This window comes from Arachis hypogaea, chromosome 9, assembly GCF_003086295.3.
Source record: "Arachis hypogaea cultivar Tifrunner chromosome 9, arahy.Tifrunner.gnm2.J5K5, whole genome shotgun sequence".
Lineage (NCBI taxonomy): Eukaryota > Viridiplantae > Streptophyta > Magnoliopsida > Fabales > Fabaceae > Arachis > Arachis hypogaea.
The window spans coordinates 13,417,537-13,489,625 of NC_092044.1; the positions used below are offsets into that span (position 1 = coordinate 13,417,537).

The following is a 72,089-nucleotide window of genomic DNA, read 5'->3' on the forward strand; positions in this document are numbered from 1 at the left end:
GCTAACTAAATGTTATTTAGGCATGCTCTTTTCAAGGGCACAGGTTGACATGACCATGTTTTTCGGAACAGATTAAGCTGACTTAAGAGTTGTTTTATGTCTAATAGTCATACTTATATAGGTATCTAATGGAGAACTTTATGTATAAATGAGTGAGCAATTTAGGTACATGACTGATGAGTCCAGTGAACAAATTTTTATCCATTATTATTGACTACTACATCCATTCTTAATTGGAGAGAGAATGGAAAGACAGTGCAAGAGGATTTCAATCCTTGTTTGTGGTTGTGGATGTGACTTTTTTTTGTTTGGGTAGGTGGTTAATGATATATATAACACGGTTTGGTTGTGGAAAGTAATTGATGAGAGGTCCTTTTATGAGGGACGGGTCATTCTTACAACAGATGCTGGGAGGGTTGGTCAGAATCAAGAAAACAAGACAATGTTAATAGTACTTCTTTGTTTTCTGTTTCCATTAATGATGAGGATGTTGATTGAAAGTAACACTGAAATAATCGGAGACATCTAAGCATTGATGATATTTGGATTGTAAGATATTCAATGAACATGTGACTTCAATGCAGATTTTTGGATTTTGTCACTTTATTTCTGTTGGTGAAATCAGTCAATGAACAAAGGAATTAAAAGGGAATTTTCCGTTTATGGTCTTATTGACTGATTAGGAAATTGCCTTAAGATGATTAAACTTTTCCCTTTGAAGGTGGTGGTTGTTGGTTTTTCTTTTTTATATTAAATTATATTTATTTTAATTAACTTTTCATCCAAATATAAGTGTGTTTTCAAGATTGTGTCCTGTTAAATAATGTACCATCAGGTCACTGTTTTTCCTTTAAACTTCTTAGTTCAAACTCTTGCAAGGAATTCAGATATTTTCAGGTGCCTTTCCTTGTACCTCAAACTTTCATTAGCTATGCGTATGCCACAAAGAATCATTTAGGAAGAGAAATATTTAATTACCAGATTTTGAGGGTCAGCAAGGACTTGTTTGGATCAGTTAATTGATGATCCTGAGTGCTTGATTCAAAGAATTTCAGTCGCTTTATTGGATAGGTAGGAAGGACTATTAGTCTTGAAAGTATACCATGTCTTGATATTACTCCTATTCCTTACAAAGACAAATAATTTTTGGAGCACACATGGGTTGAAAGATGTTGCAAAAAGTTTTAACCATTCAGCAATATGATCAACCATTGAACTTCTGATATAGGAAGTTCCAGAATTATTGGAATGCATTATCAAAAAGCATACAAATTTGCATACATAACCTACTTTTGAAAACTACTGAAGTAATCTTTTGATGGAATTAATTATTACAGAAGTGCAAGTTTTGCTCGTCTCTCCAATTACCCCAAATGACAAAAAATTGCATTTCAAATGTTCTTTTGTTTTACTTTAGTGTATCAAGTATGTATATTAAGTATTAGATAGCTTTCACAATTTAACTTCTTACAAGCAATTAGTTCTCTCTTAACTTGCACATCTTGACGTGCACTTTTGATACTTCGAAATCACCATATATAGCCAAGAAATTACATATTTTATTTATTTTATGAATTTTTTCTAGACCTTCATGCTGGGCAGAGCACATGTCGCTCGACAATGAAACAGGATTGGATCCACCTGGCATAAGAGTGAGGCCTGTCTCTGGACTTGTAGCTGCTGATTACTTTGCCCCTGGATATTTCGTTTGGGCAGTCCTAATTGCTAACTTGGCTCACATTGGTTATGAAGAGAAAAGCATGTACATGGCTGCATATGATTGGAGAATATCATTTCAGAACACTGAGGTATTGCTGGGGGTTTATGTAACTTTTAATTTTTGGAAGTAAAGGGAGGGAAGGCAAGGGATTGAAGTGTAAAGTGAAGTTTCAGTTCTTCTTCAAACCCTCTCTCTGTCTTCCCTTTCCCTCCAACACTTAACTCAAAAACAAGTTATGTGTCTGTAGTGTTGTGTAACACAAGGAAATTCATTGAGTATGCTCCTATTTTTTTTTATTGATAAACTAACTGGTCAGGTGCGTGATCGAGCATTAAGTCGGATAAAAAGCAATATAGAACTTATGGTTGCTACTAATGGTGGGAACAAGGCAGTTATTCTTCCACATTCAATGGGTGTACTATACTTTCTTCATTTTATGAAGTGGGTGGAAGCACCAGCACCAATGGGTGGTGGGGGTGGATCAGATTGGTGTTCCAAATATATAAAGGCAGTTGTAAACATTGGTGGGCCATTTTTAGGTGTTCCCAAGGCTATAGCAGGTCTTTTCTCAGCTGAAGCCAGGGATATTGCTGTTGCCAGGTAAAGTCACTTACTAACTAACAATATGGTGATCATTTCACTTTGATGCACTGATACTTATTTATATTTTATTTTATATTGTCAATTTCATATCTTATCCTACTATTTTGAAACAATGTCCTATCCTCATATGCTACAAAACCAGCATAGATATTTCTTCTCTCCCCTCTTTAGAACTACTTCTTTTAATTACAGATTTTTTAAGGAAATATTCATGTCCACATTTAGAACTTATGTCTTTTCTCATGTTCATGCTATAGTGCTTTAATCTTTCTGGCCGGCCAAACTGTTAAATATCATGATGAAATTTTGTTCTCTTCTCATGTTCAAGGGCGCTTGCACCGGGGTTTTTAGATAATGATCTGTTTCGCCTTCAAACCTTGCAACATGTAATGAGGATGACTCGCACTTGGGACTCAACTATGTCAATGATACCAAGAGGCGGGGAAACTATATGGGGTGGTCTTGATTGGTCACCAGAGGAAGGCTATACCCCTAGCGAGAGAAAGCAAAACTCTAACAATACTCAGTTAACAGGCCAAGAAACAAATAAAACAAATGTTAACTATGGAAGAATGATATCATTTGGCAGAGATGTGGCAGAGGCACCTTCCACTGAGATCGAGATGACTGACTTTCGAGTGAGCCTATTTCTAAAGTTTTGATAATTAATAAGGAATCTTGGAATTTCTATAGCCTTGTTTGTTTGTTCAGATTTCTTGTTGCTAACCTGTTATTATTATCTTATTCAGTCTAATATTTGATATGAAAAAGATTAGTTTGCTAACAAAATGATCCGTCAAAGATTGATATTATCTTCTTGTACTTGAATGATTAGCTCCACATGAAAAATCCATCCAAAGTGAGAACCCCTTTTGTTAGCAAATCAATATTCGTATTTAAGACTACAAATGAAACTAATTTGTTAACAAATTAATCTTTCTTTCAAGGGCTAAAATGGTGATTTACACTTTTCCAGACAGTATCTGTATAGTTAATACAAAGTTTCTTGTTAACAGGGTGCCATTAAGGGTCATAGCGTTGCAAACACCTCTTGTCGCGATGTGTGGACCGAATATCATGACATGGGAGTTGAGGGAGTAAGAGCTGTCGCTGAACATAAAGTTTACACAGCTAGCTCAATTATAGACCTGCTTCAATTTGTTGCTCCAAAAATGATGGCCCGTGGAAGTGCACATTTCTCTTATGGAATTGCTGACAACTTGGATGATCCTAAATATCAACACTACAAATATTGGTCAAACCCCTTGGAGACAAAGTAAGTAGTTTTGTCGCTCTACATTATTGAGTTATGATTGTTTGGAAGAATCATCAATTTGGTCCCCAAAAGATCAAAATGTTGATAATTTAATACACTTGTTAAGGATACCACAAATATGAAATTTTAATAGAAAACATAATTTTTTAAAGTTTTCAATGCATTGAGCACATTTATCATGCATAGAAAGAGTAAAAAAGCCTTCTATTTTAACAATCTCAACCAATGTTCTTATGACATTCTTTAGCTAAATCCCAAACTATGTACATTGACAAATTAGTCCTTAAGAGATCAATTTGCAAGCAAATTAGTCCCTAAAATGTCTTTTGTTAACACTAACCAAATTCAATAGTAATAACATCGTTCATCATTAGAGTACTGTGGACTAATTAAATATCATTTAGGAACTAATTTGTTATACACATTTCTGAATTTGGTGTTTGGTGGTACCATTCCAAAATAGATTAGCTTCTTCGTGGTATTACTTGAATAATTATTATTGGTTGACTCTTGACTGCATCTTACTTAACATATGGGGTCTAGACAAACAATTTTCAACATCTATCTTCTATCTGATCTACCCTCCCAATCGGATGCTCTGCCGTTTGCTATTCTAATATCTCACCAAATCTTTATGCAGACTACCAAATGCTCCAGACATGGAAATCTTCTCCATGTATGGAGTAGGCTTACCAACAGAAAGAGCCTATATTTACAAGTTATCTCCCTATGCTGAGTGCTACATTCCGTTTGAAATAGATACCACAGCAGAAGGTCCTGATGAAGATAGCTGTCTGAAGGGTGGAGTCTATACTGTCGATGGTGATGAGACCGTGCCGGTTCTAAGCACAGGCTTCATGTGCGCGAAAGGTTGGCGCGGGAAAACCAGATTCAACCCTTTTGGGATTAAGACTTACATTAGAGAATATGAGCATTCTCCTCCAGCAAACTTTCTAGAAGGCAGGGGGACACAAAGTGGTGCCCATGTTGATATAATGGGAAATTTTGCATTGATTGAGGATGTTATAAGGGTGGCGGCAGGGGCCAAAGGAGAAGATCTGCGAGGCGATCAAGTGTATTCCGACATCTTTAAATGGTCTGAGAAAATTAAGTTACGCCTGTGAATTAATCAGAGTGAATTTCAATGGAAGCTCTGGAACCGGTAGATGTGATCATGTTCAGTTTTTGATGGGATGGCATTCAGAAGTTGTGGTTTAGCTGATGAAAAACTGGCTCTATCCATGGAAGGATATTCAAATTGGTTGATTAGAAGGGTATGCATTGATTTGTATGTATTGTAATAAAATTAAGCATTTTCTTTGTCATCTTCAATGGATATCGTGGCTAATAAAATAAAAATGGGGACAGAGGTGCTGGTGTTACGTGTTAACCAAGTTATAGCGGGGTAGAACTCAAGAGCCCCATTGGTCGTTTCATTGTACCATAATCACTTTTCATGGTTCTTTACAAAAAAAAAAAGAAAAAAAAAGTGTAAATGACACAAGTGATCCTCAAGACTTTACAAAATAGCATTCCACTCTATTTTTTAATTAAAATTGATATCCCCTCATTCTGTTTAACCTTAATATTTACTCTAATTTTTTTTTATCAAAAATATAAAAAGGAAATCAGCAAAAAACACTCGAATAGTTGTTAGATAAAAAAAATCCATAATTGAAATTAGGATTTATTTGAAAAGTTTTTAAAGTAATTTTTTTAAATTTTTGACTTATGGAAAGTAATAGTATGAATGTCTGGTACAATTTTCAAAATTAAATTATTGCTTTTTAAAAAGCTATTTTAAGAGCTTATAAAAAAGTTAAAAAAATGACTTCTCTCATAATAAAAAGTTTTTTTTATCACATTTCTTTTAAAATAAACACTTTTAAAACTAAAAAATCAAATACAAAATAATTTATTTATAAATTATTTTTAATATAACAATTTATTATTTAAGTTATTTTTTCAAAAAGAATTTAATTAAGCTGTTTACCAAAGTGGGCCTAATCTCTAACTCCTACAATTTGATCATTTGATAAAATTAACTAATAATAAACTCTAGTTCCTTTTTGTTAATAGGTGTTAAGGGAAGATCAAATGGTGAAACTCGACTGATTTTGGCAATTCCAAGATTTGTTACGACAATTAAAGTCCGCAAATTCTAAGTAGGGCTCGCAATAGGTAAAGTAGGGTAGGATAGAGTTTGGATCTAATCCTGATCTTACTTGTAAATTGAGATTTTTATATAAATTCAATCATATTCTATTCGCGAGTTGAAAATATTTCAATCCTAATCATATCCGTTCTTAATTTACCGGTACCTAATCCTATTTGAATTATAAAAAAGATACAACATTATTATATAACTTCATGATAATTTAAAATAAAAATAATTTTTATGTTAAAGAAATGTATTAAATTATTAAGATCTTTTTAATGATTAAAAATATTTTACATTTAATAAAAGATCTTTGATTTAACATTTACTACTAGATTAGATCGAATTAGATACCTAAGAATAAATTGCATGTTGCCATCCTTAACCCTGAGTGTGTGATTGGATTGCTTGGATTGAACGATTTCATGATACATATCTTGATCTCAATTTGTCCATATTATTAGAATTTTATGTGATGAATTTATATTGACGGTTGGCTTTTATTATTGTAAAAGCCTCTGTTAATGTTTAAATTTTTTATAATTAATACTTGATCATTATGAAAAAAATCTATATTTTTATTTAATTTTCTTGATCGCTAATAGATTTATCACGTGCCACTTTATAAAAATTTGAGAGAATATATATTTTTAAATACTAAATTAGTGTATGTTTTCGTGCCCTGCACGAGATAATATATAAAATTATATAAATTTTTTTATTAAAATTTAAATAAAAAATATATATAATAATAATTATTATAAATATTTTATAATTTAAAATATTAAAAATAATTAATATTTATTTTAATCAATTTGAATTGGTTGAATGGTTATTTTATTTGTTTGCTTAAGCAAGTATTTGGAATTCAAATCTCACCCTTAATAAATAGAGCATCAATATGTGGTGGATTAATCATCGACATGTCGAGTTAGAAAATTCATAGAAAAAAATTGTATTTATCTTTAAAATAGATTAATTTTTCATTAATAGTAATACTTATGGACTTTTGTCCTTGTTGAAATTTACTTAGGACAATTTTATTTGTTGGTATCATATTCATTCTTAAAATCAAAATAATATGATCAACATTGTTACTTGTTACAACTTCACATTTTATAAAATGATTTTTAAATTTTCAAATTCATAAACTTATGTCATTACAAAATTTATTAGATCGATTAATATTTCTTGATAACATGGTGTACCGAAAAATCATCATTGAGTATTAGTTAGTGTGAAGAGAAATCCATAATAACTTTTGTTATTCAATATATAATTTATTCTATTGAAAAATAATTACAATGGGTATATTTATTTTAATAAATATTCTTCTATCTAATACTATAAAAAAAAATATATTAGCCACTTTGAATTGTTATAGGTCAACTTCCATCCACATTAGTAGAATGCCTAAATTGAGATATATTCATCAAACAAACAATCAATAAAACACTCATCCGTACTTTCTTATTTTGGGTATATTTATACATAAAAAAAAATTATACATAAAGAAAAAAAGAAAGAAGAAAAGAAGAGTTGAAATAACAAGAGTAATAAAAATTATGATTCTTATAATTTTGTGTGACCATCTATATATAGTAGACCAGACAACTATGATTATCTAACAAAATTAATTTGTATTTATTGCACTCAACTTGAATAAATAAGAAATTATCTTATTTTAATTTAGTTTTTTATTCACATGATTTGAATTTAGCTTAATATATATTATTTGATTTGATTTGATTTAATTATTAGTTAAAGGTATCTCAATTGTCTATTTTATTCATAAATTTATTATTTAATGACTAATAAATTAATCAAATTAATTAATTAGTACACACAATAAATTTGATTTAATAAATTAAAAGAATTAAATTAAAAGATACTAACAGAATATTAAAATAAATGAATTAGAAAATATTATCAAATTAAATTGATATAAATTATAATAAATTATATGATATTTAAATATTTAATCAAATCAATTTGTTGATATAGTTAGTTTATCGTAATAACTTATATTTAAAAAGTTAAACAAAATAAATCGAAAAATACTTAGAAGTATGTCACGTCAACTCTATCATTAAATACAAAAACTAATTTTTATATAATAAAATAGAAATAGATTCTCACACTAATATTATCCCTCAATTACTTTATTCATACAGTAATCATAAGCTTCAAAGATGGACATACATTGCTATCAATCTATATTCCTATTGTATTGGTATTCTAACTCTTATTATAGATTCCACAAATTCCACATACTTAACGTTTGGATACGAAATTTATGTCTCTTTTTTGTTTGTTTTTGGACTTGGAAAATTACGATTTAATTTGAAACATTACCTTTTTGTTTTTGTTTTTAGGGGATGAATCTTCTTTTATGAAGTATGGAACTTGAGTTGAATGATTGCTTTTGTCAGGGTCTCTTGACAAGCACCACCCTCACGGCCTCACCAATCAAAAGAGCCACTGCCGAGTAAATTTTTATAGTGGTTCTCGAGATTGACGCTGTATATCAAAATTGTTTTTGAGATTCTAATTATACCAATTACGTTTTTGAGATTGGAAAAATTGCACCATAATAGTCCCTGACCCGTTTTTCGTTAACGGCACGCTGACATGGCTTAATAACATGGACCTTTGGTGACACATGTCGCCTCATGATTTGGCCACGTGTAACGATATGATGACGTGTTGGTCAACGACACGTGGCATGCTGACGTGGATGTGTATGCCACGGTCACAATGCTATTTTGCCACGTGTCAGATTATGCCACGTGTCGCAATGCTATTTGTCCACGTGTCATCCACTATGTCATCGTTACATGTGCACCAAATTGGTTTCTTACTTTGCATTAAATGACTCATTTTAGTCCCTGAAATTGAATGTTATGCACCAAATTAGTCCCTTCATCAGTTTTTTCTCATTTTTTTATAAATTTAAAATTCTCATTATATATTTGAATACACTAATTTTAATTTTATCTTTTCACAAGTTATTTTAATACAAGTGTTTTTATAAAATATTTTTAAAATATTAGTTTTAATTATACAACTTTTTCTACAATATTTATTAAAAAAATTATATGATATATTGCTATTGATTTAATAAAGATTGTAAGTTAAAAGTATAATAATATTCCTTAATACAATTTTTTTTAATATTTAACACTTTAATAAATATTTTAGGAATACTTGATCAGGCACTTATTAACTAATATAAATTTATTATTCCCATCCATTTTAAGAATGTCCGATTTCCTATATAATTAACTTCTCACTAAATTAATAAAATAGATTTATACTATCAATTATAATAATTCATTTTATCTATAACTTAATTAGGTGGTTTTTTCATATATTACACTATTAATCAATATAAGTACTTATTGTAACCAAGACTTGAACAATATTAAAACAGATACAAATAAACACAAGAGGCAATAATAAAGTTTTGGTTTTAGTTAACATGTACTCTAATGATACAAGTTAACATTATTAATTAAAAAATTTATTATAAAATATGTATAATAAAAAATATAATTAAAATTAGTGTATAAAAAAATATTGAGAATTTCAAATCTATAAAAAAAAGAGAAAAAACTGATGAAGGGACTAGTTTGGTGCACAACATTCAATTTCAGGAACTAAAATGAGACATTTGATGCAAAGTAAGAGACCAATTTGGTACACATGTAACGATGACATAGTGGATGACACGTGGACAAATAGCATTGCGACACGTGGCATAATCTGACACGTGGCAAAATAACATTGTGACACGTGGCATACCCATCCACGTCAGCATGCCACGTGTCGTTGATCGACACGTCATCATACCGTTACACGTGGCCAAACCATGAGGCAACACGTGTCACCAAAGGTCCACGTCATCAAGCCACATCAGCGCGCTGTTAACGGAAAACGGGTCAGGGACTACTATGGTGTAGTTTTTCCAATCTCAGAGACGTAATTGGTGCAATTAGAATCTCAGGGACAATTTTAGTGCACGACGTCAATCTCAGGGACAATTTTAGGGTTTTCGTGGCTATACGGATTCTCACCCATCAAATCTTTTGCTCAAGTAACTCCTTGAATATTAAATTTGTATAATAGTAAACATTAGATAATCACACAATAATGCATTTAATTTATAAAAAATAATTTACCCTTTATTACTAACGTTCTTGCTGGATTGGTTTTTTAGTTTTTTTTTTTGTGCATTAATATAATTTTAATAAATCTAATTTTAAGAATCCCACCTATGTTACATTTGCGGTACAGAGTCGGTCTCAAATTCGGATAAAAGAGAGTTGTGTTAGGTTTTCGACAGCCAACATAAAAACTTAGTCGAATTTTCTTGACATGGATCAAAGATGTTATTGCGCTAAAGCTAGGTCGTGAATGGTGTATGGCTCGTGTACAGTGTCAAATGAGCAAGCGCCGCTGCATTGGTGCTCAAGTGTAGTGTTAAATGAGCAAGGGTTCCCGCGTTTTCGTGAACGGACAAGGGTAAATAAGCTAGTTCACAAAGAAAAAGGTAAAAGTCGGGACGACAGAAGGTTAAGATTTGGGACATGGAACATAGGCACTCTAACAGAAAAATCCATGGAGGTGGTCAATACCATAACAAGGAAGAAGATTAACATCATATGCCTACAAGAAACAAAATGGATTGGTGCGAATGCTAAAGAGTTGGATACTACGAGAAAGGTGAAGAATAGGAATGTGTTAGGTATTATCGTGGATAAGCAATGGAAGAGAGACATAGTGGATGTCAAGAGAGTGGGAGATCGGATCATCTATATCAAACTTGCGGTGGAAGGAGGTATTTTTCATGTGATTAACGCCTATGCACCACAAGTGGGTTCGAAACAAGATAAGATTTTGAGAGGATCTCGAGAGTTTGGTCCAAGACATACCTTCGAGAGATAAGATTATTTTAGGAGGAGATTTAAATGACCATGTTGGAAGAGAAGTGACTGGATATGGAAGTATTCACAGAGGTCATGGTTTTGGGGTAGTCAATACCGAGGGTAAAACTATTTTAAATTTTTTTCTCAACCTTTGATCTCCTCATCGCAAATACATGTTTTAAAAAGAGAAACAAACATCTTATAACCTATAAGAGTGGCATAACAAGCTCTCAAATCGACTTTTTTTTTAGGAGAGTTGAGCAAAAATTTTGCATTAATTATAAAATTATTTCAGGAGAGAGTTTAACAACACAACATAGGATGCTTGTCATGGATTTTTGCATTGAGCAAAAATTGAGGAAAAGACATCATACGAAGAATTCAAGGACGAGGTGGTGACGGATGAAAAGTGAGGAACAAAGAAGCTTCCTAAGACGGGTAGAAGAAGAGGCAAAGTGGGATGGGAACGGAAGCACGAAAGAGATGTGGAGAGAGATGATAGAAGTTATTAGAAGAACAGCAAAAGAAAATTTTGGTGAATCTAGAGAGATAGGACCAAGAGACAATGAGTCATGGTGGTGGAATGCGAGTGTATAAGAAGAGATAAAAGCAAAAAGGGTGTGCTTTAAAGAGTGGTCTTTATGCCGTAATGCAGATAATTGGGAAAATATAAAGCGGCTAAGAAAGAAACAAAAGTGGCTGTAAGCGAAGCAAGAACAAGAGTATATGAGGTTCTCTACCAATTTTTAGACACAAAAGAAGGAGAAAAAAGTAGATATAGAATCGTAAAGAGCCGTAAAAGAAGAACGAGAGACTTTGATCAGGTTAAGTGCATAAAGAATGAAGACAAGGAGGTGTTGGCTCAAGAGGAGAAAATCAATGAAAGGTGAAAGAGCTACTTCTATGAGTTATTTAATGAAGGACAGAAGACTCTTCCAAGCCTTGGTTGGTTATGCACGAGGGAAGAAAATCAAAACCTCAAATAGCATCGAAAGATTCGAGACTTCGAAGTAAAAAAGGCTCTAAAGCGGATGAAAAATGATAGGATAGTAGGACCCGATAATATTCTAATTGAAGTTTGGAAGGACCTTAGAGAGAAAGGCGTCAGTTGGTTAACTAAGCTTTTTAAAGTCTAAGAAGATGCCAGATAAGTGGAGAAAGAGCACATTAGTACCTATCTACAAGAATAAAGGGGATATACAAAGTTGCGAAAACTATAGAGGGATCAAGCTCATAAGCCATACTATGAAGTTATGGGAAAGGGTGATAGAACGGAGTCTGAGACAAGAGACACAAGAAATGCGTGAGCATTTTTCCTATCTTTTCCTAGTGAATTTGCATCTAATTTGTTGAGTTTAATCAAGAATTAATTATATTTTAGCCACTATGAATGCTATTTTGAGTTTTGTGCAATATTGTTTATTTTAGGTAACATTCGACTGGATTTGATGGAGTTTCTGCAGCTTAAGATTTAAAGGAGATAGCAGCGAGGAGCGACGCGTACGCGTGAATTTGAAGATTTGCTTAGCGACGCGTGCGCGTAACCGACGCGTCCGCGTGACTTGCGAAAAAGACCATCGACGCGTACGCGTGACTGACGCGTACGCGTGACATGTGCCACGTGCAGAAAACGCAGAAAACGCTGGGGTGATTTCTGGACCCCATTTTAGCACCCAAGTTAGGCGCGGATCCAGTAAAGCCAAGTGGTCCCCCACGTTACAAGACGCGGAGTAGTTAGTTAATTCTGATTTAAATTCAAATTTGATTTTAAAATAGGAAAAGATATTATCTTAATTTCTGATATTAGATTTTAAATTAATTAGGATTAATTATAAAAGGAATGCCAACAGGGTTATTCCAACACAACATTATTCCATTCCAATTTACAATCCTAGTTTTTGACTCTGAACCATGAGCAACTAATCCTCCATTATTAAGGTTAGGAGCTCTGTCTATTTGTATGGATTAATTCGTTTGATCTTTCTAATTTAATCCATGTTTTGATTTATATTTTAAATAATTGTTTTCGTTATTTATTTTATGAATTTGGGTGGAACAGAAGTATGACCCATGTTCTAATTGAGTTCTTGTAAAACTTGGAAAAACTCTTTACTTGAACAACAGCTTGAAAACATATTATCCTGAATTTCTAATTGTTTGTATTTAATGGGATACATGACATATAATCCCCTTATTTTTGGATAATTAGGATTCTTGTGGCATCTAAACTAGAAATTGATCATCACCCTCTAATTGGAATTAATTGACCAAGGAATTGGCAGTTAATGAATTTTAGAGGAGACTAGAAAGGTCTAAGGAATTAGGGTCTAGTCATATATAGTTTGCCATGAATTAAATCTTGCATGATTAAAATAGTTACTAAGGAAAATCAATCGGAAAATAGATATCTCTGAAACCTTAACTATTTCTCTATATATATTTCACAACTTCTTTACTGTTTGCTTTCTGAAATTCTTAATTTACTGTTTAATACTCTTTGAATACCAAAACACTCTTTTCTGCTTGCCTAACTAAGCCTATCACTCAATAACTGTTGCTTAATCCATCAATCCTCGTGGGATCGATCCTTACTCACGTAAGGTATTACTTGGTACAACCTGGTGCACTTATTAGATAGTCTGTGGTTAGAAACACCGCACCAAACTTTTGGCGCCGTTGCTGGGGATTGATAGTGATTAACAACTACTAGTTGTTTGATTGCTTAGATTAGGCGTTTTAATTTTAATTTTATTTTATTATTTTCAAAAAAATATTTAAAAAAAATATAATATATAGCGCTAATATTTTTCCTTAATTTCTGAAATTAAGTTTGGTGTTACCTGGTTAATTTTGTTTTAATTTTTCTATCTATTTTTTAATTTTTAATTTTTTTAGAATAGTTAGTATTTATATTTTATTTCATTACACAGGTTACCTAACTAGGAATTCTCTGCACTCTGACGTGGAGATTCTCATCTTTTCTTGTTTTCCGTTTGTTTATGTGCAGGAACAGAGACAAAGAACATCTCTTAGACTTTGATCCTAAACCTGAAAGAACTTCCAGGCGATGTTTACAACAAGCAATATTTTACAAGGCTGCAGAATCCACTATGGATCCGAATAATACTGATAATGCCAATGTGGCAAACCTGAATGGGAATGAAAAACAAAGGAGAATACTTGGCTCTTTCTCCACTCCTACAGCAGATCTGTATGGAAAGAGCATTGTGGTGCCTCCTATAGCTGCGAACAACTTTGAGTTGAAGCCACAATTAGTCACCCTGGTACAACAAAACTGCTAGTATCACGGTCTTTCCCACGAAGATCCAAATCAATTTATTTCCAATTTTCTGCAGATTTGTGATACTGTGAAGACAAATGGAGTGAACCCAGAGGTGTACAAACTCATGCTCTTCCCATTTGCTCTGAGGGATGGAGCAAAGCTATGGCTAGATTCCCAACCCAATGAGAGTTTGGACACTTAGAACAAGGTGGTTATTGAGTTTCTCACTAAAATTTTTTCCACCAAAGAAGCTGACTAAGCTTAGGGTAGAGGTTCAGACCTTCTGGCAGAAGAATGGTGAGACTCTGTATGAAGCTTGGGAGAGATACAAGCTACTGACCAGGCAATATCCTCCGGACATGTTCTCCAAATGGACTCAACTAGATATCTTTTATGAAGGCTTGGGTGAAATGTCCAAGATGTGCTTAGACAATTCTGCAGGAGGTTCATTGCACAAGAAGAAGACATCGGAGGAGACTATTGAGCTTATTGAATTGTTTGCTAGCAACCAATATTTATACTCATCTAACAGAAATCCTGTGAACTCTGAGGCTCCTCAGAAGAAGGGTGTTATGGAAGTGGAAGCTCTTAATGCTATTCTTGCTTAGAACAATCTTATGTCTCAGCAAATAAATTTACTTACTCAACATATGGGTGGCATGCAAGTCTCAACTATCAACACCAAAATTTACCACAGAAAGTCTCCTATGACATGGCATGTAACTTTACGCAAAATGATCATTATGATTATGCTCAACCCTCTTCTGAACAGGTGAATTACATGGGGAATGCTCCTAGGAATCCCAACAATAATCCATATTCTAAGACATATAATCAGGGGTGAAGGAATTACCCAAATTTTGGATGGAAGGATCAACCTCAGAGACCTCAGAACTTCAACAATAGTTCTCTGGGCAGTTTCCAATAGAACAATGATTTGGAAGCAATATTGACAGGTTTTAGACAAGAAACCAGAGCATCCATCAAGAATCTGGAGATTCAAATGGGTCAATTAGCTACAAAAGTTAATGAGATTGATCAGAGGACCACTAATAGCCTTCCGGATAACATAATTCCAAATCCAAGAGAGAAATTTAAGGCTATCACCATGATAAGTGGACAGTGGCAAGTACGGAAGCACAAGTTATGCAGGAAACCAGAGCCTTCATTAGAAATTTAGAAGTGCTAGTGGGCCAACTGAGCAAGCAAATACTTGAGAGGTCTGCAAGTACATTTCAAGGTGATACAGTGGTGAACCCAAGAGAAGATTGCAAGGTTATTCAATTGAGAAGTGGTAAAGTAGCTGGCTCTGAGACCAAGGCCAATGAAGAGCTAGTTGAACAAGAAGCTCCAGAGGAGAAGAAGGAAGAATTAGAGCACGCCCCTCCAAAGCGTGCGGACAACCCATTCCCAGACTCTCTTGACACTTATCCTACATTGCCAAAAACTCCTGAGTACAAGCCTAAGATGCCATATCCTCAGAGACTTCAAAAGGAGACCAAGGACAAGCAGTTTTCAAAGTTCTTGGAAGTCTTCAGAAAGTTACAAATCAATATTCCTTTTGCTGAGGTTTTGGAACAAATGCCTATCTATGTCAAGTTTATGAAGGAGATGTTGTCGAAGAAGAAGCGTTTAAAGAGAGATGAGACAGTAGTCTTGACTAAAGAATGTAGTGCTGTAATTCAGAATAACTTGCCAAGGAAGATGCCAGATCCAGGGAGCTTTCAAATTCCATGCACCATTGGGAGCACAACCTTTGAGAAAGTCCTATGTGATCTGGGGACAAGCATAAATCTAATGCCCTTATCTGTGATGAAGAAGCTACAAATTCAAGAGGCACAACCCACAAAGATAGCATTACAGATGGCAGACAAATCTATGAAGCCTTCATACGGATTAGTTGAGAATATCTTGGTCAAAGTGGGTAAGTTATTCTTCCCAGCAGACTTTGTGATTCTTGACACAGGGGAGGATGAGAATGCCTCTATAATTCTAGGAAGACCATTCCTAGCCATTAGAAAAGCTCTGATTGATGTAGAAGTGAGCGAATTCGTGCTTAGAGTGTATGATGAGCAACTAGTCTTCCATGTTTTCAAAGATGTACATTCAGCAGGTGAAGAAGAGAGGTGCATGCAGACTGAGCTTATTGATCCAACCCTTCAAAAACCTCCTGATTATACACAGCAGAATCTGCAGCTCAAACCTCCCTTGGTAACAATCAATAAAATTCCTCCTGACATCAAATCTAAGTTTGGTGTTGGAAATGCATCATCTACCAAGGAAGAGGTTCCCAAAAAGAAGAAAGTACCCAGAGGATGAAGAAACAAAAAGATCCCCACTGAAGGTTTCTCCCCAAGAATGAAGGTGGTGTTGACTAGCAATCCAAAGTGGATTTATATAGTAACCAGAATCCTCTCTCTGGAGCATATTGAGCTACATTATGGAGACACAGGAAAGAAGTTCAAAGTAAGGGGTAAAGAGCTGAGCCCCTATGATCCTCCTCCTTAGAGGAGCTAACCGTCAAGCTAGTGATGATAAAGAAGCGCTTGTCAGGAGGCAACCTGATAATTTCGTATCCTTAGTTATTTTTCGTAGTAGTAGTTTTCTTACTTATTTGATTTTTATTGAGTTCTTACTAATTTTCTGATCATGCAACTATTTTAGAACAGAAACCGAAAAAAAAGAAGAGGGCACACGACGCGCAAGCGTCGCTGACCCGTACGCGTCAAATGGGTGTGCATGAAAAATAAAATGAACAGAGAGTTACACAGGAGTGGTGCAACAATGATGCCTCTAGCACAAACAAACCCACGCGTACGCGTACCCCATGTGTGCGCGTCATTTGTGATTTTTACCATTCACGCGGGCGCGTCAGCGACGCGTACGCGTGACCTGAAAAATCGACGTATAAGAGTGTTTGGGCAGAGAGTTATGCTGGCTTGGGGCAGGAAGTATTGTTAGAGACAAGAGACATAAGTAACAGAAAACCAATTTGATTTTATACCAGGCAAATCTACCACTGAAGCGATATACCTGTTAAGAAGGATGATAGAGAGGTATGGTAGTAATAAAAAGGATCTACATATGGTGTTTATTGATTTGAAAAAAGTGTACGATAGGGTATCAAGGGAGGTCTTATGGAAGGTTTTAGAAAAGAAGAGAGTAAGGATCGCATATATTCGGACAATTAAAGACATGTATGATTGGGCTATAACTAGTGTGAAGACTCAAGGTGGTATGATAAAGGAATTTTCTATTGGTATAGGATTATACCAGGGATCATCCTTAAGTCCATACATTTTCACATTTGTCTTAAAAGTACTCACAGAGCATATCCAAGAGCTTGTACCATGGTGCATGCTTTTTTGCCGATGATACCGTCCTTATGGGAGAGTCAAGGAAAGACCTAAATAAGAAGTTGGAGTTATGAAGAGAAGCTCTAAAATTGCATGGTCTGTGCATAAGCCATAGCAAGACGGAATATATAGAATGTAAGTTCGGCCTGCTAAGGGAAAACCCTAATATAGAGGTGAAGATTGGAGATAACATTCTACAAAATATTAAGAGTTTTAAGTATCTTGGGTGCATCATACAGGATAATGGAGAGATTGAACAATATGTAAATCATAGGATCCAAGCAGGTTGGTCAAAATGGCGGAGTGCATTTGGTTTTATATGTGACAAAAAAGTGCCTTTAAAACTTAAAGGTAAATTCTATCGCACTACTATCAGACCGGCTATACTTTATGGTACAGAGTGTTGGGTGGCCAAAAGGGAGCACAAACATAAGCTAAGTGTAGTAGAGATAAAGATATTGAGATGGATAAGTGGTCATACACGATTGCATAGAATAAGGAATGAAGATATAAGAGAAAGAGAGTTGGAGTAGCATCTATTATGGAAAATATGGTAGAATCGCGTCTCAGGTGATTCGGACATGTGAGAAAAAGACTGACAGAACACCTAGTCAAGAGGGTGGATGAGATGAAAGATGGACAAGGGGAGAAAGGCAGAGGAAGACCTAAGAAGACCATCCATGAGGTGGTCAAACGAGATCTGCATGTAAACAATCTCTCTATAGACATGATACATGACAGAGCTCAATGGCGTTATTTGATTCATGTAGCCGACCCCACCTAGTGGGACAAGGCTTTGTTGTTATTGTTGTTGTTGTTGTTGTTGTTGTTGTTGTTGCTGCTGCTGTTGTTGTTATTGTTTGTTGTAATTTAAAAAATGTTTAATATAAGCATGCAAGGGATTTGTATATCCTATTTTTCTAAGGTAATGTTTTTATGTGAAACCAAAAATATTACTTTGACTATTCGAGCTCACTGTAGCAAAACAGGTTTCAAACAATGTCATTGTATGGACCTAAGAGGGAGTGCTAGAGAATTAGTGTTGACATGGAAGGAAACAATGGATGTGACAGTTATGAATAGTGAGCGTTTCTTTATTCAATTTTGCTGGACAGACCAGACTAAGCAACAAATATGGGATGTGGTGGCAGTGCATCTGCATACAGCCGAACAGAATAGAGTTGAACAATTCAATAGAATCACCAAAATGAGAGTTGGAGACAACAATCATTTTCTACTGATAGGTGACTTTAACATAATCTCAGCTTTTCACGAGAAAGAGGGAGGAAGAATGAAATCAACATCTTCATTCAATGACTTCAACAATTTTATCAATGATGGAGAATTGGTAGATCTAGGCTATCAGGGCAGCAAGTACACTTGGAGTAATAGACAGTTTGAAGGGAACCTCATTAGAGAACAACTGGACAGAGCTCTAGTATCTCATTCACTCAAATCAGCCTACTCGAATGCTACAGTTATCCACTTAGAAGATACATGTTTGGATCACCGCCCCCTACTGCTATTGTCAGAAGTTGATGGCAGAAAATTAAAAAGGTGATTTCGATTTCAAGAAAAATGGTGTGAGAGTGAAGAAATTATGAACCTTGTGAAAAAGGCATGGCAAGTTCAAGTAGAAGGTCCCCAATGTTCAATTTTTTCAACAAGCTCAAGACTTGTAGGAATTTGATTGTCAATTGGTAATGATCAACCCCTAGTAATACTAAAAAGATGATTAAAGAGTTGCAAAAAGATTTGAAATTAGAAAAAGAAAAAGGGGCAGAAGCGGATAAGCTAAAGATTCTTAAAAAAGAAGCTGAACTAGAAGAGGAATACATGAACGAGGAGCGCTATTAGAAGAAAAAAGTCTCGTGTTCAATGAAAAAAATAAGGGGGATCAAAACACCAAGTATTTTCATGCCAAATTCCAAAGTCAAAGCAGAAGGAACAAAATTCATAGGCTGACTGATAATTCGGGTACCAACCACTCAGACCCGAATTGTATCGCTTTGACTGCAATTGAATATTATCAAGAATTGTTCAACACTTCAAACCCAATATCAACAGCTCAAGAATTGCTTAATATGGAAACTACAGTGGACACTGAAACAAATTGAAGATTAACTAGAAGATTCTTAGAAGAAGAGATAAAGAAGGTCACATTTTCTATAAATCCTTCCTCTGCACCGAGAGACGATGGCTTCACATCTAAGTTCTTTCAGCATTACTGGAAAGTCATTAATAAGGACTTAGTTGAGGCGGTGTAGAGCTTCTTTTCAAGAGGCAAAATGCTTCGGGCTCTAAACTATACTCAAATTTGCTTGATTCCTAAGGTGCTAAATACAGATTCTATGAGTCAAATCAAACCCATCAGTCTAAACTCGATCTTCTATAAAGTAATTTCTAAGATTCTAGTTTATCGTATGCAAGAAATTATTTCTAAGATAATCAGTGACAATCAAAGTGCTTTTATTAAGGGTAGACTAATAAGTGACAACATATTGATTGCTCGTGAGCTAATTCATTTTCTCAAAAACAAAAGCTATGGGAATCAGAAACTAGCATTGAAATTAGACATGAGTAAGGCGTATGATAGAGTGGAGTGGTGTTTTGTTTGGGAGATAATGAAGAAACTGAATTTTTAGAAGAAATGAATTGATTGGATGAAGGAGTGTGTTACGTCAGTGTCCGACTTTGTTATTGTGGATGGTCAACCACATGGTTTCTTTAAGCCATGTTGGGGATTGAGATAAGGTGATCCCCTTTCCCCCTATCTTTTCCTAATTTGTGTAGAAGGGATTTCCCAACTGCTCCACAAAGGAGGACAAGAGGTGACTTCACGGGATTAAGACTGAATAACAGATGTCCAACAATCAGCCACTTATTCTTTGCAGATGACTCTATCCCTTTTTGTGAAGCAAATGCTACTGAATGTCAAAAGATGATTGAAGTGCTAAATACCTATAGCAAACTAAGTGGTCAGACTATTAATCTTAACAAATCCTTCTTCTTCTTCAGCAGAAATACTACTATACATAACCGAGACACCTTATCATAAATACTCTATAGTCCTCATGTGGGTAACCAAAAGAAATATCTTATGCTGCCGGCAGTTATTCACAAATCCAAAAAACAAACTTTTAGCTATATTAAGGACAAGGTGGAATGGAAGTTACAAACATGGAATAGATCATTGCTTTTGGTTACTGGGCGGGAGGTATTGATTAAAGCAGTGGCCACTACTGTTCTAATATACATTCTGAGCTGTTTTCGACTTCCTAACTCACTCCTAGAAGAAATTCAGAGGCATCTTATAAGGTACTGGTGGGGACTGCGAGAAAATGAAAGGAACTATAATGGATAAGATGGGCCATTGTCTGCAGGGATAAGATGCAAGGTGGAATAGGGTTTAAAGATCTAAAGGCCTTTAATATGGCTATGCTAGCCAAATAGGGCTAGAGGATTCTTACAAAACCTAATTCACTACTCAGCAGAATATATAAAAGCAAATATTTTAGGTATTCCAACTTTCTAAAAGCTTCAACAGGGCGCAATCCATCATGGGTCTGGAGAAATTTGTTAGAAGACAGAAAAATCTTGAAAAAAGATCTAATTTGGAGGGTTGGTAGAGGTAACCAGATTCACTATGAGGATTTTTGGCTAAAAAATTTTAATACAATCTCAACTCACCAAACAAGAGGCCCGAAATCAGAGGAGGAGATAGAGAGAGGAGAGAGAAGAGAGAAAGAGGAGGAGGAGGAGATAGAGGAGGAGAGAGAGAAAAAGGGATAGATGATGGAGAGAAAAAGAGAGAAAAAATGAAAGAGAGAGAGAAAAGAAGAGAGAGAAAAAGGAGAAGAAAGAGGGCAAAGAGAGAGAGTGGAAGAGAGATGGAGAGAGATACAGAGACAGAAAAAGAGAAAGAGAGGAGAGGAAAGGAGAGAGGGAAAAGATGGGAGAGAGAAAGAGGAGAGGAGAGAGAGAGGGAAAGAAGGATAGAGAGAAAGAAAGAAAAGGGGGAGAAAGAGGAAAATGTGAGAGAGAGAGAGAGAAGGGGGAGAGAGAAAAGGAATAGAGGAGGAGAGAGAGGATGGGAAGAGAGGACAAGAGAGAGAGGAGGGGAAGAGAGAGAAATGGAGTGAAGGGGAGAAAGAGAGAAAGACAAAGAGAAGGGAGGGAGAGAAAGAAGGTAAGGGGAGAGAGAGAAGGAAGAGAGGAGAGGAGGGGGAGAGAAAAGGAGAGAGATGGAGAGAAGGAGATAAGAAAAAGTTACTCGTATCATTTAGAAAGAAAATTTTTTACTTTAGAAAAAATTATTTATAGAAAATGTTGAAACGAGAAAATAAAGAAAAAGGAACGAAGCAATGGAAGGGATTATATTATTTACAAATGTTACTCGTATCATTTTGAAAGAAAAAAATTAATTTTTAAAATAAAAAAATTCAATTTAAAAAAAAGGTTAAAAATTTGGATTTTTGTATGTAAAAAAATAATTTGTGTAAAAACCGGTTTTTAATTGTAAAAACTAATTTTTTGGTATAAAAACTAGTTTTTGGTGAAAAACCGATTTTTTAAGTATAAAAATCGATTTTTATTTTAATAACCGGTAAAAATTTGTTTCAAATTTTTCTAACCAGTTAATAACCAGTTTTATCATGTACAACCAATTTGGTTAATTAGCCAAGACTATATTTTTGGTTAACCAAAAAACTGGTTTGGTTTTTGGATTAACCAAACCATGAACACCCCTAGCAAGGGCACAAAGCGAAGACCCCACTAGAGATGATAGCAAACATTGATAGCCACAATCACCTGGAAACTGTGGCAAGACCGCAATCTTAGAATCTTTGAGAAGCAAGCCTCCTCCTCCGATCTCCTTCTTGTGATGGCAAAGGAGTTCTATGAACAGTACCAAAAAACTCACTCCAACTAACTCTTCTTTGACGCTACTTCATTAAATTCTCATTCCTTTCCTTTAGTGTGTTTTCTTATCATGTGTTTTGTGGATACCCCACTTTTAGGTTTGTCTTGAGAGCGATGCATATTACTTTACCTGACACTTCACAACATTAACCTTCACGTAAGAGAGATAATATGGTATTTGCAGGATAAACCTGGCATACATACGTATTTGGCATATTTATAAGGATCTTGAGGACTAGGGTAGAAATGGGCCAAGTGATGTGGAATTTTTGTTGGTAAAGAATTTCTCAATGAAATCTCGTTGCAAGTATAGTTTTAAACTAACAATGAATCCTCAATCAAGATTTAATTTGTTTGTCACAAGTGCAAACCCCAATAAAAAGTAACCGAAGTATTTAAACCTCAAGTCATCTCTCAAGTAATTGCAGGGAAGTGTGCATGTTATTAGTTTTGAGTTGTATATTTTGGAATTTTGTAATAAGGGACAAGAAACATAAATGACAAGAAGGTAAAGGAACTCAAATGGTAAAAGGTCTTGGCAAGGGTTGATGGTTGAGGATTTCTATCCTTGTTACTAACCACAACATGATAATTGCATGAATCAATCCCATTAAGTCATCCTCTAACAAGTGAAAGAAAGTCAAATGAGCTTTATCAATCCCAATCCATAAGTCCTAGCCACTCACTAATAGACTTAGTGAAAGCTATTGTCAATGGATACCAATTATCAATCACTTGGATATTAGCAACTCAAGGTCACCTAAGTTACCATCCCAAGCAAAGAACACAAAAAATCCACTCTAACATCCTTCCAAACATTTTATCAAACGCTTTGAAGGCATAAAAGAAAAGCATCATAAATTGCAAAGAATAATAAAATCTACAACTACTAATTGCAAAGAATTAACAACAACAATTCAATTAAACATAAAGAAACATAAAATATAAATTGCATTAAAGGAAAATAAAAGGAACAAGAGTGCATCAACAACAAAGTAAACAAAATAAAGGAGATGACAACAAAAGATAAAAGAAACAAGATGTAGCAACGACAAATTGCAAGGGAAAGTAAATGGGAACAAGAATTAAACTAGATCTAAGAAAATCCTAATCTAAACCTAATTTCTAGAGAGAATAGAGAGCTTCTCTCTCTAGAATTCTACCTAAAGTATGATAAAAAAAAACTCAAAATTATGACTACTTGGTTTATCTCCCTCCAATCCTTGGTTCAATAGCACCAGAAATGGGTTGGATTGGGCCCAAAATGCTTCAAAAATTGCCCCCAGCGTATTGTCTTTAATGAGGTCACGTGCGAGCTGCGACGCGTACGCATGGGTCACACGCACGCGTCGATGGACGTTTTCTTCTCCCGCATACACGTCGCCATGCGATTTCATCTTCATGCGTGCGCGTCTATCACACGTGCGCGTCGATGTATGCACTCCAAATCCTTGATTTTCCACGAATTCTCCACTTTACATGCTTTTCTCTCCACTCCTTTGATCCATTCCTAGCCTTTTCAATCTGAATTCACTAACAAACCTATCAAGGCATCTAGTTGAATCAAAAGTGAATTAAAATTAACCAATTAAACGCCAAAAAAGTATGTTTTAACTCTTAAGCACAAATTAGGAGAAAGTCATAAAACCATGCCATTTCATTGAATAAATATGAGAAAAATTGATAAAATCCCCTAAATTAAGCTCAAGATAAACCCTAAAATTGGGGTTTATCACCAAGTCGAGCCGAGCTTTAGCTTTGATGAGTCTAATCCATGTTGTAAATAGATAGCTCAAGTTTAGGTCTGTTATCTCTCATAGGTTTTTATTCAGACTCGGGCCCGGTTATTTAAAGCCTGACAAGCCCATGAGTTTATTTGAAAAGTATGTTTGGTGAATTATAACTCAAAACAATAAACGTTTAATTACTCTGTTGGTCCCTATAGTTTCGCAAAATTTTCAATTAGGTCCTTATACTTTTTTTCCTTTTAATTGGGTCCCTGCGCCAATTTTTTTTCAATTAGGTCCCTCTTAGCAGTAATTGGCTTAATTTTATAGGGATCTAATTAAAAAAAATTGGTGCAGGGACCCAAATAAAAGGAAAAAAATGTAGGGACCCAATAAAAAAAATTGATGTAAGGACTCAATTAAAAAGAAAAAAAGTACAGGGACCTAATTAAAAATTTTACAAAACTATAGAGACAAACAGAGTAATTAAACTAACAATAAACTTAAAAATTCTACATTGACATTAAATGCATTTTAGAATTTATAATTCATAATTTGTAAAGTATAATTCATTTATATATGAATCATTAGTCACATATCATAATCATATTTACAATCTAAAATTATTTTTTTGAACAAAAAACTACAATCATAACTAATCTTAAATAGTTAAAAGTCTAAATTAAGAATAATTTATTTTCACACAAAAAAATATTTTAACGAATCCATCCAACAAATTTCGTCGTTTTTTTAAGTCTTACCTTGACCTTTTTAACTAATAAGCTTTACAAAAGTTTAAACCTAACTTGTTTAATAAAATGAGTCGAGTCGAGTTAAACCTAAAATGTGTCGAATCACGAGTTCATGAAAATAACCATTTTTTTATAAAAAGATAAATATATCTTTTTCATTTATGTTGAATCTTATTTGATTTTTTCTAATCCAAATTTTTTATTTCCATTCTTCAATCTTGTTCCTCCTGTTTCTTTCTGATTCTTCCTAATTCTAATTTTTTTCATCTCAATTTTTTTTTATTTTTAATCCAACATTATTTTTCCCCTCAATTTTAACTATTCCAAATTCTTCACTCATTACCTCAATTTAACCGATTTGAATATGTGAAGAATAAGTTTGTTTAAGAAAAATATTTTTTATTTAAATAACATAAAACAAAATTATTTGTCGATATGTAATTATTAAAAAAATTAAATAAATTTGAATAATAATAATAATAATAATAATAATAATAATAATAATAATAATATACCGAAATTACAGTTGATTAGTTAGTTAATTAAATATATTGCTCGTGCTGACATTGATGCTATGAAGTGGCCTCAACTTTTTGAAAGTTTGCTGCATGTCAGAATAAATTAGGATCAATTAGTATTTATTAGAATTATTTATTATATCTAAATATTTAGTATAAAGTATTACGTCTTTATTATTACGATTTTCTTAACACCTATAAATACCCTTTTATATTGTATTATTTCAGACAACTTGAATACGCTCAATAATACACAAATCCTTTCTCCAGTTTAGTCTCTTGTTTCTAACTAACATGGTATCAGAACCATGGTATCCTCCTTGAGGAGGATAGATTATTTTTCTTCCGGTGAAATCACTGTATTTTTCATATTTTTCTTCCGTGTCTTTTTTTTTTCCTTTTCTTTTGTCAATACTTTGATGCTTTCTCACCTAACTGATTAGCTCATTCACTACTTACTTATTCTCATGGGGAAATTATATATTTTTCGTCATCTTCCGATATTTTACCATCTCTTTATACTTTGTCACTTTTTTAGCAGTTTTCTGACAGTTCATCATCTTTTTAGCAGTTTTTTTGGCAGTTGACCACTCTTTCAGCAGTTCTGTCTGTGTTTTTTTGTGACAGTTCCGTCTGCGTTTCTTTGTGGCAGTTTCGTCTACGTTTTCTTCAGACAGCGACAGTTTTGTCTGTGCTTCCTTCAGACAGCGGCAGTTCTACCTGCACTTCCTTCCGACAGTTTCTTCTGCGCTTCCATCAGACAGCGGCAGTTCTGTCTGCGCTTCCTTCAGACAGTGGCAGATCCATCTGCGCTTCCTTCTAATAGTTTTGTTTGCACTCATTCTATTAGTTTATGCATTTTTTTATGAAAAAGTCTAGGGGACCAGCAATTTTATTGCATTTTGGCCAGCATGTAACCAGCAGAGAAAGGTGAGCCATTGGATGAAATCTCACACCAATATCACACCATCAAATCATCATTGATGGCTAGTTGATGGCTACCAATCACAAATGTTGCTGGCCCCCTAGCATTACTCATTTTTTTATTTCGTTGTTTTAAATAAGTTTCAAAGAAGGGGATGTCAGAATATATTAGGATCAATTAGCATTCATTAGAATTATTTAGTATATCTAAATATTTATTATAGAATATTACGTCTTTATTATTACGATTCTCTTAGCATCTATAAACACCCTTTTTTATATTGTATCATTCTAGAAATTTGAATACTCTCAATAATACACAAATTATTTCTCCAGTTTAGTCTCTTGTTTCTAATAATACAAAATAATTCTAATGAATGCTAATTGATCCTAATATATTCTGACATTGCAAATCTTGAGGAACGATTTTGGCTAGTTGCATCTGTATTTTTTTGTGTTTCTTTTCTTTTTTTTTATTGTCGTTTTCTTTTCTTGTAGATCATCTTCAATAGGGAACTCAACTCAGCTTTTATTTATAGTCCACTTATCATAAAAAATAACTCCACATCAACTTTTGCGTCATAAATAGTAAATAGAAACTCAAAACATCTCTTTCTTCTTTATTAAAAAAAACTAACTTTAATTCTTATTGTAGCTCCACTTAATTAAAATAATTAAAATTAATGTAGTTACTATTATTTAATATAATTAATTATTATAATTATTAATAAATTATTTATGATTTAATTATTTTATATAATTATTTAATTAATTATAATTTAATTATTTAACAAATTACCATATCTGAAATTACAAAATTACTTAATATAAACATACATGTAATATATATATATATATATATATATATATATATATATATATATATTTAATTTTTTTTAGTAATTTGTCACATGGTAAAAAATTATTGGCAGTTGAAAATTTTTTTTAGTAAGATTCTCAGCCTCTTTATTTCCATTCTTCATTCTAATGATTTTTCTATTCCCATGTATCAGAATAGAGCCTCCATTTATTACCATTAGAGCAACTTTAACAGATAAGTTTTCAATTCACTTTTTCTGACATGAAAGACCCCAACCGTTAGAGAAGAGGGAAGTCGAGTCCCTTCACGCAGTTTGAAGAGAACGAATTTCTCCTCAAAGGAACTTGTGGTCAGGGACGAACTTAAGGGGTAAGTCCCAACAAATTTAAAAACTATATACTATTATAATAGATGTATTGTATAGAGTAAAATTTAATAATGTAATAATAGTAAAAAAAGGTTACTATTCTTTATGTATTAGGATTTAAATTTTTTTACATATATTTATATTATTTGTAATTTTTATTTAATTTAGAACTTTTTTATATTTCTTTTTTTAAGATTAATTTTAACATTTATAATCATATAAAAAATACTTTAATATTATTTATAATAATATTTTTTTCTAATTTTATTTAGTTATTTTTTATTTTTAATTAATTTTTACCCCTATTATTATATAAAAATACTTTAATATATTTTAAATTGACATAACAAAATTATTAATGCAATTAACTTATATTATTTTATGTCATATTTTTTAATGATATAAAGTATAAAAATATAACTTACTGTCACATAAATACTTAATAAAGTAAATTAATTAACAAAATATTTAAAAATAAATAATTTCATATTTTGTTAGATGTAAAATTATAAAAAAATTATAAAAACTGAGATAATTCTTTTTTTTGACAAGTATTTATTAAATTTTTAATTAAAAATTAATTATAATTATATTTATTATCAAATATATAACATTATATTTAATTATATAAGATTTTAATTTTTGGTCCCTCCACTCTTAGATTTCTGGATCTGTCCCTTACTTGTGGTGTCTAATGATAATTTGCCATGTAGCAAGTTATCTTTAAAATAAATAATTATATTAAATTATAATTAATCAATAATTATAATATTTAATATAATTATTAATTAATTAATTATAATTTAATTATTTAATTAATTATTATTTAAATAATTATATTAAATCATAATTAATATAATTTAAATAATTATATCTCTTGTTAATTAATAATTTATATTAATTATTTAAATCATAATTAATATAAATAATTATATTAAATCATTATTGAATATTATGTATATTGTTATATTAAATTATAATTAATTAAATTTGTTTACATAAAAAAATAAATTTAATTTTTACAAAATAATTTTTGGTTGGGTTGTTTATTTTTATTTATAAAATTAAAAATACTAACCACATTACAAAACTAGCCGTTACAAAATTAACCGTTGAAAACTAGTCGTTATTATGTTACTGTTATTATTAATAAATTAATATTTTATTACTCTATATAGACTACTTACGTGCACTTCTATTCTCACACTTTCTTCTACTCTTCTTCATCTTCTTTCAAGTTTACGAAATCAAAATTCTACTGATATTATTTTTTATTCGAAAAAATGGACTTAAATCAACTTGACTCTTTTTTCAATTACTTACAAAAAAATTTTCAAACTCCAAATATTCAACAATCTCAAATCTCAAACTCTCAAATTCCAAATTAAAACTTCACACTACCAAATACATTTAAAAATCTAAATCCACAAAATCTTCCTAATTTATATTTTCAAGCTCTTTACAATAATCAATTTTCTATATTCCAACTGCAAAATCAAAATTTACAAACACGACATTTTCCATTTTTATCCATATTTCACCCCTCTATCAGAAATGTTACTCTAACATCCTTACTGTTTCCAACTCAATTCAATGCATCGAGACATAACTCATATGGTGTTGGTGGCTCTTCTAATCCATCCCTTCAGACTCTGATACAATCTAGTCCAAATTTGTAATATTCAGATTTGTCAACCCTCGTGGATTAGATGCTATCGACCTAAATTTTGATGACATTGAAAATCGGAGGCAATATAATATTTAACACTGGCATTGAGAAGAGGATGAGATGTCGATCAGTACATGGTTAAATGTTTCAACTGACTCTATAGTTAGTAACGATAAAAAAGACAAAATATTTTGGAGTCGAATTCACAGCTATTGTATAGAATTTTTTGCCAACATGACAAGGAGGGTAGTTGCATGTAAGAAATGATAGTATAAGATCAACAAGGCAGTTGCACAATTTGCTGGTTGCTACGATCAAGTTAGTCAAAATATAAAGAGTGGTTTGAACGCTGATGGTGTAAAGGAGTTGACCTATAAACTTTATTCTACAAATTATGGTCAAAAATTCACTTTTAAGAGGCATTAAAATATGCTTCATTTGGAGTAAAAATGGAGAATCCAACTACCTATACAAAGTAAAGGCTCAAGGAGAACCAAAGTTACTGTAACTAAAGCATACTCATCATCATCAAATCCAGAAATCTCGTTGGTTGAGGAAACGGGTGTGGACCTCTCCGTTCGCCCACAAGGATCAAAGAAGAGCAAGAAAAAGGATAAGAAAAAAGCACAAATATATGAAGATCTTAGCGTTAAGAAATCATCGGTTGTTAAGAAACTATCTCTCATGAAAGATTTTAAGAATGTTAAAAAAAAAGAACTAATGGATAGGAAAAAAGAAAGAGAAGAGGAGATGGAACATAGAAAAAAGATAATGACAATCAAAGAAAAGGAGTTACAGATTCAAGCGGCAATGAAAGAATAAGAATTACAAACTCCGAGGTATATTAAAGAAATGGAGATAAATACAAAGGAAAGGGAAATGAAAAGGATGGCTAAGGAAAGGAAAAGATAAATGGATATGCAAATACTTAATACTGACACGTCTACAACGAGTGAAAAACGACGAACTCTTCGTGAGATTACATGTGAGAAAATAATCAATAAGTGGTTTACTTAATGGTTTCTTGTGTTCATAGAGTTAAGTAGTATGTTTTATTTTTATTGTGTATTACTGTATGTGATGTAGTCTGTTTTATTCATTTGTGATGTAACTTTTCAAATTAGTCAATACTATTATGCCGTTATTGATTATAAAAGTGACCTTTGCAAAATTAGCCGTTTTAAACTTAGTCAATTTTACAATGCTTGTCATCAACTATAGAGTTTAACTATGTATTTTTTATATTAAATAATTTTACAAATTAGTTTAATCTCGAATTATATATTGTGTATTATTATTATATATACTTTTTTAATATTATATTGTTTAATAGTAAATCATTTTTGAATTTATAAATTTAAATAATATTATTGTAAAAATAATAACTACATTAATTTTAATTATTTTAATTAATTAATTAAGTGAGACCACAACATAGATTAAAATTTATTTTTTTTTGGAGAAGAAAAAAATACTTTAAGTTCCTATTTACTGTTTATAATACAAAAATTGATCTGGAGTTACTTTTTATGATAGGTAAACCATAAATAGAAATTGGAATGAGTTTTTTATTGGGTATAGTTTTAGTCTTTTGTTCAAAGAAAAAAAGTAAAAATTAAAGATGAAAAAAAGGAAAGAATAATTGTGCCAAATATAAATTTATTATCTTAAATTAAGATTTAAAAAAATAAAAAATATTATTATCTATTTATAAATATTGTATAGTCCTTCTCTTTAATATGATATCTATTTACTATGTATTGATTTTTAATAATTTTAATATAATTAATTTTTTTTATTAATTAAAATTTTTTAATAGTCCTTAGCACTAATTTCCCTTATATATTCTCTTGTCAATAAAACTTTTTAATAACAATTCGGATTTCAAAAGTTTATTATTAATTGGCTTGGAAAAATATTGAAGAAGCAGCTTAGTATTATGAAATGGCAACTCAGATATAAAAGTATAAATATTTTTATATTAATGACCTTAATTAATTTTTAGAATTTAATTCTGGTATACGTTCAGTATAAAATAGTTTTATACTTACATCACATAAGTAAAAATAAGAAAAAATTATAAAAAATATCTATGAAGTTATGAATACTGACAAAAGTACCTATAAACTAAGGAAATTAACGCTATACCTATGGAAGATGAGTTCTGTAAATTCTAAATTTTTATTAACTTTTTAATAAAATTTTCAAACTACCCTCGTGTTTTATCTTCAACCTTTTGCTTCACCACCGCTTCTTCTTCCAAAATTTCCAACCTTTCACAATCGTCCACCTGTTGAGACTTGTTGAATCTGTGAACCTCATCCATAAGTAGAAACGGTTTTTGGATTACTCTTCATTCTCAGCTTTTTGGCCTCATCTACGGCATCTCTGACATCTTTGGCTCCACTAATGACGGCGAATAAAGAGACAACACAATAAATTGGTGATGGGGAAGGAGTTGACAATAGCTCTGGCGATGGTGGTCTTGTTGATGTCGGGAGACCCCAAAGGAGAATGAAGGGAGACAGTTGCGGTGGATGGCGGGGCGAAGGAGGGAAGTGGGAGAAAGGAGAGTGTCCTAACCAACGACGTCGTCGAGGGTTCTGGGACAGAGGCACTTGTATAAGAGCTTGTGGGTGTTCTTTTTGGAAGGGCAAAGAGGGTTGAAGAAGGAAGATTGAGGATTGGAATTTGAGGAGGATAGTGATCTTTGGCGTTTTGAGAGCGGGGATACCTTGTTGTATTGTTGTTGCTCAACATCAATTGCTTGCTCTTCTTGTGGGTTTATGGAGTGCTTTGAGTGTGAGACGAAAAACCGTTCTATCTTCGGTTGCGTGGGCACAGGCAGCGGAAAGGTGAAGAGTTTGATTTGTGAGCGAGGATCTATTTGGTGGCTTTCACGGTGGATTTGCCGTCAACGACAGCCAGGACGCGGCAGAAGATGTGCGGCAAGCAACGAAGCTTCTTTTCCAGAGGCGGTTGCGGTGTCGACACTACCATTGATTTTGGCCTCGTCTGTTGTAATAGTTTTAGAGTCCATGTCAAGGATTTCAAAGATGCAAATTGGGTTATGGAGGGTTGAAAAAGTAAGTTGAAGTTGAGGATAGGGATAGTTTGAAAATTTTATTAAAAAGTCAACAAAAATTTAGAGTTTGGATATTTTTGTTTTTTCATGGGTATAGCGTTAATTTCCTTAGTTTATGGGTATTTTTGTTGTGTTCGTAAATTTTATGGGTACTTTTGATCATCTTTCTGTAAAAATAATTATTTTTCACATTGACCACGGAAATATTCATCCAAACAACGGGCACAACTATATAAAACGCTTTATACTATTAGGCATTAGCTCATCAAACTTAAACTCAATAATTTAAGAATTTCACTAGGGAGTAGGGATGGCAACACCACCCGAACTCGCAGTACCCGCCCCGGTATATATATAATATATAATTTTAATATATAATATGTGTAATATATATAAAATAATTAGTAAAATGATTGATAATATTGTATCATATTTAAAATGTTACTTTAATTTATGTTATGTATGTGATGATAGTTATATAAATTTTGAAATTTAATTTTATTTATTAGATTTTAATAATTATAGGGGCAGGGCGGGGTACCCGCGAGGGCAGGTTAGGGTTCAACCATTTACTACTTGCGGGTAGGAGCGGGGCAGGTTATTGTAAGGCGGGGCAGGGTCGGGTGAGCAAAAATCGCCCCGTTGCCACCTCTACTAGGGAGACAATGAGGAATCTTGACAATATGTACAATGGATTTTAAATTTGGCCAAATACAAGAAAAAAAACCCAAACAGTTATTTCAAAAAATTAACTATTCCAACCCTAACTTACCAATGGAATTTATCCAAACACCCTGTCCCCCTCCCCCCTAACCGTCTGCTATCCATCCTCATCAATCATCCCACTTCTCTGGCGTTAGAAGTTTTCTCATCTGCCATCAAACAATCATCCACGTAGTTATTTAAATAATCATCCGACTACCTAGTGAAATAACTATCTAGCACTTATTAATTGTATATACTTAAACTAAATCAGACAAAATAATCATCCAATTAAGAATTAAAATAACCATCTACATACCTAATAAGTTAAACATCCAACATCTAAATTCATCAATCTTCAATCCACTTGAGACGAAATACAGCAACAGCAACATGATATATACATTATTTCTCAATTCTCTCATTGTTTTTTAGATGCATGTGTGGGGACATGGATCTCAATATAGAAAGGGACCAAATTTTCTAAAAGAAACACAACCAACAGCAATGCTAAGGCTTCCATGCTTCTGTTGTGCGCTAGGTTGTAAGTACAACATAGACCACCCACCATAACGTGCTCCTGCGAGCACTGTCGCGCCACCAACTTCATAGCCGGTCAGATAACCATCACCATGAAGATGACAACCCCAAGTCGGAGAGAAGAACCCACACGGACACTAGAGGACTCTTGTGGCCACCGCTACCGTCGGCCTTTACGACGAGCGCTACAGCGAGGGTGAGGAAGATTTAGGCCGCAACGTCATTGAAGGCGGCAACAACTATGGCGATTTTGGGGTGTGTGACAGACGCAACATGCGCGAAAGGGTGTCTTCGTCAGACATTTTTAAACAGTTGGGTGGCGTCAAGTTGCATTCTGAGCGACGAACAGTGGTGATCTTTGCGACGGCAATTCGGAATGAAAAAGACTATCAAAGAAAAAAAATTGTAACACGTTTTTCGCACGCATAAAATGAAAAAATATGTCACTTTTCCATAACTAAATTTTTATATTTTTAAAATTTAAAATTTAAAATTATTAAAAATTAATTAAATTATTTATTAATTAATTATAATTTCAATTTTATCCTTATTATACAAATTGTGCACTAAATTTACTGTCTCCCGTACTTTTTTCATAATTTAATTTAAGATAAAACGAAAACAAAAACGAAGAGGTAGGCCTGTAGGGTGACAAAACAGAGCTCACGGTGGAGGCGAAAACAGCAGATCAGTGCTTGTGTTCTGATTCCTCAGCGCAGCGTTTTTCTCCTTTTGTCTTTGTGCCTTCAAAAATCTCAAAAACCATTCTTTCATTTTCCTTTCCATTTCCGATTCGCGATCACCAAACCAAGCCAAGCCAAGCCAAACCCACTCTTTCTCCTCTTTCGAATCCCTAACCCCTCTTTCTTCGCATTCCCCAACTTCAAAATCCCCCCAATTCCATTCTGATCCACTATCCCCATTAACCAGTAAGGTTCCTCCCCATTCTCCTCTCTCTGTTTTTCAATTGTTTAATACGATGTGCTTATTGCTATGCAATGCATGCTTTCAAATCGGTTGCTACATGAAAATTTTGTTTTTATTTTTTTCAATATTTTTGTTTTATTTAATGATTCATTAACGTTGATTAATTAATTGATCTCTGGGTGCATATCATGAACTTTCGGGCCGTGTGCATTTGTGAATGCAAAAAGTAAACATGAGGGGGGAAAAATTGACTGGAATATGGGGAACAAGACTGAACGGAGGTAAATGGAATTAAGATTCCACCTAGCAAAGTAGCCTACGGAAATGTATTGTTGGGGGTTCTAGCCTTTATGTTTTAATCAGCTATTAAGCTTTGGAAGTCAACCTTTGAAATTTAAGACATTATTGTAGACTGGGAGTTGCATTGATTAAAGGTATTAGGGTTCCGAAGTTTGTTTCAAGGCTTTAGATTAAAGGAAATATGATTTGTTGGTTCTGGTTATTCATTTTGATTATGCAAGGTGTAGTTGTTAGAAAGTAAAAGGGTGCTGGAATGTGGGTTCCTAATGAAATTGAGTTGTTCCAGACCGGGACTTCAAATTTATTTTGGGTTCTGTTTTAGCTGATAAAGGCCAGAATAAGTTCTGGGGGCATATTCTTCTGTTCTTTATGAAAATGGGGTTGAATTTAATGTTTCAGTGAGGAGGGAGAGAGGATAATGATGAGTGAACAGTTAGTCTGAGGAAGGTTGCTTTTTCATGCTTTATTAGAAACACCTTTGATATGCTTAAATTCCCGTGAAATAAAGCTTAAAAGGTTAGCTTGTTAAGAATCTTAAATGTCCAAAAAAAGATTTAAAAAAAAGCATCAGACTCTCAAACGTATAGGCACTTGGATCTTGTCTGTTGTAAATAGTGCTTTAAATAGTTTTCTCATGAATTGCTAGATCATCCAAATATGGAGTCAATTTTTTCATTTATTAATATATTGTTGAATGGGTATTTCTTCTTGGCAAATAATAGAATTGTTTGTGGTTTTTTCATTTTATATCTCACTCCTTTGTAATCTTTAAGAAAGTCTTTAAACATTGTTGTTTCATATCCATCTTCTAGATAATAAATTGGCTTCCAAAGTATTCTAGATCAGTGGAGCAGGGGTGTGTTTCAGGATGAATTTGCAACAAGTGGGGCAATCTAAATCATCTAATGGATATGGTCGTCGGAAGTATGAAAAAGGAGCAACTAAGTCTGACAGTAAAATCTCATCTGGAAAATCAAATACCAGCAGTGTAGCTGAAGGTGCACTTTCTGACCTAATTTAAATTTATCTATTTTACACCCCATGTTGCTGATATTTGTTATCGTGGCAGTGACTGGCAGTAAAAGTGGTACTTATGAGAGTCCGTCACATGATCGGCTAGTGTATGTAACATCATCTCTTCTTGGGCATCATGTAGAAGTCCAGGTGAAAAATGGATCTATATACTCTGGAATATTTCATGCAACAAATACTGAGAAAGATTTTGGTATGTTCTGTAATATTCATTTAATTGGTTTTGGCAATATGAAATTGAAGGCAATCATCTTTCTGTACTATTTGTCTGAATAGATAATTGGTTCATGTTTTGATTCTTACTTTTATAGGTCATAGAGATTTTGACATTTTTTTTCTGCTTATATCATCAATATTGCACTTTTAGGAATAATTTTAAAAGTGGCTCGCCTGATAAAGGATAGCTCTTTGCAAGGGCAAAGATCCAGTGTAGAAATTGTCAGCAAGGCTACTTCTAAGACTTTAATTATACCTTCCAAAGAGCTTGTACAAGTCATAGCGAAGGTTTGCTACTTTACATGTATCTGCATTATTGTGGTCCATTTTTCTTTAAAAAAAAATTTAATTACATGCTATATAGAGATGAATGATTTTTGAAAAACTGTAGTTTAGGATTAGCTGAAGTTTCTTTGAATGCACTTTCAGCTATGTTGTTGATGCTATTTGTTATGTGTTGTCTTTTCAGGATGTTGCTGTTACTAGGGATGGCCAGCCTAGTGAATCTCATTATGCTATGCATCAGGATATAATGGTTGATTCAGTTATATCTCAATCTCGCCATGTCGAGATGGGGAGAGAATTACAACGATGGGTACCTGATGATGATGATCCACAATGCCCTGAACTGGAAAATATCTTTGATGGCCCTTGGAATAGGTAGTTTTACATTTCTCTTGTTGTCTTTAAAAATCGTTGGTCTTTAATCATTAAGATGAGGCTGAGCTGAGTCTATGACATTATGTTCTGAACCAACGGGAGGATAAGAACTAGAGTTTGTTACATAATTTGGCAGGTATAGGAACCACAATCAGGGAATATTTTGTGTAGTGGATTTGGGGTGTGAATATTTGGCAAGAGTGAGATGTAGGGAAGGATTCCGTCATTTTGACAGGAAAATACCACTGAGGCTGAAGAGCTTCAATGTGCTCAAGAGTGTGTGTTTTTTTGTGTGTGAGCGCGCGTATTTTTATTTTTTTTTCCCTCAGTACTATTAAGTCTTTCGCTGTTTTATTAGCAAAAATACCAGAAAGTTCCAGACTGAGTTGCTCAGAGCTTAGGTCTAAAGGAGCATATTCAACAAATTTCATTTCCATTTGTTATATATCTTGATTATAACCAGTTTAACACACCGCGACTACCATTAATTTTTTTTTGTTCAATAATTTCATCTTTTTTTACTTTAGTTTCTTCACGGCTCTGCCATCTTGTTTTGCACTGACAACTTTTTTTTTTTTTTGGTATTTTTCTAGGGGATGGGATCAGTTTGAAACAAATAAAACGTTGTTTGGTGTAAATAGCACATTCAATGAAGACCTCTACACAACAAAGCTTGAAAAAGGGCCTCAGATGAAAGAGCTGGAACAAAAAGCTTTAAGAATAGCAAAAGAAATTGAAGGGGAGGATACCCATGATCTTCATCTGGCAGAGGTTGGTCTGGCTTCTTCTTTTTTTTTAACCTCCCCCTTTTCCTTTGTAAGTTTCTATAATTTTTATGTATAAAAGGCTTCTATATTTTTTTATGTGAATTCCTCAAACACTATGATTTTTTCAACAGGAAAGAGGCCGTTATCATGATGATTTTGATAGTGATGAAGAAACCAGATTCTCTTCAGTATATAGGGGAAAAGGTGTTGATGACAGTGGATATGATGAAGATGAGGAACCAAGGTTGGATTCATACAATTCTGAAACATTTGGCAGCATCACAGGTTCGGTCATTAAGAATCCGGGTGAAATAAGTGGTGGAAAAGCCAACAATGGAGCACAAACTTGGTCAAACTTCTCTAAAATGGTATCTCCTCAGCCAATTTATTGACTAAAGCTGTTACACTTCAGTAAATTTCAAACACTTTTCACTAGTTAGTCCTTAATTGGCTTGAATGCTTCCATCATGTTTAATACATAACTGATTTTTATAATTAATTCCTTTTAGATCTGCTGGCATACAAAAATTTGTAAGCTAGATAATAATGGCATGCCCCATGAACTGTTGTTTAATACTCGGCATCAATATTGTGGGTTCTATTTAAGTTGCTTCTAGTTCAGGAGTTCAGGTGTGGGTTTATGACCTAACTCCTAACAGGACTAGATGGAGGGAGGACAGGTACAACCGTTTGGGAATCTATTAATCTAATGATATTACTGGGTTGATCTATATCTATGTCATGGTGCGAGTGATGACATTGCTTTTCCAAGCTTTTTTTCTCCTAACTGGATTGGCATTAATGAGTTCATGAGACAAATATGATTTGTTAGATGTTTGCTTCCCGGTGCCCTGAGTTCACAGTTGTCCATCCATAAATTACGAAATCAATGACGATAAAAAGGAAAATTTTCCCCACCAAAAAAATAAAATAAAAAAGGTAGCAAAGAATAACAAGCATCCAATATAGTTTTTTCAGATAAAAGAATGAAGATGAGAGGATAAGAGACCCTTCTAAGGTAATGAAAGATGAATGGAGTGGAAAATTATGTCAAGAGGATAGGCAATAAAGACAAGAAGTTAGATTAAAGGATGAATCACTTGCCCAATGGCCCTTCCGTAAGTGATAGTGTGAACCATCAACCTTCAAGGAAAGCAAACATTTGAAGGTAGAACTAGAATTACAATGATAAATAAATTTCCAGGGCTAGAATGAGCAGCATTGGTAGAAATATTAGCATTTCAACCATTTTGCCCAAGGCATACTTAACTCTTGTTAACTTCAGCCATAGAGGATGAGACTCTCAAGGAAACCACCATAGCCATTTTGAAGCCATGGTATTGTTCTTAGACACCATATTGCCCAGACTTCAAGCCTCCTTCCTTTTCAGGCCAACAACCAACCTCCCAACTCATTAGATGATCACGAGCCCCAACATGAATCTGAAGCACCAAACCAAAGAAAATCCCTTGTAATCTTTTCAATGATATTGGTCAACCCCGTTGGAATAATAGGCATCTAGATAAACATGCAAATAAGAAAACGAAAAAAATGAACCACTATAGCTGGTTCTTACTGCTTGGGGACGGTCTTCAGCAGACCATTGGGAATAAAAGGGGAAGAACTCAAATAAAATAGGGACACAACAAAATTTCTTTTATCGAAGCTTCAAAAGAAATTAAGCCTTCTAAATCCTTTAGGTATTCGATTCTTTATTGTTGTTGCTGTCATTTGAAGTTCCATTTCTACCTTTTCTTCAGTTATATCCCTTAAATCAACTAACTACATCTCCATGTGGTGGAGAGATGACTGCGGATCACAAAACTAGCTGCATTACTGAAAGGCCTTGTAGAAAATACTTCCTTGTGAAATGCCTCCCTCACTCAGCTTTTTGACAGCTAAGCAGGACAGACTTCCTCTTTAGAAGAAGCATTAATAGAGTCAACCCTAAAACATATTGCTGGATATGGTTAAATATCTTTCATTTTGGCAAAAAGAATCTTTTGAAACAAAGGCCAATATATATTCTAGAACAATACTTTGGGTCTAGAACAAAATTTCAATAGTATGTTTCTTTTGTTTGAGTTTTTGGTTTGACCTCCTTACTCCCTTTTAATAAAATAGTGCCTTTGCTTCTGGAGTCAGGATAACCTTTCATGTTACTTTTTTGCACAGGATCACTCACAGTCATCTCTGTCAAATACTGGTGTGGATTTAGGCCGCTCTGGTGCTGATGATCATGCTAAGCAATTAGCATCTGAACTCTCTACTCAAAATTACTCATTTCAAGATGGAGAATGCAGGTCTTTATTTGCTTCTGCTAATTATATTTTAGAACTTAAAATATAAATATCAACTGTCATGAGTTCTCAAATCCAGTATACTTTCAGGATTCAGAATTGTGTTAGTGATCCAAATGAAACCAGTGGTAATGCCACAGAAGAAAATCAGGTAGCAAGTTGAGGTTTCGGTGTTGTTTCTGATATGTTTACAAAAATATGTTGAATGAGATTGCAGCTAGAATGAAACTCCTAGATCTCATTTTTTTATTCATTTTCCTTTTCATTAACTGATGCAGCAAGCTGAGGATGTCCGCCTGTCAAAATCTGAGGGTTCGTGTAATTTCTTTTTCGTCTCTCTGAATTGATTAGGTCATTTGACTATGCCCGCATGCAATGAATATGGATGAAATACAAACCTCATTTTCTCCATTTTTTTATTGTTAAAGGAGTACTGAAACATTCTGTCTGTACTGGATGCTCTCATCTAGTTATGAACATGTTCATTTAGTGGTTAATTCCTTCATTGTACATGGATCCCTCTTATTGTAGCAGTTTTAATGCAGATTTACAGCCACCACATAACTTGAAGAATGTCGTCTCTGTCTCTGATAAGGGGGAATCATTGCCTAATACCACCTCCTTTACCCCTTCACCACATATTATATCAAAGGGTCTTGAAAAAACTGGGTTATGTGGGGAGTTTACTACTGGGACTTCAGCATCTGGCAGATCTAGTGAACAAACAAAAGCTGCAAATTCACGTGGAAGAGTAGGTAGTGCCTCATCATCTGGTTCAGATAATGTGGGCGGTGTGGCCGCATCTTCTGGTTCTGGTCTATCTCCGAGTTCTTCAGTTGGATCATTGTCTTCTGAAAGATCTACTTTGAATCCCCATGCCAAGGTGCGAAAGTTCAAGATTGACTTTTTAATACGCGAAATTGCATGTACAAATGCTGGTTTTTCTTTTGGGTTATAAGTTCTGGTTGTTTATATTATTGATGTCTCTCTGAACTTGCCCTTTTTTGGTTTTCCACTTGATGTCAGGAATTCAAGCTTAATCCTAATGCCAAGAGTTTTATTCCGTCCCAAAATCCTGTTAGGCCCCGATCCCCAGTCTCTGATGGTTCCTTCTATTTCCCAGCTAATGTATCTACTGTACCAAATATGCCCGCGATGCCCATGGGTATTGGAGTAAGTATATTATGGAAAGATATTCTCAATATCCAATGAGGAAATCATGTATTATATTAGTGTTTGAACATGTATTATACTATTATAGTTACAGAAGATATTTTATTTGAAAACCCCATTTGTCGTAAGGATCCATTTTGAATACTACTTGGTCTACCACATGTCTCTTCCTGCAGTGAACTAATGTTGGATGGATTAGGACTTATGATATACTTTTCTATTCTTAGTTTCTTACTGTGGTGGTGTTCGAATATCCAACTTCAGTTGTTAGGTTAGCTTAAGAGGTGTGAATTTCCTACCGAGTTTCGGTATGAAAAGATTTGAATATATTACTCCTTGTTTCCCTTTTTGGAATGGGTAAGAAAATTTGACTGGATACTAAGGGAAATCCATCTTCTAAGCTTCACTATTTGAGCCATGGTACTATCCTTGGAAGATGAAACTAATATTTATTAGAAAAAGCGTCTTCTGCCTAAACCAAAGTTGGCTTCATTTCCCTTTTTTTCAAATGAATGTATAATGGAATATCTCTCATTTGATAGCTGCCCTAATTTATTGGAGAGTTGCATCTTTGGTTCCATATTGTATAGCAGAATTGAGAATGCTAGGGAGGACATTTGGATTTACTATGGAATATATTGATTAGAAGTGATGACATTTGGATTTACTGTGGAATATATGGAGCAGAACTGTGTAATAATGGGTTTGCAGTGACTTCGTCAAGTCTATTAAGAAATTTGACTGCACCCATGGAATGAAGAAGTGCTATGGAAACCAGTTCCTCCCAAACTATATAAAATTCTCACTAAGGTTGAACATTGTACTTGTGGTGGTCAAAGGAATTCTACGTGTAAATAATCTCATTGTAAATCAACGGCATCGTCTGATCTAACTGACCCCACCTAGTGGGATAAGGCTCTGTTATTGTTTTGTTGTTGTTGAACATTGTACTTAAAGCTGAGATTTTGCATTTGGTGTGCAGGTTGGTAATACTTTTGCTGGGCCACCACAGCCTATGATATATAATCCGCAGGTAGCACAAATGCCATCCCAAGCATATTTTCATCCAAATGGACCACAGGTTGGATTTTGCTGGAACTTTCTCATTTGAAACTTTTATATGCATATCGATGCTTCAGAATTATTCGTTAATATTTTGGATCTAATTGCAGTATGGACAGCTTCTTGGTCATCCTAGGCAGGTTTTGTACATGCCAAGCTACCTACCTGTAAGGATTCATATATTATACTGTATGCCTTGTCCTCGTGCTTTTATTACTATCTATTTGTGTATTTATTTATTCATATATTATATATTGTGGGAAAGAAAAAAGGTTTAACTCGGTTATCCCAGTATAGTTATATATACTGATGTATCATGGACGTTACTCATTCTTCCATGTAACATTCTGGGGAAGACATGTCCTCATTTAGATATCTGAATTCGAACAATCCCTCCTACCATTTGTAAACTTAGAGCAGTTTCATACTCAGTTTTTCTTGGAACTCAAGTCTTATTGTTCGATATTTTGCAGGAAACGCCGTATAAGGGACGAGATTATTGACCACTTGGCTGACTCCACTGTTTCTTACCTGAAAAGAAAAACCAGACTCGATTTCTTAAAATGTGTCTTAGATGACGAGGATTTCAGCAGAGCAGCGTGTGGGAGGATCCCGCAGTAGTACGATCATTTCCCAGACCGAGCTGGCCACCCCATTTGGGATATAAGTTAATGATCTGTATTAACATGTATTTTCTGGGATTGTGTTTTCGGTGATGTTGTACACATTTTACACGGAGTCATCTTTGTTTTCTTCAGCGATATATTAATATGCTAAATTTATTTTAATTCATGTCTTCTCCCGTTTAATCACTTTTACAGTGTTTTGATTTCTGGTCTTGTCTACACCGTAGCCAAAAAAATTGAGTCGCCATTTTCTGTTACACCCGCTCTCTACTCGCTGTTTTCTATATTCTTGCTTTATTCTCGAGCTTCAATTTTACTCCACACTTCTTTACTTGTAGATTATCTTAATCTCACGTGAGTGCGTTATATTGTGCTGAGTGGGATAAGTATTATGTTAAACTACATTTATTACACCTTCTCTGGGTATGGCCTATCTCCTAGAGCAAAGTATTATAATAGACTACATTTATGTACTATATTGCCCTTCTATAGTTCCATACTATCATTCTTTGAGCTCTAACCCACTCATTGTTTTAAGTTGGAAAAGATCATTATGGGATCCATGGGATCATAAGTTCATAACCTTCAATTGTTGTTTATACGTTATCTTTCCATTGAAGATTTCCTTCATCTAGCTTATGAGCTATGGAATTTGTGAAACGTTGGATCAATCCTATGTTTGCCCCGTGTTCGTTGAAGGTTTTAGAGGGAAAGAGAGAATCTAGATTGAGAAGAATGGTGTAGTGCAGTATCACTACTCAATAATAGAATGTTTACAATGTAGTATGTTCAGTTAATTATAGAAACTACTAACAACTTTAGAGTGAAATGCAGCTGGCACATCAACAAAGGCAAACAATCTTTTGTTGATATTCACACGAATGAAGCATAAGAGATGCATTCATGCAAAATATGCCATTTTCTAATTAGACTAATGAATAAGTCAGGAACAAACTATTATTTTGGTCCTCAAAATTTAGCTTTTGTCAAAATGAACTTTGAAAGTAAGAAATAACATTTTAACCCCTCATTATTTTTAAAAGGCATAATACACAGCTTGATCTTCTATTGTGCTACCAACTTGATCTTCTATTGAAGTAAAAAAAAATATAATCACATTGCTGCTAATGACAGAAATTGCATCCAGCAACGATATGAAATAATCAATTTTAAAATTATTATCATAATAGTACACTGATTTCAACTACTACTACTACACAAAATAGAATACATAAATTGATGTGTAGCTTGGAGTCATGACCTCGAGAATTATGAGTCCTACGGCCTTACAGATCAGCATAAGGAAGTGCATCTTGAAATATCTATTAAGTATTTCTTATACCCAACCCAGAAAAGGTCATGCTGATCAACAGTTGCGTCATCGACCTTGATTTGCAGCAGCGGCAATTGGCTGAACAGCTGCAAGAGGATTTACTTCATATGAAAATGCAAGCTGCCACAAATCTACCAAAGCTCTCTTCATTGCGGTTACTTGTGTTCTTACCATCCTGAATGAATACGCAAACACTGATATCAACTGAATCCAAAAGCAAATAGAGATCATACCAAGAGCTTGTTTCTTACAAATTCATATTTGATCACATCAAAGATACCAGGCGTTCAAGTAAAAATAAGTGTTTCTAAATGTTTGTGAAGCACACATTTAGTGTACAAAAAGAGAATGGAAGTATTTCTCTGGCATGAGGAGTTATTAATTTATTATATGACAGTGTAACAGACCAGCCTGGTTATAAAAGGTTGCTTCAACCACAGGATTAAACATGAAATTATGAACAAACGAAATCAGATAATTAATTACTTCACCACAAAAGAGTAGAAAGTGAAATGTTTTAGTCATGTTGAAAACAGATTACTTGGGAAACTTCAATACAAAATTTTGGAAAATTTTAGCCTGGGTGGGTAAAACAGTTTCAATTGATACGAAAACATGAATCAAATCTAATACATGGTCAAAAATAAAATAAATCACAAGGGGCGACCTTGAATTGCAAAATATTGCCTTCAACTTGATGAAATAAAAAAATATTTACCTTAGTCAGTCCATTAGGTCTACTAATATAGAATGGCATGGTTCTTCAGAACATGTTTCCAACATAACTACAAATACGGTATCTTAGTCTCAATTTGTCATGTTTAAAATCACAAATACTTCACCAGTCATTTACGAGTTCAAGAAGTTCATCTGTCCTTGGTAAGTGCATCCATTTATCAAGGTAACATCACTTCATATTTCATTGCGTGATATACAACATTCCCTTGCTCTATATACAAATCATGCATGAACTTATCAAAGAAGGATAATTTCTATGCAAGATAGTGCATTAGCCTTTGGCACCTCTCAATTATTTTCATAAGAGTGTGCTAGAAATTGGCATTTGTCAGTTGTGTTCATAACCTTTCACAAAGCCTGTTAACACCCCCCCCCCCCAACAAAAAAAAAAAAAAACTTGAAATGGACAGCAACCAGAATGACAAAAAGAAAGGTTAAGTTATCCTGAATCTACTTTTATATGAAATGGAGGTATGTGCTCCAAATTCCACAGTAAGACGTGGCTAATAAATTCTTGGTGTATTGACTATTAAACTAAAAAATTAGAATTTATTACTCGAGAGGCATGAATAATAGTCAGTACCTTTTTATAGTAGCTTGCTTCCTTCTGTAAACATAATAGATGAACAGGAACAAACAACTGAGCATAATCTTCCCACTAGATATTACAAACTTTGTATTGCCAAACTTCAAATTGATCGCACGAAAGCACCAGAAGCATGGTTCTATTCGCTCAGCTAGTCTTGGAACAATTTTTGAACCGTACTCTCTGTTGTCTGAATCTTTGCCGTTTAAAGATTTATGTGATCCTTCGCATACATTTTGCTCATTAACAGAATAAGCCGCATTGTCACTTGTAGGAGAGGAAACTTGAGAAAATTTTGCACTTTTAGAACAGTGCATTGAGTTTAACCTTCTCCGAAGTCCCTACAAATACAATGGTATAACAGAATTAGGACTGTAGTAAACAGAGATGAAAAACACACCAAGGAAAGGAGAATTGAGATCAATATGTTCAAAAAGAGTTTCCCCCTTCTTTTTATGAAGTTAGAACATATGGTCTAATACATGTTTTTATTTTCACCGGAAACCACCACATAAATCTGATTTGTATCTCCACTTCAAATTCCAAATAATAAAAGAATTAACTTTGATAAATACAATAAGATAAATTAATTCTACAGAGGAAAATTAACCTTGATTAATGTTTACCTGTCGGTTTTCCTCAGGCAGTGAAGCATTCTCAACCCAAGAGATTGCAAGATCCACATCTTTTAGAAGTGTGGCAAGAAGTGTGACCGCATAAACCTCGACAACTTCCAAGTATTCATCAATTCCAAGAACTAAGTGCTTGTTATATTTACTTCCGCACTCTTTCTTTGCCTCAGCAATAACAGCAACATATTGTCCATCCCCCAGATTCCATCCATTAAGAAATTCCTCCAGAAATTCTCGAATGCCAGATATAGAACCCTCAGCTATTTGAAAACAAACTCTGGAGAGAGAGAGAGAGAGAGAGAGAGAGAGAGAGAGAGATGAGTATGACTCTGCTTAAGCCGTTGCCATAATCCCAAATTCACATTATATGGAAATAAGAATAAAAAACCCTTGTCAGACACTACAAGATTGATACAGACACAAGCACAAAATGTAGAGTCCTGACAAGCTATCTGGGATGTATCTTCACAGTCAACATAAAAAATAAAAACAATCAAACAAGATGACTATAAGCTCACCATATCTGGAACGTTAAATTGTAATTATAGAGTAATCAAGATTAGGAGAAAATGCAACAAGTGAAACTAAAGCTTACCCGGTAAGAAGAACTTGAGAAGGGATAGTTTTGACTGAAGTGAAATACGATCGAAGTTGATTGAGAATATCCGGTGCCCTAAAACAGTCCATAGATTCATGAATCATAATTCAGTGATTGCTGATCAAAGACCACAATAGTAAATATTATAGAAAAAAATTAAAAAAAATGTTACATTAAAAAGAAAAGAACCTAGAAATTTAACCAACTACGAGAGTGGTTATTGAATACCACAAGTGATAGGAATGACTTTCTCTGGTCCCAAATAATTGTGCAGTTTTAATTATGCACACAGATTAAGCAAATGATTTAGAACATCTTTATTAGAGATAAATTTAAGTGAGCATACACAATTACATTTAATCTCTCTCTTTCATTTAATAGGGTTACTAGAAACAGTTAGGATTAGTTTGGATTGGCTATTATAAAAAGATCTTTTTCTAATAGACAAAAACTATTTCACATTTGGATAAACTTTTAAAAAGAGTTTTCAAATATTAAAAATGTCTTTTGCTTCTACTTTTTTTAATAAAAGTACTTTCCTTAAAAGATGTATCCAAACGAGTTTAAAACTTAATAAAAGTACTTCTTTTTATTAAAAGTACTTTTTTAACTCAAATAAACCAATCCAAACTAACACTTAATTAGTGTTGCCCAGTTTTCTAAATGGACACTTATTTGGGACCAAATGAAATTTTATAAATAAAAAGTTATATGGACTCTAGGGAGTATAAAATATTTCAACTAACTATAATTTGTTAAACAGTAACAGCTAGGGGCCTCATCCCACAGTGTACAAGTTACCTGCCAAGTTGATTGAGTGATTGAACCAGGACCATGGCAGCTGATTCCCACATATCCTGCGTTGCAACACCAGAAGAATCGTCTTGCAAGTGCTTCAAAATGGAGATAGCTATCGAAGTGGCTTCTTCATACATGGAGCAAACAAGGTAGCTGCAGTGCAAAAACACATGGATATGTAAATAAGTAGTTGTTTACAAAACTTCTATTTTTCAATGATATCCCAATTCATGATGTTATCTATTCAATGGAGTAGAAGAGTTAACTTTGAAACATGAGTCTGTGGGTAGAATCCCAATTTGCAATAAGAAAGAAAAGCATAGTATATATTACCTCTCAGAAACCTCAATTTGTTTCCATATGATTTTGTCAGCACTGGCGTCAGTTGTAATTGACATAGTCGCAGTATTCATTCTCTTAGCTTCAGAGACACAAACAAGAGCACAGAGGATGTCTGAAAATTAAAAAAAAAAAAAAAAGAAGGAAGAACAAAATCATGACCTATATTTATATTTATTGAAAACATCTAATTTACCCTTTCCAACTTTGGGTCATTTGCACTTTGGTCCTCAGACTTTTAAGAACGTGCAATACAACCCCTAAAACTTCCTAAACTGTTTATGATCCTTTAATTTATTTATTTTTCAAATAATTTGAAAATTGCTATATAGGGATAGAAAAACAACCAGGCCTATTCAACAAATGTAATTATAATATTAGGCATAAGCCACCAAGAGCATGCTACCACTCAGTTCACTCCAAGAGCACTCTCCACCACAAACAAGTAATACACCATACCAACAACATGCTCCTCCCAACTTACAAAAATTAACAAGAAAAAAAGACGAAACTGATGAAGTAGTAGATGAGTGCTTACCGGAGAAGAGAAGACGAGCGAGCAGCAGAGTCGTTCGCGTGGAGGTTTTGGCCGACCAATGGAACGGAGGTGACGGCGAAGAGAAGACGGCCGAGCAAAAACGTTCGCGACGTCGAGGAGAAGAGCTCCGAGCAGACCTTCGCGACGGCAAGGGGAAGAGGGCCGAGCAGCAGAGACGTTCGGCGGCAACGACGGCACCCTCGGGTCGATGACGAGGACAGAGACGACGAGTTCAGGGCGGCCGGCGACGACGAGGATAGAGATGGCGACGCCAACAGTAGTTCCGAATCGACCTTCTGGCGACGCGAGGAGAAGAGCAGACCTTCGAGAGGCGAGGATGGCAACCGCTGGTTGTCACCGCCGGCGCCGATAGTGGTGGGGGCTAATGAAACGTGTTTTGGGAGATGGTGACTGGTTGGCTTTGCTCTGATAGGGTTTAGGGTTGGCTTTGGTGCGTTTGTGAGAGATAGAAGGGAGCGGGGTGCTTTGCTCTGTTGTTGGTTTTCTTTGGGATCAAAACGGCGACATTTCGAAGGGTAGAATAGCGAACCGGAATGTTTAAAAACCAAGCCGGTTCTATCAGTTTACCGGTTAATTTTCAGTTCAACCGGTTTTTTGCATGACGGTTTTGGACATCAAATGAACCTGTTAGAAGATTGGTTTTCGATTAATCCAATTGAACCGATCGAACCAGTCTAATTTTCAAAATATTGCATAATATAAAAACTTAATTTAGTCTCTATCTCTCAAATAAAGTATTCTGGATATATTATTTGTGTGTTTCTTAAGATATACATGCAGAAATATATACATTAAAGACATAAATATAATAAAATTTTCATCCTCAACGTTTAAAAACGCTTTAAAATCATCCTTTCCCGAATTTTTGGACCATAATATCCTTAACTATTAATAAAAATTAAAAATAATATTAAAAAAAACCACCCCCACCCCATTTCTTCGTCTCTCTCCTCCCCCCCCCCCAATTTCTTCGTCTCTCTCTCCATCACCCCCAACCCGCCGCCGCCCCGCGTCCAGCCCGCAGCCGCCCCGCATCCAGCTCGTCGCAACCCAGCGTCCAGCCCGTGCCGCCCCGCGTCCAGCCCGCCGCCGCCCCTGCTTTTGCTTTCTGCCTTCTACTTCTTCTTATTCTTTTTCTTCTTCTTCTATGAACTGAAATCTAATGAAATCTGATGATGATGATGATGAAATCTGTTGTTGTTGCTGATGAAATCTGATGATGATGATGATGATGATGACCATGAAGAGAGGGCATGAGGAAGGGGTTGGGAGGGGGGTTACGGTAGGAGGGAAGGAGAGACGGGGAAGGGGAGGAGGAGGGGGAAGGGGAGACCGAGGGTGGGGTGGGGTGGGGGTGGGGCCAGGGGTGGGGGAGGCGAGAAGGGGAGGAAGGAAGGGATGGGGGAGGGGGAGGAGACGGGGGGTGGGGGTGGGGTGGGCGAGGGGAGGGGAGGGCGGGAAGTGGAGGAGGAGGGGGAAGGGGAGATCGAGGGTGGGGTGGGGGTGGGGGCAGGGGAGGAGGAGGGGAGGGTGGGAAGTGGAGGAGGAGGGGGGAAGGGTAGAGGGAGGGGGGTTACGGTGAGGGAGGGTGGTGGTGGTGGTGGTGGTGGTGGTGGTAGGAGAATGATGATGATGAGGGTATTTTGGTCCAAAAATTCGGAAAAGGATGATTTTAAAGCGTTTTTAAACGTTGAGGATGATTTTAATAAAAAAAAGATCGGAGACGATTTTGATTTCGACCCCAGACCTTGGGGACGAAAAAAGTACTTATCGCTAAAATTTAAATATAATAGGACACAAATCTTTTAATTTATTTACTAATTAAGCTCATACCAAAATATACAAATAATAAATTATTAAAATATCATATTACTTTCTTAAAAAATTACCACTCATAGTAGAATTAAACTAAATTAGTCATTCCAATCAAAGTAACTAAAAATTGATCACTCGGTCAGTCCAGTTCACATAAAATATCTTTTGACAACAAATATGCTAAAAAATAAAAAATATATATATGCTAAAGGACTGGTTAACTGATTAAACCAATATAATTTTTAGCGATTAACCGGTTTAATATAATAAAATATAAAAAAAACATTTTTTAGAAAAAGATATATTTATATATAAATATATTATTTTATTATATCTAGTTCAAATTCGATTGAATCTTGGTTGAATTTTTAAACTTTTGAACCTCTAACTCTATCGAATCGATTTTCAGAATCTTGTTACCACCATCAACACTTTGAGACCACTATCTCAACCAAACATTATAAAAAATTTTAACCTAATAACAAATTCAATCTAACCAATCAACACACGATCACTTTAACAAAACTTAAATCAAAATTGAAATAATTAAAAAATAACATTATACAAAATAAAAAATAACCAGAAAGAGATTTGGCGATGTAAGAGGTAAATGTGGAGGAAGATATCAAAGGAAAAGAGAGGCAGATGACAAAGAAAAAGGAAGGCGGATTTGTAATAGAGCTGTAGGCGGAAGAAGGAGAGATCGAGGAAAAAGAGGCACGAATCTAGAAGCGCATAATGTAAACTTGATAGATGCGACGAGAAGCATGGCAATTACAGCAAAGGCAACAAAGGTAGCAAAGGAACAGTCATGAAGGGAACAAAAAGAGGGAGGGAGGGGGAAAGGGAGGAAGGAAGGAAGGAGAAAAGATAACGGTGGTTTGGATGGCAGAAAAGGATGAGAACTAGTATAACGATCCGATTTTCAGTACGTCATGATCACACTGAAAATCAAGCGCTACTCACTTGCTTCCTTAAAACTTAACTAGTAATTAATATGAAGCTGTAACACACATTGTAAGAACCGGCGTTTTTACGAATAAAATTATTTAAATGTCCAAATTAAATTCCGGAAAGTTAGGATGAGAATTTGGGGATTTAAATATGATTTTTGAACTCAGTAGGTCCTTCTGAGTCAGAAAATGTGTTTTTTTTTTGCGAAAAACCGTAAAAAACCGTGAACCGGTAATCGAACCGGTTGAACCGGTTCAAGTCTGCCCGGTACTGTGCGAGAAACAGTGAGAACGGTCAAACCTCTTAGGAATATATTAGAAATAGAAAACCGGATGTTAGTGTTAAAGATTTGGCCCAAGTTAGGCCGAACGGGTTAAAAACGCTAGCAAGTTGAACCGGACCCAAGTTGGGCCCAAGTCCAACATACATAAGGGCTCATTAATGAACCCATTCATCATTAAACACACACACACACTTCAGAAATGGAGAGGAGAAGAGAAAGAATAAGAAATACTATTCACCCCCTCTCTTCTTTTCGCAATATCTTAAGCTACAGAGCTTCGATCGCTGCACCGTTTGCGGCTACGCGTTCCTTAGGACGAGCTCTACAAAACCCACCCAAAAAAGTAGTAAGGTAACCACGAAATCTTTTCTGTTCCTCCCTTCAAAGTTTCAAAAATCTAGGGTTTTGGGTTAAGTGAGATTTTGTGATTTTGGAAGTTTAGGTTTGCTCTAATCCTTGCTTAGCCTTGGATTTTGGCCATCAAATATGTTGGGAGAGGTAAGAGATACTAAACCCTTGTGAAATTTGATTTATGTTATGTCCTAGGTTGATTTGTGGTGATTTATATGTGTATAGTTTGATTATTGTATAATTTGGAGCTTTTGGAGCTTATTTGTGCTTGTTGGAGTGGAATTGAAAGCTTAGTTTGGAGTTGAGAGCTTGCTGTGCTCATTTGCGGGTTAAAGGCATATTGAAAATCGGCCAAGGTATGATTTCGGTTTCCTCTATGTAGTATATAATATTCATGGACACTTAGGCTAGTGACCCATAGGATAGGTTTGAAATTAAATGGTTGTTGAGTTGTTAAATGATGGTATGTGGTGATTTATAAGGAATTAATAATTTTTGAGTTTGATTAAGATGAACGATGGTAATATGATAATGATGGTTGATTGTGTAAATTGAAAAGTCATGGTGATGATATAAGTGATGTTGAAATTGAGGATTTGGTAGTGTGGTTGTGAAAATGTGATATATTGATGTTGATGTTGAAGATGATGAGATGTGAGTAGAAATGTGGTAAGTTTGGTGTAATGTGATATAAAGGGTGATATTTGATGAAAAATTAGAGTTTGGAATGGTTTGGTATTGTTTTGGTTGGTTTGAGATATGAAAGTTGGAAAATTTGGTAATTTGGGAACTTTTGGTAAAAGTGGATTTTTAGTGAACTTTGTCTGATCATAACTTTTGCTTCGGTTTTCAAAATCTTATGAAACTTGTCTAGAATTAAAGATCTTTGAAAACCCTTTAAATCGATATAAAGTTTGTGAAATTCGGAATTTTGTAGAGAAAGTTATGATCATTCAAAGTTTGTGGTAAAAATCTGAAATTCTGCAAAGTTGCAGAATTTCAGGATTTTTTGATATGCCCGCACGCACAGCCTTCTGTGCACGCACAACCCTGCAAAAATTCTATTTTGTGCGGACGCACAGACCTGTGCGTACGCACAGGCAGGGGAAAGGGCTCTGGTAGCAGTGCTAGCACAGGTTGAGCGCGTGCACATCAATGAAGAATTTCGACCTGTGCGGACGCACAGCCCTGTGTGCTCGCACAAGTCGGGAAGGGACGTCTGTTAGGGGCGCTCGCACAGCTTGTGCAAGTGAACAGACTCTATAAATTTTAGTACCTGTATGTACGTACAACCCTGTGCGTACGCACACTTTCAAAATCTTCCTGTGTACGCACGCACACCCCTGTGCGGACGCACACGACCTGTTTTATAATTTAAAATTTGTTTTCAACTATTTCACCTTCTCAACAAGGCTGTAAGCTTCTATAACACCATTTTAAGGCTTTTGGGGCTTATTTTGGGTAATAAATATGGGGATGATCCTAGGAGAGTTTGAGTTGGAATTATTTGAAAGGGTTAGAGGACGAAGGCTTAGGTTTCTGGTGTACTGAAGATGGGTTTGGTAGAGTGTGAAGGGAGAAAGATGTATGAATCCGAGATTTTGACGAATTAGTGAGTTCGGAATAGAAAGTCGTGGATGGATGACGATTGTGATGAGTTGGAAAGTTTGGAAATGAATGACTACGATTGAGGGGATGAGAATGAGTGGAAGTGTGCTATGAGGAGTGGCCTCTGAGTTTGATTACGTAATTATGATATGTGTTGTTCTCTGTCGTAGGGGCTGTGGCAGTATCCCGCCTACGTTCAGATGTCAGGCTTGGCGTTAAGTTTCTTACTCATTTTGATTGCTCCAGAGGAAGGTGGTAGGGCACGCATCCCTCGGAATATTTCCCTCTGAAAGGAGAAGGTGGTAGGGCACTCTCCCTTGGAATTTTCCTCCTGAGCATGGGTTTCTCTCTGATTGCAAGGTGGTTGGGTACTAACCCACAGAATCATGCGACAACCAGAGGAAGGTGGTAGCGCACACTCCCTCGGAATATTCCCCTCTGAAAGGAGAAGGTGGTAGGGCACTCTCCCTTGGAATTTTCCTCCTTATGCACAATAGAGAAACTAATTCGGGAGTTGTCGACCGGATTTGCTGTCGGGTTTGGCACAATAATCGACATGTGATATCACAGCCAATAGGACAGACATTCATCATATGCATCTCATATATGTTTGCTTGCGTTGACTACTTGAGTTTGCCTACTTGTATAATATGCCTACTTGCTTTTTGAATTACTTGCTACATACTTGAATATTACTTGTGCTTTCCCTACTTGTATTATCTGTGTTTGTCTGATTTTGAGGAGGTTAGGTAGGCGATGGCGATGTGTTCGCATGGAGGATAGGTTGGTGAAGGCTGTGAGACAAAGGTGTTTGGTTAGAGTAGAAAATCCTTTAAGAATAGATTACCCTTTTGATATACTAAGGTTTTAAGTTTTGTTAAGGTTTTACATATTATGCTTTATTGTTTAGACTGCTTTAAGCTTGAACTCTTGTGATGGATATGGAGTCTAGGATTGCCTTTGGCATCCTGGGTCTTATATCCTACATCACTGGCACCATTACCATACTGAGAACTTCCGGTTCTCATACCATATTTCTGTTGTATTTTTCAGATGCAGATCGCGACCCACTTCGGTGAGTTGTCTGATTGGTGACAAGAGTGGAGGATCCGGACACTTCTTTTTTAGTTCTTTGATTTCTTTAGAACATGTCTCTCACTTTCGTATTTTATTTTTCCTAGAGGCTTGTATTTGAGAGAACAAAACTTGTATAAGCTGTTTTTACTGTCTGGTTTCATATATGGTCTGTATATGGCTGGTCGGCTTAAACTCTGCGAGCCGTGGCTAGTTTCTTATGATGTTACACTATAATTCCATTATTCTGTTTATATCACACCTGTTCTTGTGCTTTAAGTTAGACGTTTTGTTAGTATGTTTTACGCTTTTCAAATCCTGTTTTTGAGCTATATCCTTCATCGGGCTTCTAGATATTATTAACTCCTTCTATATGTTATATGTATAAGCTTAGGAATGTCATAACCTTTGGTCAATCTTTGCCTTACGACGCGTGGTAAGGCTTAGGCTAATTGGGGTGTTACACACACACACTCTGGATCCCGGTCCATTTAGGAAACCCCTAAACTGGTACTCAAACTAGCTTAGCAAGACTAACCATACCTAATCTCTCGGAGCTTCTAATCAAAAGTGAGAGACTAAACACAAAAGCTAAGCTAAACTGAATCGTTCCCTACATGAGATCCGACCTGAACCGTCAGTCGTTGGCGAACAGCCAGGGGGCGTCAGGGTCAAAAAGAGGAGCGCTAATCGGATGTTGAAACGGATGGTCACGTACCACGTACATGCATACTCGGGGCTCCACGGCTACAACGTAGAAACTAGGATATATCGGATCCTCGTATATATATAGATGGTCATGCTCGAAGAAGATCGCTCCCATCTCCATCTGAAGGGGGAAGAGCAGGGGTAAGAACTGGAGAGTTCTTAGTAGAGTCCAGGTAGTTAGTTAAGTCCGTTTTAATCCTATATCCAGTCAACAGCAACAACTGAAACATGCAACAAACATAATAACTAAAGAGCATAGAGAGAAACAAACACAACACATACACAATCATAAAAACCGGAAGTCATAGAAAATATGTGCAAACAATTATGATGCTTGTCTATTCCCTAATGCAGGTAATGAGCTCATCCGTCGATTTTGACCCGCTTCCGACTTAACTTGGCAACCTTTGTCTGAGTTTGGCTTACAGTGCCATAACCTCTATAAGCAACCTCTGTCTTACAGGTGATGCTCTCTCTAGCTAATGTATGCATTGATAACCTCTATAAGCAACCTCTGTCTTACAGGTGCGACCATCCCCTGGATTGGCTGATGCATCTCTGGAAAACAAATTTCGGTAGACTCATCACCATATTTCTGCTCGTTTTAGGTAGGTAAACAATCATCTCATCTCGTTCTTAGTGCCAAACAATATCTTTACTTATCTCCTTTTCTTTTTGTTCTCTTTTATTTCTTTTTTGTGCTCTGGTCTCCTGTGATAGGGATTCATTATATTCTTTTCTTTCTTCATTCTTGAATTTTTTATTTTTTTGCTTTCAATATCACAAATCATCTTCACTTTCTTCCCCATATTTTCCTAAATATTTTATGAAGAGTGAGTCATAAGATTCTTTAATCAAGTCGATGTTCTCTAAAGCTTTTAAGATTACTCTGTTTGCTCTTCTTTGACTTATGATAATATTAACAATATCTTTACTAAATAATATTCTTCATAGAAGGATAACAATAATATATATAAGATAATTTAAATGATAAATAAATATTGTTTATATCTTTTCTTAAAAACTTAGTTTCGTAAAGCTTTTATTTTTAAACTCTTATTAACTACGTTTTAAACTTCAAATTTTAATATTTAATATTTTATTTTTAACTCAATATTTTTATAAAATGATGTTTAAAACTTCACTTATCTCAATATTTATAAAAGTAACCCTGACTTTTAATAAAATATCCATTTTACTCCTATTCTTTATTTAGTATTCAAAATACCCAAAAACTTATATAATTGCATATTTTACCTCGATTTTTTTTTATAAACAAATATAATGTTACCTTTCAAAAATAAAATTTAAATATTAATCTTCCTCTTATACCAAAAGCGAACCCTTGGCCTTTGTCTTTTAAAATTTTACTTATATTTTAATCCGTTTTCGAATTTTTCAGTTACCGATTCTTCGTAACTTTTGATATAATCTCTCGGCCACTAAATCTCACCAATTTTATTCAAAAACTAACACAATGACAACCCCAAATCAGCCTCATCATCACGGTTTGGAAAACACCAACATGACCGAACCACAAGCTTAAACACATATAACAATATATCAACAAAATTCAATATAAAGTCAATCAAACTCCGTCAATAACCAATCATAACAACAATTCACTTATCCAACACAAATTTAATCGATGACAACTTATTGAAACCCTACCTCTGTACGAAATCAAAATACTCGAAACTCTAGAAAAATTTTCTGACCAAGCAACTGAAGAAAAAAACGTCAGAAATCGATTCTTTTGCCAAGAACGCCAAAGGGCCGAAACTTTAAAGGAAAAGGTAGCTATGTCACTGTCAACTTCTACCGAACAAAAATTGACACCAACACGTAGAAGAGAAAGATACAAACACTTTAATCGAATTAGATTTTTTATTAGAATTACGGATCGCAAGAAATTGAAGCCAAAAGGTAGGTTTTCACGGTTTCTGTCTTTCTCCCTCGGTCACTTCTTTCTCTTAGTTCAATTCAATGGTGAAGAAAGAAACAAATGAAACATACGGTGATGATTAGTAAACAAATGAAGCATACGGTGATGATTAGTAATGATGATAGTGATTAATAGAAATAAGGAACATGTGTCACGTTAAGTAAGTATATATATATATATATATATATATATATATATATATATATATATATATATATATATATATATATACTAGCAGAAGACTCATGCAACGTACGGTTGAAAATTTTTGTTTTGTGTTTTGGATTAGTTTTTTTAGATTTTTTGGATTGTCAATTTTTTCGTTAATAAAAAGTATTTTTGTGTTCAATTTTTAACTAAATGTAACAGATTTATTTATTCTATCACTACTCAATACATAAGTATTTTTTCCTAATTCTTCATAGTTTGCATAAGTATCATTACTTTTTAAAACATAATTTTGATGAGCACGTCTTAGAATTGGCTATAGAAATCCTATCTCACAGAACATTGTATCTTATTCAACTTCATAAATTATGCAACAACAAATACAACTTAAAAATATAAACAACACAATTAAGAAGATAAACATAAATAAGAACCAAAACCAATATAATTTATGTATATAAAAAAAATTCTTTCAACGCATTAAAATTTAAGGAATGGAGCAATTGAAATTGAACCGTATAAGATTTTATAGGTTTTTTTATGTATTACAACAAAAGTATATTATTATTCAAATGCATAAAATTAGATCTTCTAACAATGAGATAAATAAGAGTCAAAATTGAGAAAAATCACATCAGTAATCGAAAGAATAAAAATTGCTTTAGTTTCATACTTGAACCTAAAAGAAATATCTGGTTTACTAATAAATTAAAAAATGTTATCAGTAAGACATAATAATAATAACACACACAAAAAAATTCATACACATACGCAAGTCGCAAATTTATTGACCTAAGATCTCAAATGCAAGTAATTCTCCTAACACAACCAACTCCATCAATTCCAATAACTCCACCGCAAACAACACTTTGAAATCAATGTACTCGGATACCGATATAAAAAGGAAAAAAAGAACAGTTAATTCATATATACAGGAAAGATATCCAAAAACACCTAATAAATTACAAATGATCAGATATAATTGATATAAGACCAAATGAATAGGACAAAATATTTACCTTAATTCTTTGGGAGAGCTGCTTCTCCCAAACCATTTGTTAGAAATGCATGCATCAATTCCAGAAGTCATATGCTAAAAATTCTTAATTAGAATATAAACACCACTCTTTACTAATAAAGTTACAACTGAAATTGTAGGTTACTCAAATAAAAGGAAATATCTGAATTTAGAAGTTCAGCGAGTAAAATATTAACAGAATGTCTAAGTCCAGCCAACTTACAACAACCCAATTCAAGAAAATTACAATACCATATCTTTAACACAAAGAAACTAAATCACACATTGTAACCGAACATTCTAGGCAAATCATATTAGCAACAATAGAATCTAATCCTAAATATTCATAGATAACGATGCCTCCTCATTATCATTCCAAGTTTCATCTATACTCCTGAAAAAGGCGTCTTTAAGTTTTTGCTTCGTAGGTCTTGATACATCACGGTATGGGGATGTCAATCTCTTGTTGCAAACAATTTCATTCACCACACGAACAGATTTGTGCTAAGAAATAAGACAATAAAAATAAAATCTGTTAAATTTACTCAAATTTAATAAAAGAAGAAATACTTAAGCAATAAAGAACCAGTTCTATAAAAATGCAATATCAAGGTATAATGGTCGGAAATACAACATAGAGATAAAAACTTATAGTAAGTAATATTGAACCGAAAATATGTGAAACAGGGTCTTCAATAGAAGTCACATTTGAAGCCAAAACAATAGCACGCTAATTATACATGTTTTGATAGAAAAGACAATATCACTGTTACGCATAATACTAAAAAAGTGAATAAACACTTATTAAAAAATAACTTGGAAGTCAATAGAGGAAACTAAACTAACCACATTCAAAACACGATTCTCAACACGTTCAATCAGTTTTAACATAAACTCATGTGAGAAACTTTAAAAATATTATACGCAGGGCATATTGTGTCATTCTCAACAGGCTGAGGATCAACCATGAATATCATTTTTTTCTTATTAATTTGTACAAAAAATTGGATGCATCCAAGTGAAATTGTTCATTCTGATAATAGAAGAATAGTGAAATCAGTATCTGAATATACTGAGGAAAAAAAAGAATAGAATATCAAACCCAAAAAATCAAAGACACAAAAAGAAAACAAAATAAAGAGTAGTAACGATACACATGACGTATCTTTAAGATACAAATTAAGAAAACCATCAATTGAATCACACCAGAGAGAATTTTACAAAATTTTTCACTTTTGACCACAACAGTTTTTTTTACATTAAATGAATAAAGATATATCATTTAACACGTAAAAGTATAAGAGATAAAGAGTTCCAGTCTAGAGCACATGGTGAAAAAAAAAAGGTAGAACAGCAACATTATTAATTTATTCAATTAAATCCCCAGTAAAAAATACAACATCAATAATTCAAAGATTAGAAACTAACTTAGTATCATAAATGAAATTAAAATAAATGTCTTATTTTCTAATAAAGTTAAGAATGTGACCTGCAAGACATAAAAATATTTTTACAATAAAAATACCAGTAACAAAAAAAACATACACACACAACCAACTCTTAAATATATTTCGATTCCGAGAGAAACAACTCAATCATCAGTTTTAGATTACAAACAATAAATAACTAAATGTTAAACATATCCAAATAAAATTCAAGTGGTGTATAATAACACAGCTAAGGATAAACTCCTCACAAATTTTATTTCAATATTAGTTGTAAAAAATACAGATTTTCAGTATTACTTATAACACCATATAAAATAAATGAGTTGTAATCAAACCCACATCTAAATATTTCACAATTTTTAGATAAATTATACGCATCAAAGTAACAAATAAATAATAAATTAATCTCATTTAGAGGTAACTCGTGAAGAAGCTAACCAAGATAAAGGAGCCATCATCTCGTAAAACCTTAGAACATTTTCATCCCATTAAGTGTTGCACATCTCCGTCATGGAGAATTAATGCATTGCAACCACCAGTGTGATTAACAAAAACTTTTACTTTGTATCTACAATAACAAAATAACAGTAAAAATATTTTAAAATAATCCAAAAGCCCTAAACTAACCCAAAAATCTACTAATTAAACACTATATAAATAGAAATGAACATAGCTGAAAGGATAACCTCAAAAATCCATCAGAACAATGTGTCAAGCAAAGGTGACAAAAGAGCTTAGATTGGTCTGCATCTATTTTTTTACCACACAAATAAACTGAGTACCACTAATTTCTATCATTAGAGATAGATGTAATTGTACCAGCCAACAGAACACAAGGATCCTACAATTTGTTGTATTTTATGATCCAAAAGAAACAAAAGAAACATGAGAATGAAAGAGTGTAACTCCTCTGTCTTTAGTGATCACGGCAAATCAAAGATTAGAAAGCAAGGAGTTTCAGCAGAAGTACAAAAGAAGAATCTAGACCAGCAGCATCTATCCAAGATCTTTCTGAAGAACAAAGCAAGGGTTGCACCATGTGAAATGTTCCTCTCTCTCTAACTTCTAACCGTCTCTCTTAACACAAAAAGAAACCAAAAAAATTTCTTTTTTATTAATTATTTTAATACAAAATTTTGTACTAAGAGAAAAAAATCGGTTGTCTATACTTCAGTATTGAGAATGCCATTAGCAACATCATAAAATTGGATGGCATTGCATGCAGATAGGAATGATGGCAACTGATAAAAATCTGAATCCTGATTGATACTTGATTTGCATATGTATAAAAAAATTGAACATTAAGTAACACTCAGTTGGTACATAACATAGAAACTTATTATTCTAGATTAGTAAAATTGCGAGTCCTCTTACCCCACATTTTGGAACAAATCCTTCAAATTAAATGGCCAAACTCTATTTTGAGATCAGTATAAAAAGAAAGCTAACTTCGTAGAGATATTGACAAACAAAAATTATTTTAAGTAATTAAAAATAAATACCCATAAAAAAATAGTTGATATTAAACCCAACTCAACAAAAAATAATTCTTAATAATTTCATTATTTTAGTAGTTTTTATATAACTTTTTATGTAGTTGTTTTGAAAATAAATTCTTCGGAATCAAATAAAAGATATATTAGCTTAAAATTCATGAAATAACTGTACTCATTAATAAGTTATTATGTACCAAAAGTTTTCTTAATTTTTTAATCTCATTAATTATAATTATTTTTTAGATAACCATTTTTTATATGTCATATTTTATCAAGCTTGCGTTGGATTGAAGTAACTTATGTCATTGGCTAATTGTAGATTTTTCAATTCAGATTTCTTTACCACTCTATTTATTTATCACAGGAACTGAAAGTAACTATGGTTTCTACAATTTGTATATGGCTTTAAAATAATCATCGGACAATCATATTCCATTAATGACATTTGTAGTCTATATGTTACTATCATAGCCAACATTTTTTGTTTTGTTTTTGTTCTTATATATCTTAAATATATTAATAAAAGATTTCTATTTACTTAAGTCAGCATGGATCCATTTCTTACAAAGTAAATAATCGAAGTCTCACTAACTTTTGATGGTGTTGTTATATGTTCTCAGGAGATTTATGGCAACCCAAGAATACTAAATCAAAGGAAAAGAAGCAACTCTAAGGTTTCGACTATACGACAGGAAGGTAACCAAATATACGTAATACTATGTCATGTATCATAAATAGTATGCGAGTTGCAGCATTTAATTTGAACTGTAACATATAATATAGGGAGACAGAGCTCTACCACCGTATTTTGAAGCAATTTATGAGCACGAATTAGAGTCCCCATGCTACGCAATTGATGAGTGGGATAATTGCTTAATGTTGGATATAGAAAGTAAAAATAAACAGAAGGCCATAACTAAAGGTTCATTCGAGTTGATTAGGGGTTTTTATTTTGTCGGGAGAGGGAATACTATATAATTTACCTATGCGAATTTTGAGATACTTTTCCTGATAAAAACTTTTATGTAGGGGACCGATTGGACCAAAATACACTGCACAATGTAAAAAGAGCATTTCGTCTAGATTACAGCAGCAACAACAATGCCTCCTCACCTGATATTATGATATTGTCAAGGTCTGAACCATCAAAGCTTCAAGACTCATTAGAAGAGGATGAAAATTCAACAACGGAAGGTAATAACCTTAACAATCTAATAATTATATGTGATGAAAGAAATTCAACCATTAAGTTGAACGAAGACAGTTCTAAAAGAGAAGAAATACCTGACAATAGGTAATGTGACACTTAATTTATGTATTTATCCATAAATTTTATTTCTAGATAACATTGAGATAAATTTTAGGATGGAGACTAACAATTTAAACTATCCTCAAGCAGGTATAATCCACAGGTTTTCTATAGGAAGACATTGACACGTGCTGACGTGACCGGAAGTAGATTGGTAAGTTGATTCTAAATAATTCATATCAATTTTATGCAAACACATTAAATTCTGATTATTGATTTACGATACATAACCTTAATAATTTCTCCCAAAACACTAACAATGCTTCATTTTTTGCAGTACCTGGATACTAGTTTTGTTGCACATTTCACTCCATCTGGACATGGTTCAATTTGGCAAATCGCTGGTCCATTATCTAGCGAGGCAACGTCGTCTTTTTTTTTTCATCTACTCAAAAGTTAAGGAAGAAATACAGAGTAAAAATTCGGGATGTATTGGACCGAATGTTGTCAAACTTATAACATGAAGAAAAATGACACCATTATCTTGAAGATGGACTCCATGCAGAACCGTCGAATAGATCTGACAATTGAATCATTTTAAAGCTTGTGGGTGATTGGGAGCCTAAAATTTACATTCACTATATTTTGAACTCATAAAGTGTATTGTTAATATTAGTGTTTTCAATGTCTATGTTATTACGAAGTGATTAAGTTTGTATGTATAAGTTTCATAAAAAATTTGCTGGTCTTTTTTAGTATAGAGAACTTCATGGATTGAATGGTCTAGCACCTGTTGCTGCTGATCTTTTCATTATAACACGATGCAAAATTTTGTTATATATTTACAGTTTACATATTCAACATATATTGGAAAAATGGATTCAGTAGTAATTGGATAAAATATAGTGAATACACCATTCATTATATTAAAAAAACTTAGTGTTTCCATAAACAGTAACAATGAGAATAGAGTTATTATTATAAAATATATAGTTAAACTTACTCTACAGTAAATAAACTAATCATAAGTAAACTGTTCGAGTTGAGTCACAAGAGCCTGAAAAATATGGTAAGTGAACGAACTTATTAACCCACTCAAAGACAACTTATTAACTAATAATTTGGCTATGCGTATAATGTTAATACAACTCCTTGTGTTTTAAAATAACAAAATTATATTGTTATGTAGATTCAAGCAAATATCTATAAATTGATGCTATTCTGATATACCTTAATAATATATGATGTCCTAATTTTTTTTGGTTAAAAATTGTTATTCATAATTTTTTGCCATCAATATCAAAATTGTGTATTCAAAGAATTGCGTATTTCACTCTCAAATTGACATGAGAGAGAACTAATAAGATCCAAATATTTTTAAAATTACTTTATCTAATAAAAAAATAAACAATCGAATAGAAAATCATGACTGATTTTGTAGTGTACACATACCCTCGTCGTCATTTTAAGTATATGCGTTAGTAGCAGCACCAACAAAAAAAGATAAACGCAATAACAAAAAGAGGAAATTATTAATGATCTGATACAATTAAGAAGTGTCTTAAAAATATTGCTAACACAAAAATATAACACAAACCACAAAGAGAAGTAGTATGAATAAACAATAGATTTTAAAAGACAGCAAGATACGACATTATAGAAGATAGCAAAAGCAAGAATCTATTAATGTCCCCAACCAAGGTAATAAAATGATTAATTATGTAGTAGCTAAGTGTCAATAATAGTCAGATTCTAGATTGGCAGTCTTCTTGTGTGCAACTTCTATAAAATATTTATTAAAGCAATTAAGTAGATAATCTCACTTGTTTTTAAGGGGTTAGACCAATATTTGTAATGCTTGGATTTTGGGTCATCCAAATTATCAGCAATTCCAGAAGAAAAATGCGCATTTTCGAACTTCATCATCTTAGGTGAAACAAAACGAAAGAGATCCAAAATTGCATCAGCAGTGTAAGCTTTATAATCTAAAACAGATCTGATTCCCTCAACACCTATTTCATGATACTATGTCCAAATATAACAAGTAGACGTGTTCATATGGTTCCTCCTCCCCTTAAGAGAACCCTTCCAATTGCACAAGTAATAAAAAATATGAACCTCAAAAGAATGTAAATCAAGTAAGGTGATGGCAACTGCACGAGGTTAGAAAGTATCGACAACTTCAAGAATATCAACACTCAAGAGACAGATGCAGAAATATTTCCATCCGTTAATACCATTCATATAGAAGTGAATCACATTAGTTTTGCAAAGAAATAACATAACACTCGATTTAACTTTTTAAGTGAACACAAATTCAAATAAACAACTACTGGTGACAAAAAAGATAAAGAATAACATGAGTATTGAAGACAAATAGCAGATATCCACACAAATTTTTTTAATATTTAATTGCATAAAATTATATCATTTAAGATTGAGAAAAATAAGTTTCAAAATAAAATAACATGCCATTCATAATAAAAAGATTAAAAACTAATACAGTATCAACAGTCAAAATAAAATAAATATCTAGAAAAGATAAAAACTTAAAAAATAGGGGTCATTCTAACCAATAGGTATGCGGAAAAATACAGATAAGAAGCAATGGCTGAATTCAGATATAGCACAAAAATAAATTCAGAAACTACATACATTTAGATGTCAACACTATTAATATTTCAATAATTCAATATTTATCTGATAGTATAATACCAGAAATTTCAGATTGAAATAATTAAAGGAACATTATTGCCTCTGTTAATTCAGAATTGAAATTCATTGCAAAGTTATTTCCAATTTCTTTACACAAAATGCTATTATTAAAAACAAAATAGATAAATTTTTCTTTAAAAAAAACATCACCTTCATGGACTAAGTTTTGAATTCCAAAATATTCTTCATCTTCTTGTTTAGTGACTAAGGCAACCAAAGATAAGAATGAAAGGAGTTTCAGAAGGCGTACAAAAGAAGAATTTACACCAGCAGCATCTACCCCAAGATCCTTCCGAAGAACAAAGTACGGTTTGAACCATCCAAGTGAAATGTTCCTGTCTCTCTGAATTCTAACCATATCTCTTAAAGAATGGCATAGAAAGCATCCATAGCCCAGGCAAATTCCCAATTTTAAAAACCCCATATCAATGCACCGAAACACATATCAATAAATTAATTCAATGAGATAAAAATTAGAATAAATAAATGAAGAAAATAGGTAAAGAAGGGTTACTTCACGACTTTTTCAAGACGGGTGTAGGCTTCGAGCACATTGATAAATCAAGAGCTCATGTACTTATACCGGTAACTTTTAAAAATAAATAAATAAATAAAGTAAAGCATAGTATGATGTACAAATTTGAAAAAATTAATAGAAAAACACTAATAATTCACAATATCAGATTTTTACGAAAAAAGAATTACACAAAGATAATAAGGAAAAAAATCTTTAACCCTATATAAAAAAGACATTTTTCTAATAATAATGTTTATTTAACTCATTTTGTGCACTGTAATAAACTTTTTTATTCCCAAATTGATTCCCAAATTGGATTTGTTTTTTCAGTCTTCTTGAATTGTCACTTTTTACGTCAACAAAAAGTATTTTTATTGTTCAATTTTTAACTAAATGTAACAGATTTATTTACTCTATCACTACTCAATACATAAGTATTTTTTCCTAACTCTTCATGGTTTGCATAAGTATCGTTGCTTTTTAAAATATTAATTTTGATGAGCACGTCTTAGAATTGGCTATAAAAATCCTGTCTCATAAAACATTGTATCTTGTTCAACTTCATAAATTATGCAACAACAAATACAACTTAAAAATATAAACAAAACAATTAAGAAGATAAACATAAATAAGAACTAAAACCAATATAATTTATGTATATCAAAAAAATTCTTTCATCGCATTAAAATTCAAGAAAGAGAGCAATTGAAATTGAACCGTTTTATAGGTTTTTTTCACGTATTACAACAAAAGTATATTATTATTCAAATGCATAAAATTAGATCTTCTATCATTGAGATAAATAAGATTCAAAATTGAGAAAAATCACATCAGTAATCGAAAGAGTAAAAATTGCCTTAGTTTCATACTTGAACCTAAAAGAAATATCTGGTTTTCTAATAAATTAAAAAATGTTATCAGTAAGACATAATAATAACACACAAAAAATTCATATTAGTTATTAGTTATAACACAAACAAATAATATCAAGTTTAAAAAAAAAATTATACACATACACAAATCGCAAATTTATTGACCTAATAAGATCTCAAATGCAAGTAATTCTCCTAACACAACCAACTCCATCAATTCCAGTAACTCCACCGCAAACAGCACTTTGAAATCAATGTACTCGAATACCGATATAAAAAGAAAAAAAGAACAATTAATTCATATATACAGGAAATATTTCCAAAAACACCTAATAAATTACAAATGATCAGATATAGTTGATATAAGACTAAATGAATAGGACAAAATATTTATCTTAATTCTTTGGAAAAGCTCCTTCTCCCAAACCATCTGTTAGAAATGCATGCATCTATTCCACAAGTCATATGCTAAAAATTCTTAATTAGAACATAAACTCCACTCTTTACTAATAAAGTTACAACTGAAATTGTAGGTTACTCAAATAAAAGAAAACATCTGAATTTAGAAGTTCAACAAGTAAAATGTTAACAGAATGTTTAAGTCCAGCCAACTTACAACAACCCAATTCAAGAAAACTATAATACCATATCTTTAACACAAAGAAACTAAATCACACATTGTAACCGAACATTTTAGGCAAATCACATTAGCAACAACTGAATCTGATCCTAAATATTCATAGATGACGATGCCTCCTCATTATCATTTCAAGTTTCATCTATACTGCTGGAAAAGACATCTTCAAATTTTTGCTTCGCAGGTCTTGATACATCACGGTATGGGGATGCCAATCTCTTATTGCAAACAATTTCATTCACCACACAAACAGATTTGTGCTAAGAAATAAGACAACAAGAATGAAATTTGTTAAATTTACTCAAATTTAATAAAAGAAGAAATACTTAAGCAATAAAGAACCAGTTCTATAAAAACGCAATATCAAAGAATAATAGTCAGAAATACAACATAGAGATAAAAACTTACAGCAGGTAATACTGAACCGAAAATATGTGTAACAGGATCTTCAATAGAAGCCACATTTGAAGCCGAAATAATAGCACGCTAATTATATATGTTTTGATGGAAAAGACAATATCATTGTTATGCATAATACTAAAAGAGTGAATAAACACTTATTAAAAAATAACATGGAAGTCAATAGAGGAAACTAAACTAACAGCATTCAAAACACGATTCTCAATACGTTCAATCAATTTTAACATAAACTCATGTGTAGAAACTTTAAAAATATTATACGCAGGACATATTGTGTCATTCTGAACAGGCTGAGGATCAACCATGAATACCAATTTTTTCCTTATCAATTTGTACAAAAAATTGGATGCATCCAAGTAAAATTGTTCATTCTGATAATAGAAGAATAGAGAAATCAGTATTTAAATATACAAAAAAAAGAATAGAATATCAAACCCAAAAAATCAAAGACACAAAAAGAGAACAAAATAAAGGGGAGTAACAATACACATGACGTATCTGTAAGATACAAATTAAGAAAACCATCAATTGAATCACACCAAAGAGAATTTTATAGAATTTTCCACTTTTGACCACAATAGTTTTTTTTACATTAAATGAATAAAAATATATCATTTAACAGGTAGAAATATAAGAGATAAAAAATTCCGGTATAGAGCACATGGTGAAAAAAAAAGGCAGAACAACAACATTATTAATTTATTCAATTAAATTCCCAATAAGAAATACAATATCAATAATTCAAAGATTAGAAACTAACTTAGTATCATAAATAAAATTAAAATAAATGTCTTATTTTCTAATAAAATTAAGAATGTGACCTGCAAGACATAAAAATATTTTTACAATAAAAATACCACTAACAAAAAAACACACACACACACTCACACAACCAACTCCTAAATACATTACCGATTTCGAGAGAAACAACTCAATCATCAGTTTTAGATTACAAACAATAAATAACTAAATGTTAAACATATCCAAATAAAATTCAAGTGGTGTATAATAACACAGCTAAGGATAAACTCCTCACTAATTTTATTTCAATATTAGTTGTAAAAAATACAGATTTTTAATATTACTTATAGCACCATATGAAATAAATGAGTTCTTATCAACCCGACATCTAAATAGTTCACAATGTTTAGATAAATTATACGCATCAATATAACAAATAAATAATAAATTAATCTCGTTTAGAAGTAACTCGTGAAGAAGTTAACCAAAATAAAGGAGTCATCATCTCTTAAAATCTCAGAATATTTTCGTCCCATTAAGTGTTACACATCTCCATCATGGAGAATTAATGCATTGCAATCACCAGCGTGAGTAACAAAATAACAGTAAAAATATTTTAAAATAATCCAAAACGTCCTAAACTAACCTGAAAATCTAATAATTAAACAATATATAAATAGAAATGAACATAGTTGAAAAGATAACCTCAAAACTCCATCAGAACAATGTGTCAAGCAAAGGTGACAAAAGAGCTTAGATTGGTCTGCATCTATTTTTTTCACCACACAAATAAATTGAGTACCACCAATTTCTATCATTAGAGATAGATGTAATTGTACCAGCCAACAGAACACAATGATCCTACAATTTGTTGTATTTTATGATCCAAAAGAAACAAAAGAAACATGAGAATGAAAGAGTGTAACTCCTCTATCTTTAGTGAGCAACGCAAACCAAAGATTAGAAAGCAAGGAGTTTCAGCAGAAGTACAAAAGAAAAATCTAAACCACCAGTATCTATCTAAGATCCTTCCAAAGAACAAAGCAAGGTTTGCACAATCCATGTGAAATGTTCCTCTCGTTCTAACTTCTAACCGTCTCTCTTAACACAAAAAGAAACAAAAAATTCCTTTTTTTATTAATTATTCTAATACAATATTTTGTATTAAGAGAAAAAATCGTCGATCTATTCTTCAATATTGAGAACGCAATTAGCAACATCATAAAATTGGATGGCGGTGCATGCAGATAGGAATGATGTCAACAGGTAAAAATCTGAATCCTGATTGAAACTTGATTTGCATGTGTATAAAAAAATTGAACATCAAGTAACACTCAGTTGGTACATGACATAGAAACTTATTATTCTAGATTAGTAAAATTGCGAGTCCTCTTACCCCACATTTTGGAACAAATCCTTCAAATTAAATGGTCAAACTCTATTTTGAGATTAGTATAAAAAGAAAGTTAATTTCGTAGAGATATTGACAAACAAAAATAATTTTAAGTAATTAAAAATAAATATCTATCAAAAGAATAGTTGATATTTAACCCAATTCAACAAAAAATAATTCTTAATAATTTTATTATTTTAGTAGTTTTTATATAATTTTTACGTAGTTGTTTTGAAAATAAATTCTTCGAAATCAAATAAAAGATATATTAGCATAAGATTTATAAAATAACTGTACTCATTAATAAGTTATTATGTACCAAAAGTTTTCTTAATTTTTTAATCTCATTAATTATAATTATTGTTTAGATAACCATTTTTGATATGTCATATTTTATCAAGCTTAGCTTAGGTTGAAGTAACTTATGTCATTGGCTAATTGTAGATTTTTCAATTCAGATTTCTTTACCACTCTATTCATTTATCACAGGAATTGAAATTAACTATGGTTTCTACAATTTGTATATGGCTTCAAAATAATCATCGGACAATCATATTCCATTAATGATGTTTGTTGTCTATATGTTACTATCGTAGCCAGCATTTTTTGTGTTTTTTTTTGTTCTTATACAGCTTAAATATATCAATGAAAGATGACTATTTACTTAAGTCAGCATGAGCTTATTTCTTACAAAGCAAATAATCGAAGTCTCACTAACTTATGATGGTGCTGTTATATGCTCTCAGGAGGTTTATGGCAACCCAAGAACATTGAATCAAAGGAAAAGAAGCAACTCTAAAGTTTCGACTATACGACGGGCAAGTAACCAAATATAAGTAATATTATGTCATGTATCGTAAATAGCATGTGAGTTGCAGCATTTAATTTGAACTGTAACATATAATATAGGGAGACAGAGCTCTATCACCGTGTTTTGAAGCAATTTATCGGCACGAATTAGGGTCCTCATGCTACGTAATTGATGAGTGGGATAATTGCTTAGTGTTGGATATAGAAAGTAAAAATAAACAGAAGGCCATAACTAATGGTTCCTTCCAGCTGATTAGGGATTTTTATTTTTTCGGGAGAGGGAATACTATACAGTTTACTTATGCGGGTTTTGGGATAGTTTTTATTTCACTTTTCAATGAAATGAACCAACCAATTAAAATTTTTCCGGATAAAAGCTTTTATGTGGGGGACCGATTGGACCAAAATACACTGCACAATGTAAAAAGAGCATTTTGTCTAGATTACACCAGCAATAGTGACGCCTCTTCACCTGATGTTATGATACTGTCCGGGTCTGAGCCAACAGAACTTCAAGACTCATCAGATGAGGATGAAGATTCAACAATGGAGAGTAATAACCCTAACAATCCAATAATTATGTGTAATGAAAGCAATTCAACCATTGAGTTGAGCGAAGACAGTTCTAAAAGAGAAAAATACCTGACAATAGGTAATATGACACTTAATTTATGTATTTATCTATAAATTTTATTTCTAGATAACATTGAGATAAATTTTAGGATGGAGACTAACAATTTAAACTATCGTCAAGCAGGTACAATCCACAGGTTTCCTATAAGCAGACATTGACACGTGCTGACGTGACCGGAAATAGATTGGTAAGTTGATTCTAAATAATTCATATCAATTTTATGCAAACACATCAAATTCTGATTATCCATTTACGATACATAATCTTAATAATTTCTCCCAAAACACTAACAATGCTTCATTTTTTGCAGTACTTGGGTGCTAATTTTGCTGCACATCTCACTCCATCTGGACATGGTTCAATTTGGTAAATCGCTGGTCCATTATCTAGCAGAGGCAACAACATCTTTTTTTTCCATCTACTCAAAAGTCAAGGAAGAAATACAGAGTGAAAATTCAGGGTGGATTGAGTCGAATATTGTCAAACTTATAACTTGAAGAAAAATAAAATCATTATCCTGAAGATGGACTACTTGCAAAACTGTCAGATAGATCTGACAATTGAAAGATTTTAAAGTCTGTGGGTGATTGAAATCCTAAAATTTACATTTACCATATTTTAAACTCATGAAGTGTATTGTTAATATTATAGTATTTTTTGTAAGACTCAAATTTTTGAAAATTGAATAATTAGTTATTTATGAATTAATATATTATATTGAGATTTTATTTTTTTTAAAAAATTATTTTTAACAAAAATTATTAAATAGAATTTTATTATTATTATTATTAAAATTTAATTTAATTATGACTTATTTTAGTAGTTTGAATTATTTATTAGAAACTATAGACAAAAATTTAAATTAATTTTTATAATATTATTATTATTATCATTATTATTAATAGTTTAAAAGAAGAAGAAAAAGAGTTGGCCCGAATGCCATTATATATCCATAATATATATCTATATACATATAACTAGTAAAAAAATTAAAGAAAGCAACGTGTCAATTCATATATATATATATGACACATTCCCCTTTATATTTCTTAATCATCATCATGTACCAAGGGTACCATTCATTCTTTGAAGGAGAAAAAGAAAGAGAAAGGCATGAGAGAGAGAACGTGAAACCATGGCCAAGCTGAGTTTGAAATTTGTAATTCTAATAAAAAATCTAATTCGATAAAAGTGTTCGTATCCTCTTTCTTTACGTATTAGCGTTACTTTTGTTCA

The 72,089-nt window shown here is 33.3% G+C and overlaps 3 protein-coding genes across 9 annotated transcripts in view; 2 read left to right on the forward strand and 1 right to left on the reverse strand.

Moving 5' to 3' along the window:
• LOC112710451 (phospholipid:diacylglycerol acyltransferase 1) overlaps window positions 1–4,989 on the forward strand; it is a 6,267-nt gene extending 1,278 nt beyond the window's left edge. The window contains exons 2-6 of the mRNA XM_025762664.3: window positions 1,586–1,808; window positions 2,037–2,320; window positions 2,652–2,961; window positions 3,340–3,599; window positions 4,240–4,989. Of these exons, the coding sequence (XP_025618449.1) occupies window positions 1,586–1,808; window positions 2,037–2,320; window positions 2,652–2,961; window positions 3,340–3,599; window positions 4,240–4,723 (1,561 nt within the window). The 3' untranslated portion in view covers window positions 4,724–4,989. The remainder of the gene's footprint in view (window positions 1–1,585; window positions 1,809–2,036; window positions 2,321–2,651; window positions 2,962–3,339; window positions 3,600–4,239) is intronic.
• A 28,943-nt stretch (window positions 4,990–33,932) lies between these two features.
• Window positions 33,933–42,600, forward strand: LOC112710452 (polyadenylate-binding protein-interacting protein 3). Of its 6 annotated transcripts, none has more exons than XM_025762668.2 (15): window positions 33,933–34,280; window positions 35,391–35,576; window positions 35,648–35,803; window positions 35,978–36,114; window positions 36,296–36,486; window positions 37,080–37,257; window positions 37,385–37,621; window positions 39,429–39,556; window positions 39,644–39,704; window positions 39,832–39,871; window positions 40,099–40,436; window positions 40,580–40,726; window positions 41,709–41,807; window positions 41,899–41,955; window positions 42,262–42,600. In XM_025762668.2, exons 2-15 carry the CDS (start codon window positions 35,447–35,449, stop codon window positions 42,289–42,291), a joined length of 1,929 nt encoding a protein of 642 aa, XP_025618453.1. In that variant the 5' UTR covers window positions 33,933–34,280; window positions 35,391–35,446; the 3' UTR covers window positions 42,292–42,600. The 6 variants fall into 6 exon arrangements, with proteins under 6 accessions (XP_025618453.1, XP_025618455.1, XP_072058664.1 ...); XM_025762670.2 differs by having other exon boundaries at window positions 39,832–39,865; XM_072202563.1 differs by having other exon boundaries at window positions 33,954–34,280; window positions 35,420–35,576.
• An 882-nt stretch (window positions 42,601–43,482) lies between these two features.
• On the reverse strand, window positions 43,483–48,475 carry LOC112710453 (protein APEM9). 2 transcript variants are annotated; one of them, XM_072202566.1, is made up of 7 exons: window positions 47,977–48,475; window positions 47,433–47,520; window positions 47,103–47,252; window positions 46,299–46,376; window positions 45,698–45,980; window positions 45,069–45,412; window positions 43,483–43,922 (listed from the first exon to the last, which is right to left on the reverse strand). In XM_072202566.1, exons 2-7 carry the CDS (start codon window positions 47,510–47,512, stop codon window positions 43,793–43,795), a joined length of 1,065 nt encoding a protein of 354 aa, XP_072058667.1. In that variant the 5' UTR covers window positions 47,513–47,520; window positions 47,977–48,475; the 3' UTR covers window positions 43,483–43,792. The 2 variants fall into 2 exon arrangements, with proteins under 2 accessions (XP_072058667.1, XP_025618457.1); XM_025762672.3 differs by having other exon boundaries at window positions 47,433–47,553.
• Between the last annotated feature and the right edge of the window lie 23,614 nt (window positions 48,476–72,089).

Coding starts and splice junctions, on each gene's coding strand:
- LOC112710452 (XM_025762668.2), top strand. CDS start 35,447: ATGAATTTGCAACAAGTGGGGCAATCTAAATCATCTAATGGATATGGT. Junction 39,705..39,831: donor ATGCCACAGAAGAAAATCAG/GTAGCAAGTTGA, acceptor TAACTGATGCAG/CAAGCTGAGGATGTCCGCCT. Junction 40,437..40,579: donor CTTTGAATCCCCATGCCAAG/GTGCGAAAGTTC, acceptor ACTTGATGTCAG/GAATTCAAGCTTAATCCTAA.
- LOC112710453 (XM_072202566.1), bottom strand. CDS start 47,512: ATGAATACTGCGACTATGTCAATTACAACTGACGCCAGTGCTGACAAA. Junction 46,377..47,102: donor TCACTCAATCAACTTGGCAG/GTAACTTGTACA, acceptor GGACTGTTTTAG/GGCACCGGATATTCTCAATC. Junction 45,413..45,697: donor TGCCTGAGGAAAACCGACAG/GTAAACATTAAT, acceptor TTGTATTTGTAG/GGACTTCGGAGAAGGTTAAA.